Source organism: Quercus lobata, chromosome 6, assembly GCF_001633185.2.
Source record: "Quercus lobata isolate SW786 chromosome 6, ValleyOak3.0 Primary Assembly, whole genome shotgun sequence".
Classification (NCBI taxonomy): Eukaryota; Viridiplantae; Streptophyta; class Magnoliopsida; order Fagales; family Fagaceae; genus Quercus; species Quercus lobata.
In genome coordinates this window covers 10,722,173-10,794,261 of record NC_044909.1, presented here as the reverse complement: position 1 = coordinate 10,794,261, position 72,089 = coordinate 10,722,173, and the positions used below count along the sequence as shown (strand labels likewise).

The following is a 72,089-nucleotide window of genomic DNA, read 5'->3' as shown; positions in this document are numbered from 1 at the left end:
TTTCAATCTTAACCGTTGATTTAAAAAAATTAAAAGAAAAATTAAAAGTAAATGGTAGAACTTAAAAAGGTGAAAAGTGTAAAAAAAATTTATGTAGAATTTAGGTGAATTGCACGCCGTGCAATCCTGAGTATTGCACTGGATCCTAGTTCATATTGGTAAAATAGTAAAATCTCTTCTTCGAGTAATAATGCACATGTGAGGTGACCTTTTTTTTTTTTTTTTTTAATAAATATTTTTATATTTTTCTGATTAATACTTTATATAGCAAAAAGGACTACAAGAGGCTTGACTGTACGGATAGACTCTGCCCCCTACTAGCAATCAAGGAGCTGCCCTTTGCATTCTTGTAACCAATTTTTTCCTTTTTTTTGGGTAACAAAGGATTTCATAGATTATTAAGCATAAGAAATATGGTTAGGGGGCAAAGTCTCTTATAATACAATCATAGTCTGCACAATAAAATAACATACAAGATTCTCAAAAAAAAAAAAAAAAAAAAATTACAAATGTTTACATGGATACTACAAGACATAACAAAATCTTGGCTTAGTTTTGGTCATTTTTTTGTCATGGCATCCGCACATTGATTTGCCTTATGAAAACAGTGCTTCACCCTCACATGTGATATGCGGTACTTGGTTGATAAGGTCCTACATTCCATGATAAGAGTTGTATGATGAAAATTATTGTTGCGTGGTTTAGCAACCCAATCAAATACATCCTTAGCATCAATCTCAATTTCAAGCTTTCATCTGCCAATAAATTTATATTGTTACACATAGAAAGGCCATCTCATAAAACCCAAAGTTCCACTTCGACACTATTAGCCATCTCTATGGCCTCAAATCTCTCAACCACCACTCACTATCCCCGGATTGCCCAATAAAGAGCCATCTGTATTGAATTTGTGCCACCCGTCGTCAAGTTTGTTCCATCTAATTAACTCTTACTAGTTGCTTGCTCTTGGACACGTAATTGCAAGCAACACAGTATAGATATTCTATTGTAAGGTTCTTCAATTATTACTACGAAATAAACTCTTTCCATTTTAAAGCAAATAGGGATGATTCTTTTTTAGTGGGGTGCTAGTTTGCGGTTGCAATTATGACTGTGATAGGCTTTGTAGTTGTGCGCTTTTAGGGTTCGTTTGTTTGGAGAGATTTTAGGGAGGATAGAAAATTAAGGGGAGAAAAGTAGAGAGAATATTTTTAGTGAATATTTGATTGGGAGAAGGAGGAAAAAAAGATAGTAGGGCCTGTGTATTTTCTCTTGACTCACCAAAATATTATCTTTCTAGAATAAGGAGAAAGCTAACGGGGAAGCTCATGAAAATGAGCTGCCAAAAATGGCCCTCATGTTACATTTCAACTTTTTTTTTTTTTTTTTTTTCCTTTGATTTTTTTCTATCTTTGTTACTAAGTATCACGTATTGGCTTCTTTTTATTTTTATTTTTATTATTACTTTGATTTTGTCTTTCTCTGTTCCTGAGCATCTGGACGTGTTTTTTTTTTTTTGGGTGCTCATATATTTCTTTTCTCATCAATTTTGGTTGGTTTTTGTTTCTTTGTTTTTATTTTTTAGAAAATAGTTTTGGGTTAATTTCTCGTGCTTTTTGTAAATATAATTTTAATGAAGTGTCTATCTATACACAAATTTTAAAAGTCTAATGTGTTCCTTTTTGTTTTAAATGATGCTAAATTTATACAAAATTTATTTTCAATCCTCTAATGTTTTTTCTCAAACAAACAAATTTTTTTTTTTCCATCCCTCCACTTTTTCACATTTTCAACCAAACACAAATAAGAAAAATTAAAATATTTTCTATCTTCCTACTTTTTTCATTCTCTCCATATTTATTATTCTCCCATTTTCCCATCTTTCTAACCAAATGAATCTAATGTCCACTGTCCACGGTCCACCCTCAGTACTTCGGAAAAAAGAAAAAGAAAAAAAAGAGAGTGCAAGCTAAAAGAAGTCTTTTTATAAGATCCACATATTAACAAAGGTTTATCTTGAAATTCGAATGGTACGTTGTCTACAAATATTTCCATCCAAGCAAATCTAGAGATATAAGAATTTCATTTTTTTTTTTCCACTTGAAAACCAAACAGTCTAAATATGTAAAATGTGACTTATAACCTATTTTTAAATATTTATTTTTTATTCTAAGTAGATCGAAGACGTGTCTTAAGACTCTTAACTCCCACCTATATTCTCAACCATCTAGGTTAAAAGTTCGCCATTGAATTGAGATTATTTTACGTACTTGAGATTCTCGAAGAGTATTCAAACGAAGTTTCATTTGAATTTTAAGCATTCACGTACCCAATATATGTTTTCAAACTCTCCTGCGCTGTCATGTACGGGTTCCTGTTTCCGTTTCCAGATTGGTTAAGGTGACGCAGAATTTCAACGTGTTGAGGTAAGTAGTGACGTAAGCATAAATTGAACTATCACATGTCAAAACCTAATTACTGACTGCTGTTCTATATATTTCAACGGGTTGAAACTTGAAAATGGGGAACAATGAACATTCTAGCATTTCTTCTTCCTTGGATACTAATAGTCTCATTAGATAGGTCTCTGTCAGTCCGAAGTGGTGGAAAAGCGTGTAGAGACGTCTGTGAAGTGTGAAGCAATGGTGACTTTGTTAATAGTTTGGTGAGACATATTAAGATGCAGTGATTATTCTCATGTCTTTGTAATCATGTTTGAACTTGGACTTACAGTACTAAAGGTAAAACTGAGAATTTGTAAATACATTGTAACTCATGATACATACCTGGCCTACCTAATCTTTTTTCACAGGAGCAGCCTCAAAGGAAATGTTACTACTTAGAGTTTATTTTTATTGGCTTATTATTATTATTATTTTTTTTTAAGTTTGATAAAAATTATTTGATTATTTTTAAAAAGTCAAATAAACTTATTGAAATAGGCCTAGCACATGGATGGTCCCTTTGGCCACTTTGAAACTCTAGTCTCCACCGCAATCTAATGAGTAATGAGTGAGTACTACAAGTGGGGGGGGGGGGGGGGGGCGCATCGAACCCATCAACTCGACGAAACCTACTCAACCCAACCCAATTCGATGTTTTGGGTTGATTTTTGTGGGTTAGGTTGGATTGTAATTTTATTTTGAGCCTTGAGTCAATTCTGTTTTGGGTTGATAGTTTTTTCAACCCATTTGACCCATCAATCATCATGTATATAAGTTTATTTTATTATCATTATTTTAATTATTTTAATTTAATTGATTTTGGTATTTTGAGAATTTGTTTTGATGAATTTGAAAATTTGGAATATAATTTAAGTATATTATATGAATTGTAATAAATTATTGAAAAAATTGTTTAAAAACTTGATGAAAATCCAATTTTTTACAAGGCATAAAACATGTATATACAATCTGTTGACCCAATCTAGTCCAGCTTGACTCATGTGAGTTGGGTTGATTTTTATAAATATGATGTATTGGGTTGAATTGAAAATTTCTCAACCTGACAAAATCAGGTTGAGTTCAAAAAATCTTTCAACTTAACCCATACATACCTCTAATTACAATTACAACCTTTGTTGAAGGAGAATGTACATAAGCATAGATAGCTAGGAAATGGTACTGCGAAGCATATGCCTCTTTTCGAAGCATGCGTACGTTATTTCGATGGGATATAATCTCAACGATTCTCCATGGATGAGTTTTCACACTAATCATCTTGAGTTACATTCCATAAAAAAGTCTGGTATATAATATTTTATCCCGAGGCAACCTAGTGCGATCTGGCCAATTACAGTACGATCCTAATATATATATATATATATATATAGTGGAATCTTTTAGTAATTCTCTTCTCTCAAGAGCAGTAGTTGATCAAGAAATGTTTTTTAAACTCATTCAAGAAGTCGGTAATTAAACCCTAGGTATATTAACAAATTTAAAAATTCGTGATCACGAATATCTATATATGATTGATAGTTTGATACTCACACATGATTAGAAAATCCAAAATTTTAAAATAACATCATTTAATGTATATATTTTCATTTAAAAAAAAAAATAGGAGTTTAAAACTACCCTTTAACTTCAATTCTAATCAAAGAAGAGTCAAAGAAGGTACTGACTATTTAAATAAAGTAAAAAGTAAGTTAAAAATTTTGATTATTGACTTTTTTTTAATATATTAAAAAAGCCTTCATTTTAGAACATAATCATAAGTCATATTACAAATGCATTATTTTCACAACAATTAAGGGACTGTTTGATAGTGTATTTTGAACAATAGTTTTTAGTGTTTAATTAATATTACATGTATTTTTACACACTTTTTTATCCATATATATTTACAAAAAATATAAACAATGTTACTAGAACAACATTATCAAACGGGCCCTAAGTTATTAATTCTTCGTAGGTTTAAAAATTTTTAAATAAAATATTAGATTAAGACCCCTCATAACTAAAAATAAGAGTATTATAAAAATATTGTGTTCTTTCTTTAATTGTAATAATGACCATATGATAACGAAGTTTTCATTAGACAATATATATTTCAAAAAAATTGAACAAAGATATTAGACACATGCATGCACTTCTTATATTTCCTTCACCTATGATGGGCTACTAGAGTTTAGAGTTGGTAGAAAAGTAACCACATACCATACCATGGTCTAATCAAAGAAGAGCATGTGTCCACCACGGTATTCCCACACCTTCCCTTTTGTGAAGATCAGATGTTGACATATTCTTAACTATGGTCATTAGACATAATCAGGTTAGAAAGCTTAATTAAAGGCTCACCGCTCGCTAGTGTCATGAGAGCGATAGAAAAGCTCAGTTCTCTAACATGCATGGGCCATGGCCATCCTACCAAAGATTGCAAAAAAGTCCCGTCCCACATGGCTTTTTTTTACTAGCCGTTCCGTGTCGATTTTTCTTAATAATCATGAAGAGGTGACCGGATAAGGGCGGGTTATAAATTTGCTTACCCTATCCCGTCTTGTTCCGTCCTTGATAAGTATGTATACATCTCTTATTTAATATATAGCTACGAATATAAAATTTATATTTTTATTTATAATCTTTTATACATATTTTACTACCTTAAATAATTAAGTTGTCTTTTTTTTTTTTTCTTTTTTCTTTTTTTAAATTAGTACTTTCACAGTTACTCATTTTTCTATTTTTATTTCTATCCCATCAATGTTAAGGTTATTTCATTATAGGTGACAAAATGTTTGAATTCCGTCTTGCCACCTGACTTAGGGCACAAAAAATAGACGAGACAAATATAGAGCTCCCATGATCTAACTTCATACTGTCTTATCAAAACTTGTCACCGCCTCTCCATCCCACTTCTAATCTAATATAACCAAACAAAAAAAAAATGATAATAATATTGTACTTATATGGTAAAAATAACAGTAATACAAAACAAATAATAGAGGGAATAATTAGTAACCAATATTAAATTAGATCAGGTATATTCTAATGAAGACTTTTTTTTTTTTTTTTTTTTGTTGAGAGTGAGAGATAACTAAAATATGTTATAGTGCGAACATTTTCTCTCGTGACCCTCAAGCATGCATTTGTACAGTGTCATATTCCGATGAAGATTAGATATTGCACCGACATAAGAAAGCATAATATCCCAAAGGTTTTGAAACAAATGGACGCAGACAATAACAAGGACAAGGACGACGAATAAGGATACATGCAAACACACGCTATTTTATTTATGGTATAGAGTATACGACACCGAAAAGCATTAAAAGATAACACAAAAAACAGAAACATAAACATAGGACTAGGAGAACAGTAAGCGTTAAAAGAGATAACCCTAAACACAGATTAAGGTTACAGACTTTTGATCCTCAAGTATTATAATTGAAATCAAAATTATATATAACATGGTTCTTCTGGGTTTCCCTAGCTAATACAAAAGCTGACGTTGTTGTTGGTGATGCGTAACCAGGTCATCAAGCATCCAAAGGTCCACCGATTCCATTAACTCGCTTCCGCTTCCACTCACCAAACTCGGCTCAGGCTCCAAACCCAGGAACGATTCCAAGCTCGAGATTTGATCTTTCAGCTCAAACCCATGATCAAACTGAGCCACCTCGTTCTTGCAACAAATCTCGTTCTGAATCAGTGGCTGCAATAGCACCGGTGGTGGCTCAGTGGTTTCAAAACTCGACTCAGTTGACTCGGGAGAGATGCAGCGCTTCTTAGCTGCCGGCGGCGGCGGCTCAGGAGTGGAAGGTGGAGGTGGTTGGTGGTGGTGATGGGCAAAGTTGAGCTTGGCTTTGTCACCGCGGATTCGCATGGCGGCTTGGTCATAAGCTAGAGCAGCTTCTTCGGCTGTGTTGAAGGTACCGAGCCAGACTCGGACACCTTTTTGTGGGTCTCTGATCTCAGCCGCCCATTTGCCCCATGGCCTTTGTCTGATCCCTCTATACACGTTCTTCCGAGTTCTTTCTTTCTTTTCCTCTTTCTTTGCAACTTGCTTGGCTTTCTCATCAGTATCACTACGCTTCTCACTCCTCACTTCAACACCCAAAAAAAAAAAAAATCATTATATTGGATTATGATAATAAAAAAGAACCGCTAGTTATTAAGAAATTTATTTTGTCAAACTGATAGTACAAGAATTATAAAAGAAAAATACCACTACAATTAAATTACAAAGCAAACCAGAAACGCAAAAAAAAGAAGAAGCATTACTTTGGATAATAATAATAAAAAAGATCCACTAGTTATTATGGTTAAAAGAAATTTATTTTGTCAAACTGAGAGTACAACAATCACAAAAGAAAAAATACCACTAACAATAAAATTAGAAAGCAAACAAGCAACGAAAGCTAAACCAACAAGCATATAAAATTGACTAAATTTTGGCCTTTCTTAGACAGGAAAGTGGAAACCAACTGTAATCAAAATACATGATTTGAAAATAATATATGATGCTAAGAATAGGTGGAGCCATAGCTAACAAACATATCATTGTGTAATTTTTGTTTTTAATGCTATTAAGAATACAACTAAAGATATAATGCTAGAAGAGGTAAAATAGCTTTTGGTTCTAAGTGTCCAATCAGATGTAAATTTTTGTAAAAAAATAAAATAAAAAATTGTGGAAGTATAGTTGTAAGTTGTAACTACTCCCAAAAACAAACTAGTCTAAAATTTTTAGTGTGGGTTTGCTAACAATCCAACTATGACCTTTAGAAAATATATAAATTTATATTTCATATAGTCTAATGATGGTTAAATTAAAAATTACAGTACAATAAACACCAAAAAATTGTATTTTTAGTTTTGTACCACACAAATCATGTCAAGAAAAAAAAAAGTGAAATTGATATAAGACCCAGATGTTAAAGTGAAGTGAAAACCAGGAAATTTAAAGTTATAGATGACAACCAGATGCAAAAACGTGACCTTTATAGCTAAAAACCCAAAAAGAAAAAAAGAAAAGAAAGTAAATTCACCTTTTTCGAGTTTCTTGGGCTTTTGAGGGGCCTTGAGGTGGGGAAACGGGTTTGGAAAATCATCTAAAGCGCCATTGGAGTTGAAGCCAAAGAGATCAGAGGCAGTGTCAAGCTCGAACCAGAGGTCCTCAGTGGTTGGCCTCCAACCGCTAGGCTTTATATCAACGAAATCGGAAATGATAGCACCCCCACACATGTTTGTGAGACTTTTTAGTAACTTAGATGAGAGAGAGATAGACAGGGAAAGAAATAAAGCAGAGAGGGGACAGTGTTTTATATAGAGGTGTGTGCATATGATAATGTGTTTTATTGGAGAGAAAAGTGAGAGAGAGGGAGAGAGAGAGACCTATAAGGCTTTGTATTGGGGTGTAGATTTATTTATAGACTGACGGTTACAACAACTTGGCCCAGAAAGAGACAAACCATCCATAACCCTTTTTTTTTTCTTCTGTGTTCTTATTTTCTGGGCTTCTGTTGTTGTGGCCCATTAATCGACGGTGGAGATGCCAGTATGCTACCACACAATCAGCACCGTTGAGCGGATGAAAGCTTGTGGACTAGAATATTTTGAGTTCTTGGTATGCTGTCATTTTTAACACCTTAAAAATATTTACATAAATTCGTCTAGAAAAAAACTTACGGATGAATAAAATTTTAGAAAGTCAACAATTTGAATTGTCCTAAGGATAAAGTTTAATTACAAAATTAGTTGTACTCTAAGATTACAACTTTATCCACTATATTTTTATTGAAGGTGAATTTTGACAAATCCACCATTAGATTACATCTTCTTCTTATATTCTTCATACTTGCAAAATTTCTTGAAAATTAAAAATCAATAGCTATGTCATCAATAAATTGTTTAAATTGCAATTTTTGATAGTTTAAAATTATGCATAAAATATGAGCTTATAGATCATATAGTAAATAATATCAAATTGACACAAAATTTGATATGTATATTAAGAGCGTAAAGAACATGCAATTTAACGGTTAGATTTCCCCTCAAAAAAAAAAAAAAAATTTAACGGTTAGATTTCCAAAATATATAGTAATGTTTATTTTATTGAGAAAGGTTGTAGTCTTAGACTACAACTAATTTTGAAACTAAAATTTATCCTTGTTTTAAAACTTTAAAAAGATTCTAATCTACATGAGTGTTATAATTATTCATTTTCAATTATTCACTCTAAACCATGAAATCATTTGCAAATTCTACCTTTAACACTATGATTTTGTTTGATTTCAGTCAACACTTTATTTGGTACTACTAATTAACAAATGTTCACATGAATTCGTGTTAGTCACACTGATAAGTCTTTTATCATCGAACATTATATGCTAAAAGATTTATAGCTCAATAACATTAATTTTTCTCCTTAATTTATAATAAGAATTATGGTTCAAATTCTAATCCCCTATTTGTAACCGTTGAATTGGAGAGAGAGAGAGAGATTGTGCTGCTTAGTAAGAATAAGTTATTACTTAGAAGAAAAAAAAGAGACTTTAAATTTTAAAATTCACTACCTAATCAAATAAACTAAATTTTCTTTTATTGCAAAAGTTGAAAATTAAGTCATGCTAAACACATGTCAAGTAATTAAAAGTTTTATAATTCAATTGCTACTTTTTAGGGTATTTTTAATAAAAATATTTAAATTTTTTTATAACTATCAAATTATCAAAAATAAAGTTATGCTATACACAGTTACACACTTAGCGTCCGTTTAAGAACATCTTATTTAGTTGAAACTGAAATTTTTTTTATTGAAAATAGTGTAGATAAAGTTAAAAGGTAGTTGAAATAGTATAGTGGAGCCCTTAAATAGTACCAAAAAGTGTAATGGAACCCATGAATAGTAGCTGATGAGTCCAAAAAAAAAACATTAAGGTCGTCCATTAATATGGACGACCTCGAATCATTAACAAATCAAAAGATGTAACCGCTCAAGCACATTCAACACAATAATGGCGACCATTACTCAGCGGTCTTAAACGCCCATCAATATGATAACTGTTACACATGGGCAATAATCACCTCCAATTATGTACAACAGCTATCCAAATCACTTATAAAAGGGTAAGTCCGTCTCACTTGTGAAGGTACGTCAAAAAATACAACAAAACACTATCTAAATACGAGAAATATAGGGTGATACTAACTTAAGCATCGGAGGCTCCCCTATCGGGCACAACCCGACGGTCTTTTCGATCTATCTCTCTTTATCTTGCAGGTCCTACAAGATCATCTAAACCTTCGGATTGGGTGAGTGACTCAACTGACGATTTTGGCTTCATCAGTAGCAAAAATAAACTAAATAGTAAAAAAAAACTGATTTTTTAAGCAATAACAATGCCAAACACACAATTAATCAGTTATTTCATCAATTACAAAGCTTTTAAGTTAAAAAGACACGATATATTTTTAAAGAAAAATGCTAATGTTACCAAGTGATATAACTTTTGTCATAACTCGCCCATATGATGAATTGCATCACAAAGAAGTAGCAAGTAATTAAAAAAAACTGAATTTATATAAATTCGTAATTATACAACTCACATCTAATGAACAAGTTTGCGACAAAAGTTAGTGTCATTTGTCGTGTTCCTATCATTTTTCGTTGCTTGATGTATCAAAATTAAGTCTATAGCAGTAAAAAAGGGGTCTTTATTGCTTCTAAAAATAAAATGGTGACGAGTGCAATTGACAGTAACCGTACAATTCAATTCTGGATGATTTTGGACGTGGGTGAGCAAAAGAGGCAAGTAGGGTCCAGTAACACGTGTGTCTCTCTTTGGACAAGTTGGTTGACTACGTGGCAGCGTGTAGTTGGGAAAGCTAAACGACACTACTTAATAATAAAACCGTGCTGTGAAGTGTAACGCACGTCGTAGTGTGGTAGCTCCAAAATTTAACGGCCAGATGGACCGGATTCCCGCTTTGGCTACCTCCCCTCACCTGCAAAAGTGGAAACTTCAAAATGTCTTAAAGCTCCAATTGCTCTTTCACCATCACGAGAATATCCATGCTCTTATGATTTCCATGTTTTTGTGTTTTTTATTCTACACTTTTTCACTATAACGTATTATAAAAATCAGTGCTTTTTTTTTTTTTTTTTGGTTGAGAAAAATCAGTGCTTTCAAAAACTGTTTCCCTCATAATTTATATATAATTTTTTTTGGGAGTAAATGTGGTGAGGTTCATAAACAAAATCTGGTTTGGTAAAGTGTTTTCAAAAAAACCAAACTTAAAAATAGTTATTCAAATTTATTGTGAAAATATCAAAATGAAAACACCTTTTAGGTGTTTTTCAGATTTTGGATTTTGTGTTTGTTGGGTTATTGTTTGGACCTTGTTGACAATTTAAATGGAATTAAGCCAAATTTGTTATTTAGCCAATTATGAATATGAATATGAATTTGATTTTTGGTTAATTATACTACAACAACAAATCACTTTATAGTAAAGCGTGAAAAACAAAGAATACAATAATTTGTTTTTTTATGTGAAAAACCAATGGTAATCACCAAAAAAAAAAAAAAAAAAAAACATTGAGAGTTTAGCCACCAGTAACCCTAAGGCAAAAATCCACTAAGTAGAATAAATCTTTACAACTAAAATTAATTACAATTTCTAGTTGCTATCTCCAATAGTGACTTACTCACATGATTACACACAACTCAAATCAAGTTAGGCTTTTCTACCTTGGAAATTTCAGTTCATGAATTCAAGGACCACCCTGAAGATTTTATAGCAATCTTGACTCTCTGAGTATCGCGGCTTCAACTTGATGACAAATCAACAGCTATATCGATCTTTAGATCTACTTTTGGAGACTCTAGCAATTAGGGTTCAAATTCCAACTTGTGGATCGACTTATTGGGTTGATTGGGAATTAGGTTTCACAATTCTTGATCTATTGACAAGCTATTGAGACAATCTCAATCAATCGACTAGGTGTCAACATATGTGTCTAGAATACAATAACTTCCTGTATCTTGAACTTGAATTGAACTTTAAAGACACAAAAGACTTACACTTTTTTTCACAGCTTGCCAAGCTAAACAACTATAAATCTAACAGTGTTTTTACAAAAACTTGAAATAAAAAACATTTTCTAATACTCTTCACAAAAAAATTCATGTTGATAGATCGATAAATTGTGAAATAGCAAGTTATAAAATAGGTTGTGAAAATAGTTATATTTCTAACACACACACATATATGGTAGGGTTTAACTTATAACATTTGTTTCATGATAAATTTTTTTACCACTAAGTCAAGACATCAATAAATTTCTTTTTAGTGTAGACGAGTTTCAATATCAAGTTCCTTATTCAATAATAATAGAATTTATCTATTAAACTGACTAAACGCTACGTGGTAATACTTTTATTTAATGGTCATAGTTATTTATTTATTTATTTTTTGTGTGTGTGTATATATATATATATATATATATATATATATTCTACTTAGGGTTCATTGTAAACAACATTTTGAATAGAAAATATATGGTCGCTAAGTGTTTTCAGCTGTTAATGTAAGCCGTTAAAGTAAATTACGTAATTCTCGTTACTTTGTTATCTCATTTTCTTTCTAAAATTTTCATTTTAATATTTGGAATTCTTATTACTAATTAAATTGAAATTATGATTGAGTTATCAAAAAAAGAAAAAGAAAAAGGAGTGTAAAACGTGATTAAATTCTATATATTTTTTGGAGGCGTATGTTATGGTTCCTCATGGCTCATTTCAACAGGGTAAGAATAACTAAATTTAATGACATATACATATAGACTCTATTATAAATTTGATTAGAAGTCCAATGTGAATTTTTGTTCATAAAAATCAATTTTTTTCATTACCAAATAAATTGTTTCGTTCGAATAGGAGGTTTGAGACTTAATTTATGAATACACGTAATACATCCAATTCCAATATCTTTATATGTAAATATTTCTTCTGTTTCAAATAAGTGAAATTTCTCTTCTTTTAGACTACTGGATGGGTCATTTCATTTGTGCTCCTTGCAAAACGACAAGGTGTAGATATATCGAATGTCACGGGTGGACAAATCATTTAGGCTTGAATGAAGGTCATCTTTTATTTTTAGCGTTGTGCAATGAAGTACACAGCACTAAAAATATTCATATAAGTGGTAATAATAGGCATTAGAAGTTAGAATGTAGTCCTCAAGATGCTGTTGTATTATAATTTTAACATAAACACATAACTTTTCATTAAAAAAAAGTATTTTTTAGTGACAATGAAATAAAAATATAGTAGTAATAAGCATAGTTTTTGTGTTCAATACTGTTTTGACAGCCAATCATGGCATTAGGCGTACATATGAAACTAAAATTCTAAAGCTCTACAAGCAATGCTGAATCAGAAGTCAGAACTCAGAAGTTTAGAGGGTGTTTAATTATTGTGGAGGGTAATTCAAAGAACTACTAGTATCCTCTGAGCCATCCTTTGCTTTGCGTGGTCATTTAATTCATTAATGATGTAAAACTTCTAACTTCTCATTTTGCTTGTATTAGCTTTTCTTATGTTCGCCATCAAAGGAACGCTGTAGTGCATTCTCTTGCTAGAAGGGCAATTACTTTGTTCAATTTAATTGTTTTGGATGGAAGATGTGTTACCAGACATTCTTTTATAGTTCAGGCCGGTTTGGCCTCTTTTAATTGAATAAAATTGATATATTTCTTCTAAAAAAAGGGGGAAAGAAGAAGTCAGAAGACCGAACACCGAAAATGTAATCCATCTGTTTCTGAGTTTAAACAAATTGAATGAATTGGCTAAACATTAAAAATTTGAAATAAATAAAAGATGCCCTTTGTATAGGTGCAAAAGGCATTATAATTTAGAAATCTCCAGGGGCATTACAGTAAAGTCCTGGAAAGTTCATTTTAGTTACAGGACTCAATCCTAACCACAAACCTAATCTTATTTTTTAGGGTAAATTACAACTTACCCATTTATTGTTTGGCTGAAATTTAAGTTGTTTGCCTATGATTTAAAATTTAACACTTTACCCACCTGAGGTTTGACCGAAAATTTTAAGTTGTCTACCTGTGGTTTGAACTCTCATAATGCAAGTGTTCCACTGTGTTGGGTTAAAATAGATTGAACCCAGTTATTAATTCAATTACCAAAGTTAATTAGTTAGGTCAAATTACATACAAATCGTAGAGGTACCAACAAATCACTAAATAAACTAAATGTAGCAAAAAAAAAAAAAAAAATTGACATGGTGATTTGTTGATAAATGGGGAAAATCTCTCGTAAGGCAAAAACCCCATCAGGTGAATTCAAGGTCATCGCTTCTAAGAATCCACTAATCAATAATCAAGCGGTTACCAGTATGAGAAATCTTATCACTACCCTAGCCTATCCTAATATACCAACCTACAATTGAACCTTCGTTTCAATACCTAATTGAACTTGATATTGTAGTAGCCTTCTTTCCTTTGTTGTACAAATCTCCAATCTATGGCTAACTTCTTTGCACAGATCCCAATATGTGACTAACTCCAGCAACTTGGTTGATTGTTGTCGGTTGCAAAGTTTTTCACTTCATAAATGATGAAGATCAGGAAACACTTAATTACATAACCCTAAGGGGTACAAACGCAGTAGCTTTTCACAGAGTATATGAGTTCTAAATCTTTGTTTTCATGTATAATGACTTTTAAAATAAGACTTATATATGATTAGGGTTGTAAGAAGATAAACCCTAATCATTCAAGTTATAATGGGCCGAATTTCAGATTTGGAATTTTCCAAAATCGTAGATCTCAATAGATCGAGCTTGTGTCGAACTTCTCCATTAATCTTCGATACCAGCATTTGTCGAGTTTATGTCGAGATTTAATGAAACAGCTTTTCTTCACTTGTTTCTTGGATCATTCTTCATATCTTTAATGATACCACTTAATATGTTTGAACAACATACTTCTTGATACATTAAACTCAACTTAGGTTTACCCAATTATAAGTAAAGTGTATTTTGTCAAAAGATTAGCCAATTACATAGAAAATATAACCTTAACACGTTGGAATCTTTTTGATCTTATTTGATTTTGTATTTTTATGTTTTTTGTGCTTTTGGAGGAGAGAGACATAAAAGTGGAGCAAAATTACATATTTAGACGTGTTTTTAACAAATGTGGGTTAAGAAAATCTAACTGAGCTAATTCAGGTGGGTAAAGTGTCAAATTTCAAACCACAGATAAGCAATTTAAATTTCGACCAAATCAAAGGTGGGTAAGTTGTAATTTGCTATTTTTTTTTTAATTATGGATTCGTCAATCCATATTAGAATATTTTATCTATCGACTTTAAATCTTTGTCTATAAGCAATTAAATCAAAATAAAAATTATTTGTCCCAATATCTATAATTCATTTTATGTTCCTTCAACTACATGTCCTTCTTCACTCCTTTCTAAAATGTAACCACAATTGAAAAAAAAAAAAAAAAAAACAATAGAAACATGACATATTGAAATTATGTAATAGGTGAAATATAAAGGAAATTATTGTATACTCTCGGAGTACCATAAATGCGTACTTCCTCCTCTCACATGAATGGTGGGTCCCACTAATTAAATTCATGGTGGGACCTATCATTCATGTGAGAGGAGGGACTACGCATTTATGGTACTCTGGAAATATCTAATAATTTTCTGAAATATAAAGTAGAATACTCTTAATATATGATAAAACTTAGATATGGTATGTTAGATTTTCCAATTAAATTCAAACATATAGTTACATTGAATTTAATTGTACATGGAAAAGATAACATATATTGTTTTTGTTTCATTGGTCAATATAATCATGTGTTTGAATATAGTTAGGGAACCTAATATATAACACTTAAGAAACTATATTAGGAAACCGACTAAAATCAATTGCCATAGGCAATCACTACACTAATCGTCATGGTGGTTGGTGAAAAAACAAGCAATTGGATGCGATAGAGTGGTTGGTGGTGATTTTAAAAAACTGAACTGCAACACACACACAACACATATTTATATATTATAAGTTATATTTAAATAAAAATATATATATATATATATATATAATACATAAAAACAACGTCGTTTATTGTTGAAGTTTAAAAAAAATTTGAAAATCTCAATCCTTACATTAGGGCCTGTTTGGTAGAGGAGTTTGAGTAATGTTGTTTGTAATTTTTTAAAATACGTGTGAGTGAAAAAGTGTGTGGAAATTTGTATAATGTTGTTTAAGAACTGAAAATGAGTTGTTTAACAACTCTACCAAACGCACGTGGATGTCTCTCTCTCATTTGTCTCATGTCTCATCTCAGACCCTCCCGCACTTTTTCTCTACCTCGCTACTGCACATTGCACATTAGTCCATCACCTATCAAGTCCCATTCTCTCTCTTCTCCTTCTCAATCGATGACTCAAATCTCTCTCTTATCCATATCTACCCTCTCTTTGCCTTGCCACCGCGCCACGCCATCACCAAGAATATGAGATTATACCAAAGGAAAACCTAGTCCTAAGTCCCAAAGGTAATTAATAAGCCCTAGAATTCTCTCTTAAAAAAAAAAAAAAAAAATAGGTTCCCCTTTTAAGATTCAGCTATGTAGCTTTTTTCTCATGGGATGGAAGTGTATTTATAGTTAAGTGCTGTCATATAGTTGAATTTTAAGGGAAGAACTTAAGGAACAACACCTAAATACCGTATCTAGGTTTTGTCCTATATATATATTTGTTTCTTTCTTTCTTTCCCTTATTCAAGGGTTTAGTTTATGTCCATAAGCAAACTAATCAACCCAACTGATCCTCTAAACCGTGCTAAGTTGTACATCAATCAATGACCCTTGAAGGTGTAGTGCAGTGAGAAGAATAGGGGAACCGAGAACCATACATGACAGTGAAAAAATCTGCCACAAGTCGTACCGTACTGTATACACCCCTAAAAATTTTGTCCCTCTTGATATAATAGATGATTTTTGTTTGATTAAAACCCTACCCTTTCCATTACAAAGATAAAAAGATTATGAACTAATTAATAACTACAGCTAAGATCTTGGCATGATTGAGGAATACCATATGTTGGCAAAAATCATAAGGGAAAGTATTTCGTCACCAAAAGGTCCAAGACATTGCAGCTATGCTAAAGAGTAAAGAGGTCAAAGACACAGCTTTCAGTTTCTGCTTTTCAAAGTCTCATGTGACGTCTTCCCCAGAAACAAATTAAGGCACAAATCATACTCAATTGGCGTCCAATGTCATCATATCACCTTCACAATTGTTAACTCATATTGTTTTCCTATCTTGGCCTTTGGGAAAAAGGCAAATGCTAGCAACAGCCGTACAAGGACGAAAACTAGCACAGTAAATAGGTTGGTGTCTATGTGACTGTCAAGTGGCTAAAGCTAGCCATCCTTGGAGGAAAAAAAATATATTCTCTGAATTGGGTAATTAAACATGTTGATAAGGTCCATGATCACCCACAAGATATTTTTGATACAACTGTTCAATCCAAAAAAAGAAAAGAAAAGATATTTTGAGCAAACTTGATTCTATGATAATTGTTTTTAATTACTTAGATTTAAAAGCTAATTTATTTTTTTAGGAGAGATTTAATTTTAAGTCTTTTAACAGACAAAAATGTATATTATTAGTTTAACTAATTGAAACTTACTTTTAATAAGTAAGCCGGCTAGAATCCCCATCAATCAAGTGACTCAAACCCTCGTTTCCAAAAAAAAAAAAAAAAAATCTAAAGCCTTCGATGGTGTATCCATTTCTTTCAGGAAGCTGGTAGAAATTTTGGCAGAATCTTAGATGACCGTTTGTTTGTGATAAGATCAGAGGGGCTTTGGTTTGGAGTGGGAGATCATGATCATGTGCCGCATGTGGTCCTTTTCACTCTGCCCCTTTTTCTTTTCTTGTTTTGTAATTGTACATGCGTGCTAGCCGGCTTTTTAACGTAAAAGTGTAATTTTCACGATATTTTGATAACAAAAATACCTTAGATGGTAAGTTGTTTTAGGCTTTAATTTGAACTCCTTATTCAAATTACTTTTTTATCAACTAATAATATAATATATATATATATATATATTTTTTTTTTTTCTTTCACGTTCACTTTCGCCATAGTTTTCCTATACTCAAGATATGCACAAAAAAAAGAAAAAGAAAAAAAAGTAACCAAATGATTAATAGGTCATCAATGTAGTCACTAGTCAGTACTCAGTAGTCACCATGTCAAGTGTCTTAAAAGAAAGAAATAAAAATGAGCAACGATATAAGATTTCAATTACTTCAATTAATAATTTTTTTTTTTTGTCATATATAAAAAATTGATTGGTGTTCTAGCTTGTTGAATTTTATCATGGAGGGCGTACCACATATCGAAAATTTATTGTTTCTTCTAAACAAGGAAGTAAAAAAAAAAATCAACAATGATAAAGATAATCTATCTTATTGTATCTTATCAACAATGATAAAGTTGATGAGGTATGAAACTCAATTGGCAAAATTGTAAAAAGAAGGGTTGAATTCAAACAAATTATATATAAATATATTATTTCTTCCTTAACTGACACAGTCACACAACCAAAACTAATTAATAGCCTGATGGTTGGTGTGTATCCTGTGTAATAAGTAATAACAGGTCATATATTTGAAACTCCACAGCTCCCACTTGTAATTTTTATAACATTTAAGACCTCGTTCAAATGCAAATGGTTTGGATGGTTCACCTATTCAAAATGAATTATCTCATGTTCAAAACTTAAAAAAATTGATTATGAAGTCTTATTGTTTGAGAAACAAACATACAAGAGTGAGTAAAAGAGGTTCTAATACGAAGACTGATGTGTCCTAGTTGGTTTAATGGATTGGTAGTCTATTCGAGACGACTAATCTCCAAGAATGGGGAAAAGGAAAGGAAATTTTGGTTTAATTCTCTGTTGCCTCTTATTCCTCATGATTCCACTTAAATACATACCAAATAACCATAACTGATAACAATGACAGCTATTCTACTTTAGCCACAACTTTGGCTAAACTATAACACTTATCCTAGATAAAGATAACAATCTAATAACAAATGATAATAACAAAAAATAACAGCAACCTAATCTCCCAGTTACAAGCAACTGAAGGAGTCCTTTATTAAGCTAAACTCTTGGAGGCAAAGGCAATCTTCTTAGCAAATCCACGGATACTACTCAGCAGGTGAATGTAATCCAGACACAAGGCTTTGGGACACAACAAAGACACATCACAAACTTCGCTCAAAAGTCATGATAATTGATTATGAAGTTGGTTTGTAGTTTACCTAGGCAAACTGTATGATCTTATTCGAGTTTAAAAATTATGAATTTTACAAGATTTTCACTCTAACCATAAATTACTATGTTATAATCCCTAATTATTCTCTCTTCCCATTGCAAACAATAACGTTTTAGGTTAGAAAAATTGAAATCGATTTCATAGGGGAAGATATAAGATATGCCATTGACCATTGCCATTGGTGTGTTCCTAGATGGGAACGACAATATGACGTCTCTTCTCTTTTATAAAAAAGAAAGATAAGAAAGCCACGAGGTTCAAAACGGTGCAGATGCATGAGATGTATATTGGCATAGTAAAAGAGTAAAATAATAAGATTGGTCAACTCACAGTATAATTAAAAAGAGAAAGAAATCTAGATGTTAAACAAGTAAATCAACTATATAGCCATCACATATTTGGCTTTATCTATGATGAATTGAATACTTAAACAACCATGTCATTTTGCACTCCCTCCACTCACATTTTTTTATTATATATAGCCGCTTTTTAACATAAAAGTGTTATTTTCACAATATTTTGATAACAAAAAGACCTTAGATGGTAAGTTATTTTTGGTTTTAATTTAAACTCATTACTCAAATTACTTTTTTACCCACTAATAACATAACATTTCTTTTTTTCATATTCACTTTCGCCAAAGATGGAACCATGTACAAGCTGAGGGGGGCTGTGGCCCCCCTCAAATTTTTTTAAAATATTAAATAGTAGGTATATATTTAAGATTTTAGAAAATAACCCAAGAAAAATTATATTTGCCCCCTTCAAGAAAATTATATTTGCCCCCTTCGACTTCGAATTCTAGTTCCGTCCCTGACTTTTGCCATAGTTTTCCTATACTCATGATATGCACACAAAAAAAAAAAGCAACCAAATGATTAATAGGTCATCAATGTAGTCGATAGTCACCATGTCAAGTGTCTTAAAAGAAAGAAATAAAAATGAGCAATGATATAAGATTTCAGTTAATTCAATTAGTAAAATTTTTTTGTCATATACAAAAAATTGATTGGTGTTTTAGCTTGTTGATAAAAAAATATTCATCATTGAGTGAGTACCATATATTGAAATGTTGTTGTTTCTTCTAAAAAGGAAGGAAAAAAATCAACAATAATAAAGACGATCTATTTTATTGTGTCTTATCAACAATGATAAAGTTGATGAGATATGAAATTCAATTGGCAAAATTGTAAAAGAAGGGTTGAATTCAAACAAATTATATGTAAACTAGCCTCATCATACGCTCGTGCGATAAGGCTTTTTTTTTAGTGGTCCTATTTTGTAGCAAAAAAAATATTTGTGTTTTTATTTTATATATATAATTTTTATTTTGAGAATTTAATTTATAAGTGGATAAAGAAATTTGAAAATCTACAGAAGAGTTGTCCTATTTTTTAGGCAGTGTTTTAGTGGGAGTTAGAGTTGTATTTTTACCGAATTGTCCTTTAGTTTTGTCTTTACTTAAATATAGAGTGTAGGGGCATTTTTGAACTAAAAAATGAGGAATTCAAACAGGAAAAACCCCTTAAATAATAGTATAGATAAATATATTATTTCTTCCTTAACTAACACAGTCACACAACCAAAACTAATTAATAGCCTGATGGTTGGTGTGTATCCTGTGTAATAATAGGTCATATATTTGAAACTCCACAGCTCCCACTTGTAATCTATATATGTGTATCCTGTGTAATAATAGGTCATATATTTGAAACTCCACAGCTCCCACTTGTAATCTATATATATATATATATATATATATATTTAAAAGCTGAAATGTAGCAATTATTGTTGTTATGCTCCTGTTGAGTCACCTCATCCACCACATCATTAGTCTTTTTCATATTTATTTTTTAAATTTAATTTTTTTACAATATTAACTATAAAAATATATTGACTTTACAAATTCATTTTAGGTGGTTTTAGTTTTACAAATTCATTTTAGGCGGTTTTAATTTTACGTATTTATTTACTTTAATTTTGATGTTATAACTAAATAATAAACCAATGAAAAATCAAAACAAAAGTGTTGTCTACATATATTCCTCTTAGGCGGTTTTAAATTTAAATATTATTTTGCCCTTTTATCTTCCTTATTTTGACTCTTCTTATTCTTATCATCTTATTCTAAATTTGCTACCCAATCTCTTCCATTCTATGCATTTTTTTCCTATACAAAAAAGGCTCTCTCTCTCTCTCTCAATTTTTTTTTTCATTTTTTGTTGGATTTATTATTATTATTTTTCTTGCATTTCTATGTTAGATTGATGAATGTTTGTGTTTTTTAGAATTCTAATTTTGATTGCTTATAACTGAAAAATGAAATCAATGAAGAATAAAAAATATTTTTTTAAAAAATTGTCTATAAAAAATGTATTCACAGGCTTTGCTTAATCATTGATAGTAGAAAAGATACAACTTGATAGCTGCCCATAGGAGGATCTCTAACTAGAGGTTTGTACCCTCATTGTCTTGTTATTGACTAATTCATATGTGTTTCTTGATGCAAATATTTTTTTTATCATTTTATTTACAACATTAAATACTTTTAATGAATGGTGTTTGTTGTTGATCTAATTTGGAAAAAAAAATCATATTATAATATGTTATATTTTCTGTTGTTGTCAAGTTTTAGCTTATTTGGAAAACTACAAGATAGTTTGAACAAAATGATGAAGAATAATTAGTTCAATTGAAGACAGTGGTCTTTGTTCAATTTCCTTTCACTATTTAAAAATATTTTGTTTAACAAATTAGTAGTAAATTGTTATGTATTTTTTTTAGATGATGTTCTTAGATGCTTGGGTAATTGTTTTAAGTGTTTAAGAATATTTTATGTTATTCTTCATCTTCCTTATCTTTTTAGTGTATTCTTTGAGATTTTTAAGAAAACAAATTCAATTTTGTGTTTAAAATTATTTATTTTTCAAATATTGGATTAGAAGTTAGATTAGATTATGACAGGACAGCATTAATACAATACTTCTTTCTTTTTTTTTTTTTTTTTTTTTTTTTTAAAAAAAAACTTCTCTACTTTTTTTCCCTTTGGAATTGTATTCTTTTTTTTTTTTTCCAAGGAAAAATGGTTACAATCTTTTATTTTTCCCATTCTTTTTTATTTTAAATTGTAGTTTTGATGAGTTTTATTAATTCTTTTTAGTTATGTTTCTCGGTGTTTTGATTGTGTGGTAGAAAAATTGGGTTTGAGAAAGTTTATTTAAAACTAAAAGAATAATTTTCAAATTTGATATATTTTTTTTATGATAAAAAAATATTATAAAAAATTTTTATTAAAAAATTAATATTTTCACTATCTTACTTTTTGAATTCATGAGAAAAATTGTATTGTGTTGATTTTGGTACAACATAAATTATATATATTACATTTGTAATTGTCGCAATAATAAATGAAAATATAATTATGAATTACATTATTATTTGTTAAATTAGTTCAAATTGAAATATATATATATATATATATATATTTATATTAATGAGACCACTCTAAAAATATTATCACGCGCTACGCGCTGAGTTCGCAACTAGTTTTTATAACATTTAAGACCTCGTTCAAATACAAACGGTTTGGATGGTTCACCTATTCAAAATGAATTATCTCGTGTTCAAAACTTAAAAAATTTGATTATGGAGTCTTCTTGTTTGAAAAACAAACACACAAGAGTGGGTAAAAAAGGTTCTAATACGAAAACACATCACAAATTTCGCTCAAAAGTCATGATAATTGATTATGAAGTTGGTTTGTAGTTTACCTAGGCAAACCATATGTTCTGATTCGGGTTTAAAAATCATGAATTTTACAAGATTTTCACTCTACCCATAAATTACTAAGTTAAATCCCTAATTTTCTCTTCCCACTGCAAACAATAACGTTTTAGGTTAGAAAAATTGAAATCGATTTCATAGGGGAAGATATAAGATATGCCATTGACCATTGCTATTGGTGTGTTCCTAGTTGGGAACAACAATATGACGTCTCTTCTCTTTTATAAAAAGGAAAGATAAGAAAGCCACGAGGTTCAAAACGGTGCAGATGCATGCATGAGATGTCTATTGGCATAGTAAAAGTGTAAAATAATAAAGATTGGTCTACTCACAATATAATTAAAAAGAGAAAAAAATCTAGATGTTAACCAAGTAGATCAACTATATAGGCATCACATATTTAGCTTTATCTATGATGAATTGAATCCTTAAACAACCATGTCATTTTGCATTCCCTCCACTCACATTTTATTATTATATATAGCCGCCTTTGTGTTCATCTTGATTCTTTGTGTTCTCAAAATGATTCTCCCTCTTTTGGGGTCGGATTTCAGATATATATCTATATATGGAGTCAAATAACTTGATAATAACGTTAATGGCTTTCTTCTTCTTGTACTCAATTGGCACAAACTCATATCATTATGATTAAGATAAGAGTGTGACCCAATTCACCAAGTTGTAAATAACGTAGAAGAGCTGTTAAAAGATGATTATTAGATTTATAACTAAGGAAAAAACCTGTCCTACAAAGTCAAGGGATAGAAGAATTCTATAGGATTTAAAACGATAAACTTAACCATGTCAAAGCCCATGATTGCTCAGATAGTTAATAATTAGACATCAAGACACCTACTTAATTTGTTACTGATAAAACTTCTCAAGATCATGGTTTCTCTTTATCATTAGACATCTAAGATGCTAATTGATTTTTAGTGTAAATGATTGAAAATTTACGGAGTTAAATTATACCCCTAAACTTATTTATAAGATATCGATGTAGGTTTTATTTATATTTTTATATTTTTTAAGATTAGGGCTAGGAAGTTATTATCCAATTTTCCACCTCTAAAGATTTCTCAAATATTGGTAAACTTGTGCGAAACAGTTCTTTAACAATACTTTCCAATTTTTCTAAATATAATTAAAAAAAAAACTAAGATATGAAAAAATTATACGAAACTCTTTTTAAATGAGGTGGGTTAATTTTAACCCATGTAATAGAATACCCCAATATTGATCCCACAAAAGCATGGCCTGCCATAACCTTACCCTCCAACAAATTATTATGGGAGAAGGAAGTGTTAGTTCAGCTATAGCTCACTGGCAAAAATTATTTGAAACATGAAGGGTGTTTTTCTTATTTAGTTTCTTGAAACATTTAACTCAAAATCATGATTTCTAAAACATCAAAACATACTTTTAATTCTTATCAACCCAATTATTATTGAAGCACTACGTTAGAAAGGTGGAGAGTATGTATGTAGGGTCTGTTTGGATACTGTTTATTGTTGAAAACTGAAAATACTGTAGCAAAATAATTTTTAAATATGTGAATAGTACTGTGGGATCCAGTTTTAAAGAAAAATTTGCTAAAATTCGTACTTACGGGTCCCGTAAACAATGCATAGGACCCACACAAAAAAACGCAAATGCATTTGTTTGCTATTTTCAGTGCAATCCAAACATACACGTAGTATGGCTAAGTATGCACGTTATTACTGTAAATTTTGTAAACAACAAAAATCTCACTAATGACAATTTTATAGACAAATATGATTAATGGAAAATCGTGGCTATTGAGACTTTCTATTCCAACACAGATGCCACAACATCCCAATAAATCCAGTAACAAAAATTTTCACTAACTTTTTCCCTAATTGCTATTTTCACTAACTTTTTTCTTAATTCTTAACATAATTTGTTATAATTGTTGCATAATAATAAAATTTATGTTATCGGTGGTTATATATATGAAATTAATGTTACTTTAATAATAAATTATGAAAAGGATTATAAAATTTTCTGTAACATTGCTCCGCATCATAGCCATGGTGGGTTGTGGTTTCTCAGAATTTGCAAGTAGAAGGAAAACCAGAACAACGTAAAGGAAATGATTATGACACTAATGCCATTAAGGAGAAAAAAAAAATATATATATATATATATATTTATATATAACCATTTCCCCAAATATAAAACAATGTAAAAGGAGAAAATATATATATATATATATATATATATATAATCAAGTTATTTCATCCCTGAGTTTGAAATGAAAATCTAAATTCTTTTGTTTCAGATTTCCTGTATTCCTTAGGAATTTTCAGAAGTATTTCTTCCAACTTTTCTTTGGGCTGAATTAATTCTTTATTGAATTAGAGCAACAAAAGAGAACAAGCAGAAGAAAAGGGCCTAGGTCCGTCTCCTTCCAAAGCTAGAGCCACCAAAAGGCTATTGACTGGGCTAAGAGATGGGCTGGTACGTTGCCTCTCTGTTCACGAATGAAAAGAAATAATTATCATTTAAGTGTCAACTAGTTTCAAAATGTCCTCTGTTTAGGCTTTGACATTCCAGTGCGGAATCAGCAGTCTCAGCTTGGGGTTCATCAAATCAAAGGTTTAAATACATTCCAATCATCTCCTTCTACAATCAATCAATCATCGATTATTGATGAATAAAAACAGAGACCTCATGCGAGGAAGCATGAGATTTTGCCAAATAGTGTATTCCTTAAATTTTTAATTTTTTTTATTTTATTTAAGCTTACAGTTCAATAAAACTTGCATTTACATCATAGTATTAGTTTATTGAATTAACTAATGGAGTAAATGTATATATTAATTATATATAGATATCATCAATTATTTATATTAGAGGAATTTAAATGATTGTTTTTATATATATTATATAAGAAAATATTTTTATTTATAATTATAATAATTGATTTAAAATATGACATTCTTCCTTATATGAGAAAATATTTTTATTTATAATAATAATAATAATAATCGTAAAGTCCCGATTTGTGGCCCAAACCTAAAGTATATGGGATCTCGGCCCAATGAGTTCAATATAATAAATTTGTAGAGAGTTGGTCAAAGAACTAGGCCCTAATGAGTTGAACAACAGATAATATGGAATTAAATGACAATCAAGTACAAATAAGAGGTATTGATGTCAATAGACTTTCAGTCCGAGGAGGCCATAATTATACGTATCGATCACAGTTGGATACAGAGATAATTTAGATTGTTACAGTATTCTCTCTCTATTTTTTTGATCCTCTCTCCATGAAGAGTCTTTCCCTTTATATATCCTCTTTTGGATCATCTTCACCCTACACCTGTTGATCATCCGAGCCCTTACTTGAGTACCTGTCCCATCAGACACTCCCTCTGGTTTTCTATGAGTTGTGGTAGCCAAGATAGTATTGTTCAGAGGTCTTCTCCACATAAATGCGGCCAGAAAAGTAGCTGCAGTGCATTTAATACGGTGGTGGAAGCTTTCCCTTAGATATTTTTAGGTTTCCTTCCTTTTAATATGTTCATGAAGCATGTCTCTATCATTGGAGCTTCTTGGAGGATTACGCTAACAGATGGAGTACATATTATGAATTACATTCATCATATCCGAGGAGGAATTCCTCCTCGGACAACCTCTCATTTGTTATTCCTCCTTGGACAACCTCTCATTTGTTCCCCATCTTTGAGACTTTAATTGGGAACGTTAAACAACCACTTGCTCCTCCTTGGACCTATCAATGTCCTCGGATAAGGCCCAAGGCCCAACATACTATTTTGGGCCCTTGTCCCTATAATAATAATAATAATAATAATAATAATAATAATAATAATATATTTAGAATATTTAGTCATTTTGACAACAATTGATATAAAAACCATAAAAAATTAAATATTTGTGAATTTACTAAAATTAGTCATAACCATTTAGATATCTTACCTTCTTTTAGTGATATCATATATATATTCAACATTGTAGTATTTATTCTATGTAATTAAAAAGATTACTAATATGATAAATAAATTTATATTTTTATATTAATTATTTTAAGTGGTTCATTAATTATTTAAGTATAATGAAATTTTGATGTTAGTTTTCTAAGATTTATATAAGGAAAAATTGATTAGAAATATGATATTATTGCACAAATTTAGTTACGTTTGCAACAGTGGAAACAAGGTCCATAGAAGAAAAAAATTAATGAGAGAGAGAGAGAGATGGGTTCTTTTTTATTTATTTATTATTTATTTAATCTTTTTTAATACAAGATAGAAATTTTATTTTAACCTAATCTAAGTATATATGTGTGTGAAGTTCCCTTTTAGAAACTTGAACTCCGGCCTTTGCCCCCCACACCCCACAAATACTTATACTTGTGGAATGATTATTGCACCAATGGTGCGCGATGGTGAGAGAGAGATGGGTTCAAGATAGTGAAGTTACACCTGGTGTAATTTTACTAAAGTTACACATTTTATCCACGGTAGATCTCTAAGCTATGTAGAGATTCAAAAAACACTATCTTAATTAATATACATTTTTTTAGTGTTCTCTCTCTTATTTATTACAATAAATTATGAAATTCTATTCTATATTAAAAGAAAACCTCTTCCATGTTTTCTCGAACTATGGCTTCCTCTTGTTATATTTAAAAGAAGAATAATTCTATTAACACAAACAATTTTACAATTTTTTTACAAAGTATTGATGTGGCTTGGTCCACATTAGCTTTTAAAAACAGTTATTGAAGGATATTTGTATTTGTATTTATCAAAATGATATTTGCATTTTTTTAGTAGGAATGCAACATACAATATCATACAATTTTCAAATTTATAAACACATAAAATATGATCAAATTATTGCACTACTCTTATTGTCTTTTTGATTTGTTTATAAAATAGAACACCAAATATTACAATTTTTTAGAAGTAAAATTATTGATATATTTGGAGGAAACTAATAAAATGCATTGCACATTATGCAGGAACTTGACTAATTATATTCATATTCATTGAGTTTCCTAAATCCTATCTTTTGTGTTATCTTTACAGCAACCACTTTGTTTATATGACATATCCCTCTCTTTCCAATGCCAATCCCTTCTCCTTAAGATATATTGTTGGACTTTTAGGCTTCTAGTATTTTATAAAACAACCAAAAATTCTCAAGTTTCCATTTAGGGTATTAATCAATCCCTAAATGGAAACTTTCACATTTGGTGGGGAATTTTTGCTAAAAATAATCACCAACTTTCTATCAATTTGGTTGGAATTTCCGTAGCTAGTACAAAGAGGAAAGAGAAAAGGAAGGTCTCCTATCTCAATCCTCTATGTGATTTAAAAAAGACAAAGAAACTACCACAAAAACAGATGGTGATATCAATATGCATAGTTTGTATTTTTTTGACTCAAACAAACCTAGTTTGCCACTGGGAAATCAACTTGTGTAGGATCTTCTTTAGTCTATTTGCAAGTAGACTTATAATTGCTTTACACAACACATTACATTGATTGATTGGTTTGTATTGATCATTTACTGATAACACATTGTTAGTGCACAAAAATTTTAAGAGCCTTCACATCCCTACCAAAAGGTTTAGTTTTCATGACAATCTGTAGATTTCATAAATTTTGATAAATAATCCATGTAAGGCATAGAATTAGCAACTCGATATTAGTCAAATTACTTATGGTACAATGCTAGCTGCATAAACTATAAAGGCTGATCACCAAAAATTCATGGAAAAATATTTCCTAAATGGAAAAGGGGTTTGCACAAGACAACACTCAACAAACTCAATTCAGATATATATGTATACTTTTGCTTGCTCACTCCCAAGTGCAGGAGATCGTAGCAATATAATTCTCGGAATACCGAGGTCGAACCACAAGGAGTAGGGTAAATTCAAAGACAATATAATTAAACAATAATTTGGGTGAAGAAGAAAAGTGCTTTTGCTAGGTGATTGTTAACAAGAATAATAATAAAAATTGATTTAAATCAATAATGTAAATACTGGGGTATTGGGGTGTTTCCTTATATCGATATGAAATTATTTGTGATCTAAGAAATTATATATTTCATAATTGATTGTTCTAATACAATTAAATACTTATGATTCTGTTGAACTGAGACAATTTAAGAACGCATAATAACCTAGATTAATAATATGGTTAGAAAAGTTTTTAGAAAAACCCATTTATTTAAAACATGATTTCTATTTAAAACTATTAGAAATTCATCTAAACAATAAGAAAAACATGATTGAACTTATTGAAAGCATGGAAGAACTAATACATCAAAAGAAATCTAATTGAACAATCAAATATGTTGTTGATAAAATCCTAGAAAGAATCACATTGAATATTCATATCGTATAGAAGAAACATAATCCCTAGCCCTAGCAAAGAGTTTAGGCTGCAGAAAGGAAAATATAATGTTTACTCTATTACTGATCTTGCCAACTCATATCAATATTAGTTATGATCTTGCCAACTCATATCCATATTAGTCAATTTAAATTTAAACTTACTTAGATAATACATGTGGACCATATTAGATAAATGTTCCTAAAATACTCAACTATTAAGTTTAAATTACTCCATGACAACTCATATCAATATCAGTTAGTTTAAACTTATTTTTCAGATAACACATGTGTACCATCTATGCGAACTCATATCAATATTAGTTAGTTTAAATTTAAACTTACTTATCAGATAAGTGAACCATTTATGGGCCATAGTTTATGGGCTGAGTCAAAACTAGTCCAATTTCTAATAGAAATAAACAAAATCTAAATAATTATAGCCTTTTATAATTGAGTAATTAGTAGAAAGCCATAACTTTTGCAAGCATCTTACGGGTTAGACTCTAACTAGTTGCTTATCATTTTTATATGAACCTTTTTTTTTTCTACCACTCACAATATGTCACGTTAACAAATATACCAAAAGTTATGATTTTTTAATGCGATTTTAGCATTTATGTTTACCATCCTAATTAAACCAAAAGACGGTAAGAGTAAAAGTCCCTACTTCTAATAAAAATTAAATTTAAAAAAAAAAAAAAAAAAAACCTAATCTATATGCAGTGTTATGTACAACCAGACGAAGGAGAATTTTCCTATAAAAAAAAAAAAAAAAAAAGACGTAGGAGAATTTCCCAAATAATTAAAAAGGGAATGAAAAAAAATTAATAAGGGGTTTCAGTTAGTGGCTAGTTTTTATTTTTATTATTTTTTTTCGGAAGTTAGTGGCTAGTTTAATTTAAAGTTTAAAAACCAGATTTGGCAAAAAATGTGTCTTTTTTATTATTATTATTTTTTTATAGGATATGAATCTTAGCTTGGTTTTAAAAATATTCCTTCCTTGAAACTTTTTTTTTTAATTTTTAATTTTTTTTATCCCGAATTTGACATAGGCCACATGGCAATAGGATCACCCAAACAATAATATCCCAAGGAATTTTAAGATTATGTGTGTTGGAGGCTCGTGATTCAAAAAATATGTGTGTGTGCTAGTTGAGTTCTAAGGCATTTGACTAGAAAAAAAAGAAAGAAACCCATTTTGGCCCAAACTCTTATAAAAAGAACCCTAAAAAGGTGTTACTGTGTATGCAATTTGATTGAACTTAGATCTGAAAATGGCCAACAATGAAATGGTAAGTGTCTTTTTTTTTTCTTTTTTTTTTTTCATGTATTTTTTTTGAGTAATCAGTAATATTTATTAGAACACACGAAAATAGTAATATTAGTATTTTAAATAAGATTTATAATACATTACATAACTAGAGTACAACCACAAAAGGGCTTAAACTTTGTAGTTGTAGACTTAGGTTATAAACAGCGGGCACCAGACACACACAACCAATGTGAGATAAATATCATTTTTCTTTTTTGAGTAAACAGTAATATTTATTAGAACACACACGAAAATAGTAATATTAGGGCACGTTTGGTAGACTGTAATAGGCACTGTAATGTAATAGTTATTCCTATGGTTTAGCTATTCAATAGTTTGGTTATATTTTTATTACAGGGAATAGTCATTTTTTATGAATAGCTATTCTTTAAAATGAGGAATAACTATTCATCTCTAAAAGGATTGTAATAACTATTCCTTAGTAGATGTAATAATTTCTAACATTAATATATTTCCAAATAAATGAACTTTCCATATCCACCTAACAATTATGGAAATAAAAAATCATCAAAAAATAAATCATCTCTCTAAAATTTAAAATATATTATTTTCTATGAAATATATTTGTATGAATGAGATATTTCCTAAAATAGATCATAAGTTTTATTCTAATGTTACAACTCACAACCAAACTAATGAATAGATTTAGTTATTTTATTACAACACCTTTTATTCTCGGTAATAAAGATTACCATTCCTATTGTAATCCACATTCAATATACTAAACGTACCCTTAGGACATATTTGGTAGACTGTAATAGACACTGTAATGTAATAGTTATTCCTGTAGCATAACTATTCGGTTGTTTGGTTATGTTTTTATTACAATGAATAGTTATTCCTTATGAATAGCTATTCTTCAAAATAAGAAATAACTATTCCTTATCAAAAGTAATGAATATCTATTCCTTCACCTTATGTAATAACTTTTTTAAAAAATTTCCTAAAAAGCCTTTAGTTTCCACATCTTCAAAAGGAAAGAAATAAATTTTCCTTATTGTTAATTATTAGCTCCATTTTAAACACCCTAAAATAAGTGTATTTTAGGAAATTTGACTTAAAAATAATTTAATTACACATTCTTTTTATACTCTACTAAATTGTGGATGCATATTCAGAATTTTATTCCTAAATAGTCACCAAACTAATGAATAGTAATACTTATTACATTCCAACTTAATGTATTCCTTATAATATTTATTCTTATTCTCATGTAATAATCATTATAGTGTACCAAACGTTTGAGATAAAATTGTAAAATCTAAACACTCCAAACATTAGAGATAAAATCTAAATTCTGAAACTTTAGGGTGTAAAATTTAATCACTCCGAGTTTTAAGAGTGTAATTTGCAATTTATCCTTATATGTTTGGTTGTAAGTTATAACATTACAATAAAATCAAGATCTATATATAGGAAATATTTAACTTATACAATTATATTTACAAAAAAAAAAAATATTTTTAAAATTTTAGAGAGAAAAATTACTTTTTATGATTTTCTATTTTTATAATTATTATTTGCATATGAAAAGTTTGTAAAAGAAGAATATTTATTCTTCATTTTAAATAATAGCTATTAATAAAGAATAACCATTTACTATCGCAAAAATATAATCAAACTATTGAATAGTTTTTATTTTTATTTTTTTAAAGAGATGTTTCAACCTATAATGTCCGTTCTTGATGATAGTGCTTTACCATCAGATCAAGATACTAATTAATTTCTGGTGTAGGCGAAAATTAAACCCCAAATCTCTCCTACATTACCATGTCTATTACTGTCTATCACGCAGGCTAGCGGCACAAAACTGTACAAGCTTTTTTCAATTGCTAGACCAATACCATTACTTTCATGGAAAGGACAACTATTTCCCAAATGCAAAAGGGGAAAAAACCCAACACAGATCCTGTATGCATTCTCGTTTGAGTCAATGGTTATGGAACACTACAGATAAATGACAGTTGACATTTTGGAATGCCGAGGAACGGTGAACCCAACAACCAAACTACTATACTCTAATTAAATCCTGGAAGTGGGGTTCGGTAATGCATCCTTTGTGGAGTTCCATGGCTATGGTTCCAGCCCCACTTTTGACCTCCCCATCCTCACACTATATATAGCAGTAAATTTGTGATCACCATTCAAGAAAAATACTACAATAAAAAACCGCCACTCACAGGAACCAATACATACAGCCAGAATCCCATCATTACCAAAATTAGTAAACACGAGCCTAGAATTATTGATGCATTCTACAGGAAAACAACAGGAAATATAAGCTGCCTGACTGAAGGAAAATTCACAACCGAATTACAAATGCCAAGACTTAACCAAAAAAGCAACAATAAGCATATTAGCCCATATTAGCATATGCCTATAAGGTTCCAAAAACAAATAGTGCTCAATTCATAATTTGTAAGAAATTTGAAAACATTGCAGTGCATGATTGCATATTGAGGTTCATTGAATAAAACAGAGAAACATATGGTAGCAGGCATTAACCAGAACATTTGTTGTTCCCACACGTATGCAAAGAAAAATACACACTGTTAATCAATTTCAAATTTCAAAACCAGTTTTCAAGAAACAAAAAAGAATCATTTCCAGTCACAAGCAGTAAAACAAATAAAAAATACATCATACATGTGAAACAATCCAAAGGGCGAAATCTTCAAAAACATTCACGTATCCAGGCGAAATGTTATTATGCCCCCACAAATTTTTGATGGTAAGGGGAAAAAGTATCAACCTATATATAAAGGCTATTGAGTGAAGAAAAAAAAAAGTCCTCTAGTCTGCTAACTTAGTCAAGCGGTGAATGGTACTTCTTGCAATCCTATTACCAGGATCAATCTTCAGAACAGTCCTAAGGTCTTCTGACCCCAGCTTGTACTTCTCCATGCTTTCATAGAGAAGTGCACGCTGTACAAGGACAGACACGTTTGCTTCATCATGTTCCAGAATCTACACAAGAAAATGCAAATTATTGGGTTTTTGTTCAGGGAAATAAGGAGATCAAGAATAGACTATGCATTAATCAATCTGAAAGAACCAAGATCCACATCTGTTGATGGGCAGAATAGAAATACGGCATTCAGTTGTCTACATGACAATGAATCAGAGTGACACACCAACATGCACCATTTGTCAGCCTATCTTTTTTTAAAATTGGTCATTTACCATTACCCACAACATAAGAAAATGACTTGGAGCAGGCAACAGCAATCCTTGCCGCTGCCACATACCAGTCGATAGCAGCATTCAAGTTTTGATCAAAGAGGCAGCATATTACATATATGAAAAACCCATCGTGTATTTAACTGATGCCCTTTTTCACACCCATTAATTCTCATTCTTTTCTATCTGTGATCTGAATGTTATTAAGCATAACTAGATTATTCATTAGTTCTAGTGTACTTCTACTAGAGTTAAGTTACAACGCAAAAATGGAGGTCCTATGATTCAACAACTCACATGAAAATCACAAATAGTCATCTACAAACCGCAAGATAACATCAAATGCGTTAAAATCTCTTAGAATCACCAAACAAAGAAGAAAAGGAAGAAATCACTAGCATACCTTTGTACAGTCTGCCACAGCCTTCTTATACTCCCCAACCTCTTTGTAACATGATGCCCTGCTCGACAAAACCTCCACAGAGGCAGCATCATCACCAGCTTTCTCAATAAGAATTACAGCCCAAGAAAGCCACTTAATCGCATCAGCATATTGCCCTTGCTTGTAATTGTCCATACCCTTGTTCTTAGCCATTGAAGCCGACACTCCAGCAGGTGGGGGCGGAAGCCCTTCAAGCTCAGTTGTAGAACCACCCGCATCATGTTCTCCAAATCCTCCTCCAAACTCTGTATCCAACCCCCAATCATCAACTTCTGATTTTTGCTGTCCTCCTACAGCACCCCCGGCCGAAGCAGAGGATGATGAGAACAACATGTCTAGCGGATCACCACCAGAATTCTGAACGGGTGTCTGATTCTTAGAACTGAAATCCACACCAGGGATCCCAAAATCATTCGTTTTTGAATCAGAACCCGAATTCACTCCAATAAAATCATTATTACTCGAGCTAAAATCACTAGAAGGAAATGTCTTTGTGCTCGAATTAAACTTGGGCGCATTCAGAAAATCCCCAAAACCATCATCACCAGCATTAACCTTACCAGTACTACCACTAACACTACTTTTACTCGCAGAATTAACACTAGGACCGGATTGTTTTGACCCGAAATCAACCAAAGAACCAAATGGGTCCTTATTAGAGCTCTTCATCCCACTCATCCCAACCCCACTACGAATCGAAGGGCCTCCAAGATTGGAACCCTTATTAACACTATTATCATTGTTCCTATTAGTATTACTATTGATATTGCTATAACCAGCATTAAACCCACTTGTGAAACTCCCAGAAGAACCCCAATTCCCACCAGTGTTAACCGAACTACCAGACTTTGGCAATGAATCAGCCATGTTTCCCATCGAAAACGAGGTCTTATTGGACGATGGGGTGGAGTTCTTCAAAGGGACATTGGAATTGGTCTTGCTCTGTCCACCCAGAGCCGAGCTGACCAAATCCCCGAACAAATTCGGGTTCTTTTCGACGATACCAATACCCGAACCGGAAGCAGAGGAGGAAGACCAGGTCTTGCCGAAGATGTCACCGACCATGGAAGAAGTGGGGCCGGAGGAAATGCCGGGGCGGGTGGCGGGTTGGGTCGGAGCGGGCTGGTGGGTCCAGGAGGGCTTGTTGGGCTGCCACGCGGGTTTAGGTTGTTGGGTGGAGGAAAACGAAGAGGTATAGGAAGAAGAAGAAGAAGAAGAGGAATAGGAATGGTTTTTCTGTTCGTTTAGGGATTTGGGTCGGGAAGATCCGATTCCGAGATCGAAGTCGAAGCTGGATTTCCCGTAATTTGAATTCATGGTTATGTTTTTTTGGGTTTTCTTGAAAGAAAATACAATTCAGATCGGAATGTGTAATAGTAAAAATTGAAAAGAGAGGGAAACGAAAGTGAGATCTGGGACAATTTGAGAGCGTGCGTACCTGAGACTGATAGATCGGAAAAAAAGAGCAGAGAGAACCCGTAGAATCAGATCACAGCATGTCAGCAAGAGAGAGAGAATTTGATTGAAGAAAAACAGAGCAGGGCTATGTTAATGGCAATGCTTTTATGTCTATTTTTGTAGGATCCTAGATATCCATCATTATTATGTTTATTTATTCTTTCTTTTTTTTTGGGGGAAAAATAGTGAAAGAAAAAAAAATATCCGAAATTTGTTTCTGACTTTTACTTTTATCATTTTTTTTTTTAAAACGGTTTTGGACAGATCTCCTTAAATTATAAATTTACAAACCACTTGCTAAATCACCTTGAATTTTATTTCATGCTAACTACAGGCATATTTGAATTTTTTTAATGGTCTAATAACTTTTGAAAACTCTTAGGAGAAAGTATCATTCTCTTTGTTCTAAGAGTACTTAAAAATTAAATATGATTTAATTTTTTTTAGATATTACTTTAAATAATTTTATAAACAAATATTGATATTTAATTGTTAAAAAAAAAAACTCAAAATCTTTTTCTAATGTAAAAACAATTGTAACAAATTTTGTCCATAAGTAAAGCAATACATGCATTTGGGGGAAAATTAGTCTTTTTTATATAATCAATTTTTTTGTATTATTTAATTATTTTCTAACTCTTTTTTATGAACTTCCGGTTGATTTGTGAGATTTCATATATATATATATATATATATGAGAAATGATATATCCATAATATTTTTATAACAAATTCTCAATGACAGGTTGTTATTGATTGTTATTATTAAGATAAAAAAGTAATTTTAGTGTTAAGTTTAAATTTGAACCAATAACAATTAACTATCTGTGATTTGTTGTATTGTTGTAAAAATATTATAAATATAACATCTCTCATATATATATATATATATATATATATATATATATACACTAGTTTTATCAAGCGATCTTATTTGAGATTCAATTAAATTTTTTTATTCTTCTCTCATATATACATATATATATATATATATATTTTTTTTTTTTTTCTATTTAGGTTGATAGTTTTTAGTATACATTTATAGTTACAAAAAATAACAAATAAAAGAAATATTAACTATGATAAGAATAAAATAAATTTAAAGTGTAAAACAATATAATCTTTTTATTTTTGAGTTTATAATAAAATCTAATTTACCAAAGTCATTATTGCAACTTCACTTAATAATAAGAATCATCCAACAATAAACCAAAATGATATTTAAGACATAACTTGATGAATTACTACTGACTAAAACGAGATAAATTTTATATGAAAATTCAATTGTCATGATTCGGGCATAAAATTAAAGGAAAAACCGCTGTGTTCATCTGTAGTGTTAGACATAGATTTACTGTTCTATAGAAAAATGGCAAGCAAGCCCTATATTTTGTGAGATCTAGCTTTAAAATATCATAAGGATTTAAATAATATCTTTTAGCCAGAGAATTCAATGTAGTTGAAGACCCAAGTTTTAACGATTACGCCAACTTCTACATGAGGGCTCTTCTTTTAAATTTCGCCATAGTAGGATAACTCAACCATTTAACATTTTCTGAGTAAGGCTAGTGCCATCACAATTCACAACCACGCCCCGGCCTTCATCAACCAATACAATGACAATCAAAACCATTTCCACGTTGTCTAGCTCCATAAATAAATATTGTTAAGGGTCAACCTTGTCATCCAAATTTCGAGAATTAAGTGTCTTCGATCCTCCAAGAACACAAACATCAAAAGGGATTTTCTAATAGCTTAGAAACTAGAAAGTACAACATCAGTATAATAATCATGAAACTTATTTGGAACAGGACAAATACTAGGGGAAAGTTAACGTTCCTTAAGCAGAGCAGATGCCCAATTAAACACAAACTTTAAACACAAACACTTGTCTTCACTAACCAAAATAGCACAAACAATATTATCTTTCCCAAAATGAATCAAAAGCAATTCAATTATGTGCTTGAAACATTAAATTTAATTAGGACAAATGTTCTACAACTAAATAACCATATCTAAGTTTTGTCCTAGATATTAGTTACATATACAACTAAATAACCACATCTGCATAATACTCCAAAAGGAGTAGTTACAAATACAATTGTGCTTTCCAAACACGTTTTTATAGCCTAATCCAATTAGTACATGCCAAAGTGAGATCAAAACATCAATTTATTAGTCCACAATGACAATTTTTTATTTTTTATTTTATAGGTAAGCCCACAATTTCAGTATGTAACAACAGATTGCAGCCAACCTGTGATGCCTTCATCCAAGTCATAGTCAGTGCAGCCTGAACAAAATAGTAGTGATTTCTACTTGAATACTAATAAAGGTGGTTTTATAAGGTTATCATAACAAATAAGAGATTTCAGGTGGAAGAGATGCAAACATAGACTTGCCAAGACCAAATACTTGCATAGTTATAGCTCCAACCTTCCCAAGTGTAACAAACAGCTCTCAATCCAAGCTTTAAAGAATGACTTTTGCAGCAAATTCTTCATTCATAATTTCTCAAAAAGCTTCAAAGTGTAAAACAAACAGAAGCTTTGTCTATCGATTTTCATATATAAAGGGTCTTAAACTACCAAAACCATCTCTAATCTTCCTAAAACGTGCTTCCAAAAAATCATTGATTCTCCACATATATGCCTCAAAACTCTAAACACCTATTTCTCCCTCCCCCCTATTTTCTTTAATTCTTCTAAAAAAAAGAAAAAAATCCAGATAGATATGTACCTTGCCCAGTTTCACCAAATAACAATCAGATGGGGCCACATTTTATAATGGAAATCACTAATTCAGATCTCCTCTTACCCCTTGGGACCAAAAAAATTATATATATATATATATATATATAATCCTAAATGTCATCTTATCACCTAGTGCTTTACTTTGGTCTTTGTATATAGTTGTCTCTGCTAAAGGAAAAAAGCATCAGCTCTCACATGTACCAATGTCACTGAGATATAAGCATCCACCCACCACACACCACCCCCCCCCCCCCCCCCCCCCCCCAAAACCCACTCCCAAAACACACACACTCCCTGACCCTGCTATGACTTGAATATTCATGATCCAGTCCTAGACCTTACAGCATATGTCCACAAAAGAATGTAAAGATGACTAACAGTTTCACCATTCCCAGAAGACCTGAAGCAGAATGATTCCAATATCAATCAAGTACAATCAATCGGTCACTTTGACATAAGAACTTATAAAATAAAACAAAAATATTAAATTATGTTTCCAAATCTATGACAAATAAAAGAAAAAAAAAAAAATAGAGAACCATTATTATGATCAAAAAAGGAAAAGAGGTTTATGACCAGGAGTACATGATCAGTGTTGCTGAATAACACACTCTATTTGTAGAAGTTGTAAGAAGGGGAGCGCATTCCTACAATATATTCACATTTGTTGTCTTCATAAAGATGCTGGATAATATGCATAAGTTGACATGGAACATGGGGAACCCAGTCATTATGCATCAAATAAGAAATACAACATCAAACTTTGATTCAATATTCTAAAAATTCCAAATATATGAATTACCAAGGATTGCCCCTGTTAATATTGCCGCTGTTCATTGAGAAGTTCCTCCCTCTACTCTAGCTGAATTCTGACTATCCATTGATGTTGGTTGCTGTGCAGGCACTCCGGGATTGGCCATGTTAGGTCTGTGCATCTCTCTCCGCTGAACCTGCATTGTTTCCCGGCGCCTATCATACCGTGGGCGAGGCCTGTTCCTAGTTGCTTGCTGTCTCATATCAGAAGTATATTGTGGTCTATGTATGACTTTCCCATCGATAAACAGATCCCCTAAACTCAAACCAAGATAAAGATAGGTACAAGACAATACAAGATCATATACCAAAAACAATTACTACACTGAACATCGAATAAAATTCAACTTCAAACAATATGCACCTCCATAATCTTTGTTGGGCACATCAAGATACGAATCCGGCAACACCCAGAGCACACCAGGTAACCCTATTCAAAAGAACCCCCAAAAAAAAAAAAAAAAATTAAGCCAAATTCAATCAAACACCCACAAATGGGAACCGATAAAAAGCTTTAAACCCCTTAAACCCCTCATGCAAAAATCCCAAAGCAGCCATCACAATTAATCATATGCTGAGTTGCTGATACTGTCTGTAAAGAACTAAAATTAAAAAACAATTTTTTTAAAAAGCCCTTAAACCCTAAATCCCCCATAACAACAAAATCAAGTACACTCTTTAAAAAAAAAAAAAAAAAAATCCAAAATTTATAAAAACCCAGAAAAGATTTTACCTTTAACTTTATAAGAAAGCTCCTCGGAAATCAATGCACCAAATCCAGTATAGGTGGTCGTACAAACTGAGTATATCTTCTTTTTCGCCTCCTCTTCACTACAAACCACAAAAATAAATAAACCAAAAATCCAAAACAAAAATAAAAATGTGACTCAAAAACAAAAACAAAAAGCAGTACCTTCCGAGAACAGTGGCTAAGGTTTTGATGTAAGAATTGACCATTTCATCCTCGGAGGGTTTAGGGTCAGTGGGGAACTCCAGTACAATGAGCCAGTGCTCGTAATCGCAGCCATCGAGGAGGATCGTCTCCTTGGGTGGGCGGTTACTCCAGTTCGGAGACGGGTCGTTGAGGGGCGAGTAGCCCGACCCGGAAGTTTTGTGTCGGGTCTGGTTCGTTTTGGACCAGGCCGGGACGAGCTGGAGTTGGGGATTGAGGAGGGTTGTGAGAACAAAGCGAGAACGAGAGGAGAGTGAAGAAGAAGAAGAAGAAGAAAGGGTTCGGGTGAGGAGTGATGCTAGATTGCGCCGTGCGGTGAAGTACGCCATTGCTGCTCAGTTCTCTACTTGATTATTTGCGTCTCTCTCTCTCTTTCTCTTTGTGTTTGGGCCGAAAATGTTTGGTGCTTTGGGATTTTTGTGGGGGGTTTTGCATTTGAGGATTTGTTTTTGTTTTTTATTTTTTAATTATTATCCTTATTATTTAAATAAAAGACCAAATTTCGTTTCAAAATTTTTTTTTCAAAGTTTAAAGTTCAAACACCTATATTTTTTTGCAAAAATACTTATAACACCATTTTAAAGTTCGGTTTAATGTTATTTTGGTTATGTAAGTTTCATTTTTATCATTTTAGTTATGTAAGTTCGTATTTGTTATTATTGTTAGTTTTTTTGTCCATAACTCCTATTAAATTTGGTCAATTTCTTGCTCTGGTCTTGTGAGTTTTATTTTTTTTGTCATTTTGGTAATATAATTTTTTACATTTTAGCAACCTTTTAAAGAAAATAGATGAAGGACTAACAGTGACATCAAATTTGAACTTACAAGTGCAAATAACAAAAATTAAACTTATAGGATCAAAATGATAGTTGACCAAACTTAAAAGGGTATATATCTCATTCTCAAAAAAAAAAAAAAAAAAAAAAAAAAGAGGTATATATCACATTTTTGTCTAAATTTTAAATTAAACCCCATGTTTTCATTAATTTAAAATCAAAATCATTTTTTATAAAAAAAAATATAATTTAAACCAACTCCCCATTTTGAGTCCAACAAAGTGAGTTTCTCTCAAGCTGTAACTGTTTTAAGGTAAACACCAATTCATTCAATACTTTGTTGTGTTCTTAATTTCAGTAATTATTTTAATTCTTTGAATCAATTTTGTTTTAGAATAAGTTTCTCTACTAGACTACTACTACACTATAGTATTACTTTTTGTGGGTGACTGCCCATTTAAGTAAAGCCCTTTTTCTTATCAAAAAAAAAAAGTAAAGCCCTTTTGAACCCCACTTTTACAAAGTACAATTTAAAAAACTTTTTTTTTTTTTTTTGTTTATTTAGATATAACTTTTTCAAACAATTCCATTAGTTATTATCATTTGTCACCAAAAAAAAAGGGGTGCATTACAATTTAAGTCCTCTCCGTTACATGGAAGAATTTGTGAATAACACTCTCATTGAGGAAACAACATTTGCTGAGAAAATGGGATGATGAAATTTTGATATCATAATGACATGACAAGCAGTAATTTGTGTATGGTAGGTTGTGATGATTTTTGTAAGGACACGATTCTTTTGCGGCCCAATAATGATGTTGGGCTCGCACATGAAAGATCCCTCACAATATGATTTGTAGAGAGTGGGCTTGAAAAGCTAGCCGTTGGGCACGGGGCGATGTTTCGGTCTTGATTTTAGAGGAATTCATATAGAAAGAGGAGTTAGGTTTGAACATTTAATCCCTACAGTGTCGCATCTTATGGGGTTGGACTCCTCGGACTTGATCCGAGGATTATTAAGGTCTTACCCCGATTACCCGACGGTGGGTTTTTCTGTGATGTGCAGGTGTTCTCCTGATGTTTTCCCCCATGGAGTCCCTTTTTTTGGAGGTGGAATGGGCCTCCTATCCAGATTCACCTACTTTTTCTTTTATACTAGCCTGCGTTAGCTGTCTTTCGTCCACGTGTAGGGTCAATCTTTACAAGACTGATATTTGTCCCATCAGTCTAATCCCAGAATTGTTGGGGATGGTTGATAAAGCTGGAGAATACGGCTCTGTTAGGTGCAGAGTCTTATCTGGGAAGGGTAGTAAGGATAACTCTCCCAAGATATTTTAGATCTCCTTCCACATTTGTTCCTTTATCTCTTTTTTACCCCTCCCCTCAATGGAGCTTTGGGTCTGCCGAGGACGAAACTGTCCTCGGCTGCATCTCCGGGCCATTACCTTTTTCGGCTTGGGCCTTTGAACTCCCCATGAGCAAGTGGGCCTGGCCCATAAATTATTGGGCCCCACAATAGCCCCTCAAAACCCTGCTGTCCAACATCCTGGTTGGAATGGGGGGTTTTGTAATACCAAGCCTTTATTGTGACTCACTTAATTCAGCCTTTGACTGACGCTGGCGACTCTTCACCTGCCCAAGAAGTGTACCGGTCTACAAGATGCTCTTCTTAATTTCTTCATGATGCGCCTATGCCGTTTGGTTGTCCGAAGCGCGTCTTTAATATCTTCCCTTCACGAGACCTCCCAGATTTGACGGTTATTGATGACGTGGGGGGACGAAACGGGTGTATTCTTGTCTGCAGATTTCCTCGGGGATCTGCACACATTAAGTATTCTCCTCTTCGTCCCCTATATAAAGAGGAGAAACAAGAATCGTTTCTCCCACAGACGAGTCCCTTTAATCCCTCCAAGATTTGAAATCCTTAGATTCCTTCCGGAGTTTACTTTTACTCTCCGGTTATTCCTTAACCTGAAATACACTCGCCATAGCAGTAAGCAATGAAAAAACCATTCCCCTCCCAGAAACGCCCTGTCCTAACGAAGCTCGAAATGGCTCGGTCAGGGTAAGGATGGCAGAGAATTAAGATTTGTCCCCCCTTCCTTTCAGCCAAAATCTGAAGCAGGGGCTCATCATGTCAAACTTCCGGCGTGACTGAGTCGAGAATTCCCATCATCGTAACCAACCGCTCTCTTACGAGCATACCTAATATGGCCCCAGTGTGTTAGGAGTCAGGAACGAGGCAGAGACTAAGTGTCTCTGCTTCTTCCTCTCTTCGTTCACTGGTGGCCCCCTCCGCCTCCCTTTCTTAGTCTTCCTAGCACCAGATCCCTCCTGGTGCTTTCACTTCTCCCTCTTTTGCTCATTTTTCTTTCTTTTCATCTCTTCTCTCTTCTTCTCCTCCTTCTTTACTCATGTCCTCCATCTTCCTCATTCATCTCCTCCATCCTCTTCTTCCTTCTTCAAATTCTTCTTCCTTCTCCTTCATCTTTTTCCAAAGAAGGTTCTTCTTTCGATATGAGCAATACTGAGGCAGAGATTGGAGAGACTTTGAAGACGAGTTTAAAAGACACCTGACTGTTTACTTATCTGTACTGCAGATGTTAGTGTTGCTTCGGCAGCTCACCTTTTGTATAGGCTTGTTTGAGCCCCACTTTGTACGTTGTAATGATTTTTCATATTAATAAAAGTTGTTATTATTTTACTTCGCATGTTCTGTCTATGTTTTTACAAATTTGCAAGCGCTGCTCGGCACAATAATATATCATTTGAATCAATGATAACTAAAGCCAAAATACTTGCTAATAAAAAGATGTCACCATAACTTTAATAGAATTGTTTGACATAGCAATGCGTACCTGTAAATAGCGATACTTGCCTAAAACAAAACCGAGATTAGAATTGGATGTTCTATGTGGTGTAGGAAGTAATTATTCGAAGACATATCACCCGCAAAAATGAACAGCTCCCTTAGGCTACCGAATAGCGGAGCGTCCCGCCATCATCCTAACACTCTTATTGGCCTTAACAATTTACAGTATTTGAGCCGAGGACTTTCCCTATCCGAGCAGTTGGTTTCCCCATAGGCTTGAGTCCGAGGACCATGCAAGGCCTTGGTACTGTACAAAACTTGTAATTTTTATTTTGTACTTGGTTTCCCCATAGGCTTGAGTCCGAGGACCATGCAAGGCCTTGGTACTGTACAAAACTTGTAATTTTTCTCTTCTTTTTTTACTTGGTTTCCCCATAGGTTTGAGTCCGATGACCATGCAAGGCCTTGGTTCTGTCCAAAACTTGTAATTTTTATTTTTTGTACTTGGTTTCCCCATAGGCTTGAGTCCGAGGACCATGCAAGGCCTTGGTTCTGTCCAAAACTTATTTTGTACTTGGTTTCCCCATAGGCTTGAGTCCGAGGACCATGCAAGGCCTTGGTTCTGTCCCTGGGCCCCTATGCTGAACGGGCCTGGGCCGCGAATTTACTGGGCCCACAAATTAAGAGGTATTCCCGTAGTCTTTGGTCATGCGGTACTTTTTGGCGTCCCAGTGTTCGATGTGCACCTTCACGAGACTCCTTTAATCTCAGGGTTGCAGACGGCGTTGGAAATCGAGCCAGAGACATTTTGTCTGTAGCATTCCCTAGGACGCTGCGTGAATTAAATGCCACCATCTTATCTTTTTAAATAAATAGGAGAGAAAATTGCTTTACCTACGCACAAGTCCTTCAGCTTCCTCCCTTAGTATATCATGTTTGAGGCGAGGGTTGGGGAAAAGAAACTCTCTCCGCCACAGAGGCGCCGTGTCCTCCTGAGACTTAAAAGAGTGATGTACGGGCAAAGGAGGCATAAATTCAACAGAATATTCCAGTTCGACAGAGGGGAAAGGGTGTTTCTCCCTCTTTTAGTCAAAATCCGAAACAGGTTCTGTTCATGCCAGAATTTTGGTGTGTCAGAAGAAAGATTCTCCGCCACCAGCGCCTCTGCCTTGTCGCAGGCAAATTTTTGGTGAAGGCTCCTCAGCTTCCGGCTCCCCGCACCTTTCCTTCAGCGGTGTGAGGCTCAAGTTGGGTTCTTTTGCTGCCTGAGTTATGGGCGTGTAAAAGCATTGAGGAGGAATAATGTCTCGAAGCAGTAGCCAACCTCTCCTCTGTGCTACCTCCTCGGCTTTATCTTCACTCTCTTGTATTTTTCTTTACTTACGCAGTTAGTTTTAATGTAAGCTTGTTTCAGCTTTTCATTGTACACTGTACTGTTTCTTTGTCTTAATAAAAGATGTGTTTATTTCTTTATACATACTTTTCTTCTCTGCAACAACTACTTTGTGCATGAATATTAAATGTGAGCTTGCCTTTAATGATATTCCGGGTAGAAAAATGCCTTAACACAGATTCCTACTGGTTTAAACTCACAAATATTATCAAGTATAACAAGGGTAGTCCTCAATAAATTAAACTCTTGGAACTAACCGGGATAACTGCTGAGTGCTGCGCGATGCATGCTAGACTAATGTCCGAGAACGATAAACTCTAAATAATTCGTCCGAGAAGGTAGCCGAGTAGCGAGGGACTTTGATTGTGCTTTTGGGTAATATATTGCACCGTGTCGCATCAACCCCTTTGGTACTGGGGATTCGAGGGTAGACCGGGGAATCTGTGCAATTAAGGGATTAACCCAACTGTTAACGAGGAGTTCTCTTTGGATGGATTTTGAGGTTTATGTGCCATAGTTTTTTTTTTTTTTTTTTTTTTTTTTTTTTTTTTTTTTAAATAGTTGGTTTCCCCATAGGCTTGGGTCCGAGGACCATGCAAGGCCTTGGTTCTGTCCTTTTCTTTTTTGTACTTGGTTTCCCCATAGGCTTGAGTCCGAGGACCATGCAAGGCCTTGGTTCTGTCCAAAACTTATGAGATTTCTTTTTTGTACTTGGTTTCCCCATAGGCTTGAGTCCGAGGACCATGCAAGGCCTTGGTTCTGTCCCTTATGAGGTACTTGGTTTCCCCATACTTGAGTCCGAGGACCATGTCAAATCTTTGTACTTCTTTTGTACTTGGTTTCCCCATAGGCTTGAGTCCGAGGACCATGCAAGGCCTTGGTTCTGTCCAAAACTTATGAGATTTCTTTTTTGTACTTGGTTTCCCCATAGGCTTGAGTCCGAGGACCATGCAAGGCCTTGGTTCTGTCCAAAACTTATGAGATTTCTTTTTTGTACTTGGTTTCCCCATAGGCTTGAGTCCGAGGACCATGCAAGGCCTTGGTTCTGTCCAAAACTTATGAGATTTCTTTTTTGTACTTGGTTTCCCCATAGGCTTGAGTCCGAGGACCATGCAAGGCCTTGGTTCTGTCCAAAACTTGTGAGATTTCTTTTTTGTACTTGGTTTCCCCATAGGCTTGAGTCCGAGGACCATGCAAGGCCTTGGTTCTGTCCAAAACTTGTGATTTTTCTTTTTTGTACTTGGTTTCCCCATAGGCTTGAGTCCGAGGACCATGCAAGGCCTTGGTTCTGTCCAAAACTTGTAAGATTTTATTTATTTATTTATTTATTTATTTATTTATTTTTATTTTTTTTTATGCTTCGAATGTAAGCCCCTAGACCAGGGCGGGGAGAGCTGGGTTGTGGCCAAAAGCCCCTAGAGCTGCCCGTGCCGTTGGCACTGCAAGGTATAGCCCCTAGCAGAAGTTTATGTCGGAGCAACAGTTGTGTGTTGCCGGAGACGTAGGAAACCTCACGAACCTCTGCTTGCTGGAGAGTCGACTCCACCGCCACCTGCGCCAACGCGCAAGCCTTTCCCACAGACGGCGCCAATTGTAAGGACACGATTCTTTTGCGGCCCAATAATGATGTTGGGCTCGCACATGAAAGATCCCTCACAATATGATTTGTAGAGAGTGGGCTTGAAAAGCTAGCCGTTGGGTACGGGGCGATGTTCCGGTCTTGATTTTAGAGGAATTCATATAGAAAGAGGAGTTAGGTTTGAACATTTAATCCCTACAGTGTCGCATCCTATGGGGTTGGACTCCTCGGACTTGATCCGAGAATTATTAAGGTCTTACCTCGATTACCCGACGGTGGGTTTTTCTGTGATGTGCAGGTGTTCTCCTGATGTTTTCCCCCATGGAGTCCCTTTTTTTGGAGGTGGAATGAGCCTCCTATCCAGATTCACCTACTTTTTCTTTTATACTAGCCTGCGTTAGCTGTCCTTCGTCCACGTGTAGGGTCAATCTTTACAAGACTGATATTTGTCCCATCAGTCTAATCCCAGAATTGTTGGGGATGGTTGATAAAGCTGGAGAATACGGTTCTGTTAGGTGCAGAGTCTTATCTGGGAAGGGTAGTAAGGATAACTCTCCCAAGATATTTTAGATCTCCTTCCACATTTGTTCCTTTATCTCTTTTTTACCCCTCCCCTCAATGGAGCTTTGGGTCTGCCGAGGACGAAACTGTCCTCGGCTGCATTTCCGGGCCATTACCTTTTTCGGCTTGGGCCTTTGAACTCCCCATGAGCAAGTGGGCCTGGCTCATAAATTATTGGGCCCCACAATTTTAGAAAAAAAAAAAGATTGGAAAATTGGAGGAAATATGGGTGTGAGGGGTGCTTGGTTAGGAGAGGAGGGGAAAGAAGAAAATGGTGGGGTTTGACTCTTTTCGCTCCAAGCCCACCAAAACTTGAATTAGAGAGAAAATAGAAGTGAAAAGGAGAAAATGTGTTTTTGGTAGAATTGTCATTCCCCACTAATAAGCATTAAAAAAAAAAAAAATTGCTTCATCTTTTATTCCACTGTTAGTTGGTTTTGGGTTTCTTTTATGTTTTTTTTTTTAATCTCACTTTTTGTCTTTTTCTTTATTTTATTTTTATGTTTCTTTCATTCTCAATCTTCTTTCTTTATTTATTTTATATCAATTTTGGATCCTTTTGGCTTGTGCTCTTAAAATATATATTTAAAATAAAAGTGAAGTGTCCATACATAATATTTTTATTAAAAAATTGTGTTGCCTTTTGTTTTATTTAGTGTGAGTTTGGACACAATTTATTTTGCTTAAAACTGAAAAAAATAAAAAAATAATTTTTTTTACTGTTTATTATTGTTTGGCACTGTTTATTGGCCTAAATTTACTGTTCATGGCCAATGAACAATGCATAACACACTGGTTTAAAAAAAAAGGCAAACGTGGACATGAAAACATAATTTTAAATTTATATCAACTTCATTTTCCATAGTTTTCAATCTTTTCATTTTTCCATTTTCCCATCCAAACACCTTTGAAAGAAAATTAAATCTTTTATATTTTCCTACTTTTCTATCCTTTGTCCATTTTCTATACTCCCACTTTTTCACTCTTCTAACTACTAATAGCTACTTTATTACATGATTGTGATTGTGAGTTGTGCCTCACAAGCACGTTTAGAGTGTCAAGATTCTCAAAAAAAGAGAGAAAACAGTGCAAAATACAATTAAAATGCTATTTTGATCTTGTTTCCCACGCTATTGCTCTTTATGTCACTTAATATCATGTTGGTAAGGAAAGAAAATATCAAATAAGAGAAACAAATACCTATCGTGGTGTTTAGAGTTTTTCTTTTAATACATTTTAAGTGAGGGAGAGGATTTCAAACTTTAGATATATTCATTAAAAACATCATAAAATGTTATTTAACCAAAAGATTATTGACAATGTTTTTTTTTTTTTTTTCCCGGGGCCTAAGTGTGCTTAGAGGTTTTTTGATATCTTATTTGAGAATCATATATTCAATATCTACATAAACTTATATGCTTTCCAACATGAGGTTTATTCTATGGTCTAATATTTGCATAGATCTTCTATATGGTTTTTTTTAGAGAGAGAGAGAGAGGGGGAGAGAGTCATCTCAAATAGGGATGGCAATGGGGCGGGGCGGAGTCGAAGGATGGGGTCTTCATTCCTATCCTACATGATTTTATCTTGCCCTATCCCCGCCCTGTCCTGCATGACGAGAAAAATTTTCTCACCCCATCCCCTCCCCTTGGGGCCTAGCGAAACCCCGCCCCACCCCATAAAACTCAACTTTTTCTTAATTTGCCCTACAACTAGTACAATTTTTTTAATGAAACCTATTTGATTAATAAAAATATACTTGAAATTACAACTAAATTTATCCCATCAAATCAAATCAATTTTTAGAAAAAATTGAATAATATATCAAAGTGTTTAACAAGACAATCACAAAAAAGAAAAAAAAAAAAACTTATATTATAATACATAACAAAATAAAGGCAGAAAATCATATTAAGTAGAATAAAATAAGTTAATATTGATATGTTTGTTTAAATAGTAGGGTTTTAGTGTATAAAAAATTTACAATTATAACCCTTAGCAATGCGGGGTGGGTGTAAAAAATCTAAATCCATTCCCACCCTGCCTTGTGGTGCGGGGCTAAAATCTTGTCCCATCCTCACCCCATCACCTTTGCGGGGCGGGAAAAACCTGTGCAAGATGAAGTGGGGCGGGGCGGGGCGGGGCAAAATTGCCATCCCTATCTCAAATGGATGACAAACAAAAATTGACATAGAATTTGGAAACCAACCAACACCCTGACACTAAGTGGTTTGGCTTTATTGTAGGAAATATAACTTTAAATTCCGGAAAAAAATTTTAATTTTTGCCTTTTGTCTTTGATTTTATTTATTTTTTTAATTTAACAAAATTAGTTTTTAAAAAATAAAAATAAAAAATAAAATAAGGTGACTGTAAATTGAAACTAAAATTTTTTTATTGAAAATACTGTAAATAAAGGTAAAAGTTAGTTGAAATAGTATAGTGGGACTTATGAATAGTACCAAAAGTGCAGTGAGGCCCATGAATAGTAGCAAAAATAGGGTAAATAGTAAAATAAGTTGGCAACAAATATGTTATCCAAACGCAACCTTAAGATGGACAAGTGATGAAGCCACATTAACTTAAATCTAAAAGGTCTAGGAAGCCTAATGTTAAATTAACCAACATAGGACAGTGATTAGAGAACATTCTTGGATGATGAGTTACTAAGGCCTTCGAGTAAAGTACCCTCTAACAAGGATTAGCAAAACACCTTTCAATTCTTTCTAAAATAAGGTCACTAATTTGACTCAAATTTGATTAAGTGAACTAGGGCCTTAGAAAACTTGATCCATGACATTGCAGATATCTAAGTATTGTTTGAACTCAAGAGCTTTGTTGAGGTTTATCTATGTAAAAATTCTTTTAGAACAAAATTAGTTACAAAATTTGGTTGTAGCCTACTTTACCGATATCTTTTCATTGAAAGTGAATTTTGACAAATTTATTATTAGATTATATATTCTTCTTATATTCTCCTTACTTGTAAAATTTCTAGAAAATTAAAAATTAATAGCTATGTTATCAATATATTGTTTAAAAGGTAAGTTTTTGTAATTTAAAATTATACATAAAATATAAGCTTGTAGATCATATAGTAAATAATATCTGATTGAAACAAATTTGACATGTGTATTAAAAGCGTAAAGAACATATAATTCTACTGATAAATTTTCAAAATATGTAGTAATGCATATTTTATTGAGCAATGTTATAGCCTTAGGCTACAACCAATTTTGTTTATTCTTTTATAAGGGATTCAGCCAATAATATTGGTTGTCATGTCATTTTTTAAATCTTTTGTAGTAAAATTGGTAGTAAATTAAGTATTTTGTGAAAATTAAATGCATAATTATGTAGCATTGCCATGCCTTGGTGGAAGTCTCATCACTTATGTCACTTAGCATTATTCGATTGACAGTTGCTTTAAGAAGAAAGAAGAAAAGAATTTATTCTTTTTTTTTTCCTTTCTTGATAAGCGAGCATCTCTCGCCTCCATCCAATAACTACTCATTATATCAGCAATTTATAAAATAAGTTGCAGTCTCATCGCTCATGTCACTTAACATTATTCGATTGACAGTTGCTTTAAGAAGAAAGAAGAAAGGAATTTATTCTTTTTTTTTTCTTTCTTGATAAGCGAGCATCTCCCGTCTCCATCCAAAAACTACTCATTATATTAGCAATTTATAAAATAAATTGTAGATATAGCATTTTTCAAAGAAAAAATGACTTAAAATCTAATCCTCCATTTCGGAATTGAGGTCTATATCAGATAAAAATTTCAAACTTGTTCCGAGCTCATGGTTAATAAGTTGATTAATTCCTTATACAACCAGGCTACAAAAATAAGAATATTTTCTCGATTTCGATTTTCATTCTGAGGTCCATATATGTAGTGTATGGGGATATTATACCCAATTGACCTTCATTATATACTAATACAAAATGATACTTTTATAGAGTCAAAGGGGCTGGAGGTGTAATTTCAACTCTGCTAGGCACCTATTTGCAAGGTGGTGGGTTCATTGTTCCACCAAACCGTACTTTTGCATTTGTGCACGAAGCGGCAGTCGGCCCCCTCTGCTGCGACTTCAAATCTATGTCATACAACTGAACATTTTGGCAAGGATACTGCGAGCTGCAAAAGAGCTCTACTGCATTTGGCGTGCTTGAGGTTCCCCTAATGTTTATGTAATGAATGTCACTGAGCCTTACGCTCGATGGCTGCACATATATAAAGTACCATAGTTTAGCGACACAACAATTTTCATAACTGATGATATAGTCTGTTGTAATTGGTGCATAAAAAAAATTGGTGATAATGGAATTACTCAAGTTCTAAATTGCAAAGGCAGTTTGTTCAATGGAAAAAATATGGCGAATGAGACTAACCGCTTTGTTGCTGCACTTTGATTTTGGGCAGTAGCCTTGGTCTATGATAATGGGGTTCTTAACATTGTTCATGATGATGTCCTGGAAAAGCATGGACGATGCTGAACTCTCTTTCGATCCTGGATATGTTTTGATTCTAATTCCATTTTCTGTGCCAACCATCGTGCAATTTTTCACAGTGATGCCTTTCACATCCTCCTCGTTTTCGTACTTGCCAAGGCTACCCACACTGTCATTGACAAAGAAAATGGACTTTTACTTTCAATATTCTAAGCCTCAATTGAAAAGACATATATATGCTGATAATTTATATCATTCACTTTCAAAGTAAATAGGGAAAATTGCAATTCAAACTTTGAATTTTAGGTGGTATAACAAATTAAACACCATAGTTTTAAAAATAACAGATTAAATCTTGGGGTTTCAAAAAGTAACAAATTAGATGTTAGCAGAACTTTCTAAGTATATGAGAATTATGTGTATACCTAATGCCATGTCCAGGGCCACAGGTTACTTTGTTGATGCGAATGTTGGTGGCTCCCTGGATAATAGAGATGCAATCATCACCAGTGCGAATGGTAGATTTGGCTATTCTCACATCGTTGGAATGGCTAACATGAATGCCATCAGTGTTCGGGCTATCTGCGGGGGCATTTATGTGAAGGTTGCGTGCCCTTATGATCTCGCAGTTAGTGATGAACACGTGAACCCCTTTACTGTTAAGGGAAGTGAGGCCTCTTATAACTCCATTTGTGACCTTGTTGAGTCTTAAGTTCTGCATCAAATAAACAGAAACATAAACATAAATGGACAGACAAACCAGCATTACTGTATGATTGAACAAAATTTGAAGTACAATTCGTTAGATGTTGTTTGTGATTAAGTAAAGAACTTAAAGTATATGGTACTGAAGTAATATACTTAAGTTTCGTTGAGTAACAATAAATGGTGACAAAATATAGTGCAGAAACTTACAGCGGGGAGTGGCTGGCAATCGCTACTATGGCTACAGTCATTGTATTTCCAAACAGAATCACCCTGACCATCAAGAATGCCTTTTCCAGAACCTGTAACAACCAAGCCAACTATGGATTCGAACACGATCCAATAAGCTTCAGGATATTCACTGATATCAGTTGATCCTTTCAGGGTCCCAAGAATTTGAACAACTTTGGGAGTTGTGCCACCGCATGGCCCTCCAAACACAACCTGAGATATTAAGAAACTCCCTCCGGGAATGAGAAGCCTTGATGGTCCCTTGAAGTCGCATGCGGCACGCCATGCTTGGATGAAAGCCTGCAAGGTGTGTGTGTGTGTGAGATCATGATCAGACCCATAATGTAGTGAACTTTTTGTGAATATTGATGACGAAAATATATTGAAGTAAAAAAAAAAAAAAAAAAAATTTAGAAATGCGTCTAATTTGTTGTTCATCATGGCATTGAAATTTTGTTGATTATAATCTATAATTCTATTGTGAGATCCCTGGACCGTCTAATGAATTTTTTTTTCAGTTTTTCACAACTTTTCAGAATTCAGAGTCTTTTATTTATTATTATTATTAATTTTTTTACAGGTTGTCAACGGTTGTACAAAATTTTGTATCCTTAAACCTATTATTATTATTTGAAAGAAAGCCACAGAATTCCTTTGATCAGGTCAAAAATCAATCTATATCACTTTCTCATTGCGTAAGAACGATTTGGTAAAGTAGAAAATCATGGACTATTTGGGGTCCGTTCCATGTTGGTTTTGGTTTCTTGTGGATTGTTAACGGGAGATTTTTTATTTTTTTTATTTAAAATTTTAACTCAATAGACGGTTGAAATTAAAAACAAAAGTTGGGTTTTAATTAATCTCCACCTTAAGTTTGTACAACAGGAGATATTTTGTTAAAATTTCACTTCAAAAAAAGAAAAGAAAAGAAAAGAGAAGAAAAGGAAACTGTTTTCTGTAAATAAGTCTCAAGATTGAGTCCAAAATGTTCTGATTTTCTGGAAAAATAAATATATATTTTTAAAGTGGAAACTAGATTAAATCCATTAAATATAATCCTAAACGAATTTCAAAATTAGCATTCTATATTATTTTCTTTTTACACAGACTACCATATTGATAAAAATTGAGATTTTGGAATATTCACTAGTCAACAAAAAACAAAAAAAGTAACAATGAAGAAGAATATTCTTGTTTTGCTTACAAGAAGCAGGAGATGAGAGATATAACTATATAAGTCTAGCACCTTTCATAAAGTAGACCTTGATGTAACATTAAGCCACAAGATTCTTATTATATATATTAAAAAAAAGAGTCACAAGATTTTTGGATAATTAAAAAATGATATTTAACATCACAAATTACGCAAATAACGTGTGTATTAGAGATAATTAGAAAGAATGACAGGCACACGTAATACAGAGCAAAAAGGCAGATAACATAGAATAAAACGGTCATTGTCGAACGAATCATTAGATAAAAAATAATACTACAAGTCGGCCCGTAATTTGGGATTACTTGTTAAAAATGTCATCAATGGAAGAATCTTGACAGTGATTGTAGAACATTTTGACTGCTTTAAAACTGCTTCCACCAATAACTTCACGGTAAATTTTTCAATCTCTCTTTTGTCTAAGATTGGTTCCACAGCCACATTCTAGTTGTGGCCTAGGTTTAATTTATACAATCTTCTCCATATACCTACCTAATAAAATTAAAGCAATGTAGTGTAAAATTTTCAAAAGCTCATGAAAGCGGGATGACAAAACTTAGTTATAGTTCTCGAATTGAATTCAATCATAATGTTTTATTTATATGTATTTTTTATACTGTGACAATTAAATTCAATCATATGATTCGTTTGAATAACTGTATCTTGGTTTTAAACATTCATTTTGTAAACCAAATTAAACATGAAAGCTCATCAAGCAAAATAATTAACCTGGGTATTGTCTTTCCTTCCATTAGACTTGGCTCCAAATTGTAATACATTAAAAACTTTCTCACCAGGAGCAAGAACGTCATGCCGAGCTAAATTAGAACCACGGAATGTATCGGGAACTCCACGGACCACACCCTTGGCATAAGCCTCACAGTAGGCCAATGCAAAGCACAAGATGATAAGAATGGTAAGTGTACAAGCTTTTCCTGCAATGGCCATTGAAAGAACCCTCAAACTCAGAGCACTGATTTTTCTTTTTCTTCTTTTTTTCTTTTGTACTTTTTTACCTTTTTATTTGTTTTTTTTTCAATTTAAAAGCCTCCGGTGGTGGAGGCCTAAGAACTAATAGGGGGAATAAAGCTCTCTTTCTGTGTCTTCTTTATTTAATATACCTTGTTTTCAGCTAAAAACTAATTCTTTCCAATAATGTCTATTCATGAGAGGTCTAAAGTTCATGGAGAATGTTGGTTTGTTGTTACAGTTAATTTTCTTGGCTAAAATTAGTGATGCTTTGCGTGCATGGCTTCCATAGATTTAGGCGTTGTGTTTTAATATGGGTTCCTATCCGGAGTAGGCAGCTACTTTTCTTCCATCAACCTCTCTCTATATCAGCAACAAAATTGATCACCCACCACAATTACGCCCACCATATTGTGAAACAAACTTCTTTCTGTTGCACTGTTATTAGTTAAAACGTAGCAGACGATAATATTTTATATAGCATATTAAAGACTATTTCAACATTTCAACAGAATTTCCCTTTAAATTAGTTTCAAGGGAAATTCCTTATTTATAAAATTACTACTATTTTTTTGAGAACAACTTATAAAATTAAAAGGGTCATTCACAATGTTTTTAAATTTTTAATCATAGGTTTTGTAATTTGATTAAATGACATAATAGGTCATATGATTACAAACAACAATTATATTAAGTTTTTCATTTTTTAGTCAAATGTACAGGTTTTATTATTATTATTTTTATTTAATTATATTGGTTAGAAATGCTACTACGCTTCTACCCTAACCCTATCTCCCCTTTCAGACCTGGCCCAAACACTTTGTATTTGAGGATGTGCCATTTGAACCAAAGAGTTTGGTGGTGTCAAATGTAAATATTAAGGGTTAGCCAAATTAGTTTTAAGAGTCCACTCAATTAAATTTTCAAAATCTAAATATTTTTTAAACATATATATTAGTAAAAAATTCTAGTCCACTTTAATGGTTTTTGAATTGGGTAGTCTGCTCTCTTGTGTGAGTTTGAATTAAACCTTTTGTTGAAAGTTGTCAGAAGTACAATTATACTTAAAAAAAAAATTAAAGAGAAGAGATTTAAAAAAAATAATATTAACTAAATAAATTAATAGATAAAAATTAATCCAGACCCACACACTAAGTAAAATAAAAAAAAAAAAAAAAACCGCCAAACAAAGTCAAGGATGATTATTTAATTGATTACTGGTCCTCCTCATCCCCCCACCCCAAAGAAAAAGAAAAACAAAATTATTCAACTAATTTCAAAATCTTACTCTACTCATCAAAAATCAAAATCAATATCTTACCTATTATATAAGATCTAAATCTAATAGGTTGCACTGATTTTAAATACTCTTTAGTAGTCCTTGCTCCTGATTCTTCAATCCTGCAAGCCGTGTATATATATATATATATATATATAGAGAGAGAGAGAGAGAGAGAGAGAGAGAGAGAGAGAGAGAGAAAAGAAACAAAGTAAACCCACTTTCATAGTTACAGGAGAGCTAGAAGAACAAGCTAAGCACTTATATATATAAAAATATATATATATATATATATATGTATTTATATGATTACATGATAGCTAAAATTTACAAAGTAAGCTCCTTGCATAAACACACAGGAGGATACAGCTAGCTACCTAACTTCAACATAAGCGCTTCTATATATGTTACAAGCAAATCATATTTTCTAGCTTGCTACAGTACAGAAGAATATATATATCACTTCGATCTCTAATACAAGAGGAGTGCTTATAGTACTCATCCACAAAAAAAGTATACAAGAAAGAGCTAGCTAGCTAGCTAGTATTTAAGCCCAGTACCAAAGCGATTTGCCTTTCCGTTAGAGTAATCCGTAACCAGAACCCCACCATAGATCTCTGCAGCCTTTTTGCTATTGATCTCTACCTGTTTCTTCTGATGAACTTGCTTATCGGTTCTCCTGGGCCGGCCATAGTAGTCGTCTAAAAGAGCAAAGCCTTCCATTCCTGCCTTAACAAGATTTGCCATATTGCTCAAAAGAACAGCACAAACAGATATATAAACCGATTTGCTGTCTTGTTTTTCTTATACAAAGATTATAGGTGAGACCCCTTATATAGAACTTGCTGCAAGCCACTCTAGTTTAGAGGTAATTCTTACATGCTTTGGGAGCAGTGCTCCCTTCTTTCACAAGAGGGGTGAGCCCCATGATGGGACCCACATGTGGGGTCCATCTCTCATGTGAGAGGAGGGAGCATTGCTCCCGCATCATTTAAGTTTTTTTCCGAGCTAGCTTAATAACTTCCTATCTTACGGCCCAACTAAAGAACCGTTGAACAGAAATCGTAGAAAGAGAGCTTTTGGTGCCTGATTCTGTTGGTTAATATTCTATTCAAAGATGCAAAGTAGGGTAATAGAGAGCTTAGCCTTTTATAAATAGGAAAAAAATTATATATATCAGGAGTACCATGGGTCCAAAGCACAATATATTAGAAAGAGTGAAAGAGAAGGAGAAATGTTTTGCTCAATAAAAAATTTAAGATATTCTCATTATGGAAACCCAAAGAAAATGAATAGATTTATCCTGGCTATCTTTCCATCACTTTTATGTATTCGATTCTTAAGGAAATCAATAATTGTTTTAAGATTTTTGGGAACACTTTATTCCTTTGAATCTATCGTGAGGAACTCATTAATTATGGATTTAACACAGTATATTACAAACTTCACTTAAAAGTCATGACAACCTTATTATAATGCACCTTTGACGTGATGGTCACTTTATAAGTATAAGTGTTTATGAGATATATGGTGCAAGAGTTGGGATTCAAATTTCCATGAGAGAATTTCAAACACATATACATTTAAATTATATTATAGTAGAATTTCTATCTTGTATTAAAAAAAAAAAAGTCATAGCAACCCTATTTTCTTTCCCTTGTGTGGTTAACTTTTTTTTTTTTTTTTTTTTTTCTAAGGAAAAAAACTAATTATGAATATTTTTTGAGTAAAAGGTCAGAATTATAGACCCCTTATAATATAGTAAGATTGTAATTATATAAAAAAAATGCTTCAAACTAAGCATTAAGCAATCTTATTGAACAATAAATAATGATATTACTGCATATAGTTGTTTTAGTGAAATGGAAAAATCATAACCAGGGGAGAAGATGTCTATACTCTGATACTCAGTTCCAATAATTGATACTTAGCGGGGACAAAAATGTTCCAATAATTGATGATTAAAAGCAGTTTTTATATAAAAATATAAAAACTGCTTTTAATCATCATAAAAGCAGTTTTTATATTTTACTTTCTACAAGAATGGGATATAGGAATTTGAATCCAAATATATTTAATAATTAGAGAAAGAGAGAGAGATTTCGGTAATTTTTACCTTTATCTACCGTACTTTCAGTAAAAAATTTCCAGTTTTAGCAAAATAAACAAATTCCAAACAGACTCAATATGAATACATTTCATGAATAAGAATGAGTTACAACTTAATTCCCAATTGGAAAATGATACAACCGACGGAAATGGTGGCAGCATATGCTTCGAGATCCAGAAAGATTTGAAATCATTCATATATGCTAATTGGTATCAAGGGAGAGAAAAAGAAGTGTAATAAATTAATAATGGATAGGGTATTATTGCACATTAACTTGTCTATTCCAAGCTCAACTATGCAGATACTTGCTAGCTAGTTGCTACCCATCCTCACTTGTAGAAACACACTGTTAGGTGCACGCACAATGAGATTACGAGAATGAGATGGCTGAACTCTCATGATTATGGACAATAACTAGTGGAAATCGTGACTTCAGATCACGTGTTCAATGCAAAAAAAGAGTTTGTGTGCAATAATGAGTGTAAAATAAACACCACTTTATAATTAATTATTACCATGCAATAAGTATCTTTATGTTGGTAATGGTACAACTCTCACAATAGTTTTTTCTTCGAATTTCACCCCTTTTTTTTAATTTTTTATTTATTTATTAAGGACAAGGTCACCAAGAAAATTCTTCTTCCAAGGGAGAATGAATTTGTACTTTACAAGCTCTCCTCCACCACTCCTACCTCCCACCTCTCACAATAGTTTTTTCTTCGAATTTCACCCTTTCATTTTTTTATTAAGGACAAGGACACCAAGAAAATTCTTCTTCGATCCAGGGGAGAATGAATTTGGACTTTACAAGCTCTCCTCCACCACTCCTAGCTCCCACCTCTCACAATAGTTTGTTCTTCAAATTTCACCCCTTTCATTTTTTTAATAAGGACAAGGTCACCTAGAATATTCTTCTTCCAGGGGAGAATGAATTTGGACTTTACAAGCTCTCCTGCACCATTCCTACCTCCCACCTCTCGTAGTGCTCATGTGTCTGAATGTGTTGACTCAATTTGTTCGCATTAGTGGCGGATCAAGAATTTCAGTCTATGGAAGGCAAGATTAAAATTCAATATTAAAACTGAAATTAATTAAAAAAATATTAATTTAATATTATTTAAAAATTTAAAAATTGTGAACGACAAATGTGTACATGTTTCATATCATTAAAATAAATAAACAAAAACAACCAATTCAAAGTTATTAACTGTAAGGACTCAATTTGTAACGACTCCAAATTGGTGTATTGGGTTTGAACGTTAAAGCCCCAAACAATAAATTTATAGAGAGTGGACTCAAAGGCTAGGCCTTGGTGAACGTACGGACGTTAGTCATGGTGTTTATGATGATCGCACAGGGGTGAACTGAGCGTATCCAAGAAGACTTTCTCTCTGGCACGGCCTGAGCGGCTCCGGTCATTGAACCTCGTCTGAGGAGCTTAATGTTCTTATTATTCATTTTACCTCCGGTTATAATGGTCCAAGAGTCGATACATAATGCTCTTCTCTCTCTTTCTGGTGGATGAATTCTTACATTATATAGCCCCTCTCAGTTGACCCTGACCTTCCATTTGTTGATCAGGTAGGTAACTACTCGAGTGCTTGTCCCATTAGCCGCCTTCCTCCACTTTCTGTTAGTTGCAATAACCGAAGCTACACTATTCAGGGGTCTTTTCCCATCAATGTGGCCAGGACGTTTGTTAGCGCATTCAATGCGGAGGTGACATCTTTTCCTTGAATTGCTCCCACACTGTACCCCCATGCGAGTCCTATTGTACTCGTCTTTTCTTCTGGGAGTGCTTTAGGAGCTGCCTTTGATGGCGTGTCGTTCTTCCCTTCTAGGCCTTGGGATGCTGAGGACAGGATCGTCCTCGGTTGCATCTCTAGGCCATTTGGACTTTCGCTGCATATCCTCGGCAACGACTCTCCTCGGCGCAGGCCTTGGGCTCTAATGTATAGTGGGCCAGGGTTACAAATTCTCTGGCCCCACAATAGCCCCTCAAAATCCTGCTGTCCGGCTCCTTGGACGGAGAGGAGGGTTTTGATGACATCAAGCCTCTATCATAGGTTGTCAATCCTTATCATCTATTAGTACGAGAGACTCTTCGTCCGCCCGAGACACGTTCTTGGAGCCTTGGTAGGTGAAACGCGTCTTCATTAAATGCGGGCGGCTCTGTGTTTCCCACGTTCAACGGTGCGATGGTAATCTAACGGTGGAAATTTCCTTACCTTTATGGGCGGGAAAATTCGCACAGTTACTTTTGATGGGAGGTATAAATAATTTTTAGAATTGATTTGTCTCTTCACTTTCGCACTTAAGAGTTTTAGCGCACATATCCTGGGTTCAGTCAAACTTCCATCCAAATTCTAGTCTCTTTCCAGCGTAAAAAGACTGTCCGAGGAACTTTTCCTCCTTTATGTAAGTTTTCTGCTCTCACTAACTCGTGCTTTTTCTCTTCTGGGTTTATTTTTCTCTTATTCCTCTCCTTCTCCCGTCATCCCTTGAGTCTGTTGAGCAGTTCTTAGAGATGGTTAAATTAAGAAAGTTGGTTGAGACCGAAGAAGCGATGGAAAAGTTCATCGTCGACTATAGGATACCCCCCAATGTGAGTTTGAGGTGCTGCAAGGAGGGGGAGTGGCATCTTAAGAGAAGAACGGGCGAGGTGGTGATTCCCCTTCTTGCCTTTATAGAGGGGGGGTGTGAGAATCCCTATGGGGCCGGTAATGAGGAGTTACCTTAGGCATTTCCGATTAGCCCTCACCCAGTGTGCTGCTAATGTGTTTAGGATTCTGGGTTGTGTGGACGCCTTAAACGAAAAAATGGGGCTAAGACTAACCCATCATGATGTAAACTGGTGCTACAACCTCTAACATTTGAGGGGAAAATCCTATTACATGAAGACGAGAGACGATAGGGTTCGGCTAATCCAGTACCTCCCTGAGTCCAACAAAGGATTGAATAAGGACTTTCTTATTATATCTGGGGAGTGGCACGATGGCCTTACTTGCCTAATTGTGGAGGGAGAACCAGGTGGGGTGTAGAGAGTAGGAGGGGGCCAATCTTTTGCGCCGTCTTAATTTTGTGTGGTTCGGTTACTAACTATGAACATGCCTTTTGTTGCAGATTCACACGCCTTTCACCGACACTTTCATCTGATTAACCGGGTGGATTTGGAGATCGTTCTTAAGGTGGCGGTTTTTGTAAATGACTAGGATGGTCAAGTCGGAGCCGCTCACAAAATCTTAGGGTACGATCCCATCCAAAAGTCATTTGCCGCCCCGAAGCACGTGATCAGAGTTAATGATCCTCGGCTTCAGAAAATCACTGTAGTTGAGCACGAGTTTTTGATCTCTGAAAGATCTCCTGTCCCGGAGGGCATCCCATTGGCGGGCTCTTCCCCGTCCCACCAAGCAGCGGAGGACGAGGGTGATTTGGGTCTGTTCGAAGAGGGGTTCGGGGTATTTGACCAAGCTGACCCATCCGAGGCTCCTTTTGGTGACCTGGGTGACCCTGACTTGTCCGAGGTGGAACTGTTGTTAGTGGGAACATCCTCTCGCGCAGAGATGGGTCTTAAGAGAAAGCCCCCGACTAGTTTGTTCGACCTCATTAAGGGTCAGCCGGGGAAGGGTGCACAGGGAAGGTCGCAATCCAGTGTTCCAACTCCCCCACCACAGCTCCAGCCTGTCCAGAATAGGTCTTCTCCTTCCCGGTCGCAGCCACAATCTCCCCAACCCAAACTTCCTGCTCCTCCCCAATTAACTCTACCTCCTCGGCTTGAGCCCATCGACCCAAAGAGAAAGAGGAGTCCCAAGGGTAAGGAATCAATGGACGGGGGGAAATCCCAATCCTCTCAAGAGGAGGATGAAGCCCCGCGAGCTCAAAAACAGTTAAAGATCGGGCATTAAGGCCAGGGGAAAGGGATCGATGCCCAATCTGCGCCGAATGCTTGGCTTCTTGCCCCAATGCTCCACAGGGAGCCATTGATGGAAGATGCATCCATGAGGAACCTTGGAGACGGCGAATGCGCTTATGTGGCCGACGTGTTAGAGAGGACCCTGCTGCTTCCCACTGATATGAAAGAGTTAAAGAGTATAAGGATGCAGGAGGTTTTCCTTAGCGTGAAGAGGTACCTAGGTATGGTAAGGCTCCTAAAACCTATGACTCCGTCGACTCTTGCTCCTAGATTCTCGTTCATAATGTGTTTGTTTCGATTGGTAGGCCGTCCAGGCCACCTGTAGGCTGGAGGATGAAGTTAAAGGGCAGAGTAAGTCTGTAGAACTTAAGCGTAATAAACGTATAGAGGTTGCGCGAACCCTTAAAAATTCCGAAGTTGACCTCGCGAAGGCCAGGGAGGACTTAAAGGAGATGACCAGGGCCAGGGATAGTGCAGAGGCAGGTTTGGCCGGTGCCCAAAAAAAGGTCGAGGACCAGACGAGGTGCCTGCTTGTTGCCGAGGAGCAATTGGAGATCGCCAAGGAGCAGATCGGTGATTTAAAGAAGAAACTGACCGAGGCAGTGAGGGATATGGACGTCGCGGAATGGGCCAGGGATGAAGTCGTAAGGGCCAAGACAGAGGCTGAGTTTGCCAAGACTGAGGCTGAGACCTCCAAGGACAAGGCCGAGGATGAGGCTTACGATGCGGGGGTGGCTGATACCCAGGCCACCCTTAAAGCTCAAATCCCTGGTGCATGCAGGCTATACTACTCTCAGGTTTGGAATGAAGCCCTCAAATGAGCTGGGGTGGAGGCTTCGTCCGACCTGTGGAAGGTAGAGAAGGTGTACTATCCTCTAGCCATCCGTGAGACCGCCTCCGCCAACTTCGAGGTTATGAGCACTCCCTAGGAGACTGAGGCTGCTCAGCTCGTTCTTACTCCTGACGAGTTGACTAAGGGAGGAGAGCTTCATGGGGTGACAGAAACACCTGGAAGTTTGAATCCTGAGATGCCCCAAGAGGCTGCCAAGTCCACAGTCAGTGCTCAGATCTTTGATGCCGAGGAGTCGACCCTCTTGGTTCAGCCCTTTCAGGCCATTCCCCTTGCTGATGTCTTCGAGGGCCTTGAGGCTAATCTTGCTCAGCCTCCCCAAGAAGGGGATGCTTCTCAGGGTCTCGAGGCTAATCTTGCTCAGCCTCCCTAGGAAGCGGCCAAAACAAAATTGAAGAAGTAGGAGCCCTGGCCAACTTTTGTGTTTGTTTTTAGTTTAGCTGTTAGATAGTTTCCCTTTTGTTTTGAGGACCTTGGGATTTTCTTGTAACTAAACTCTTTGATCATATGTATGAAATTCATTTCTTCCTTTTTCCTTTAAATTATACGTTCGTTGCCCTTGTCAATATTTATTATTCCTACAAATCTCATGGCTTTTGAATTAGCTATCTTAACATGTATGAATGGTTGTGCATATGATGTATTTGGAGTTACATCCTAGAATTCTAACTTACCCGCGCCCATGGGGCGTTGAGTTTGCGTCTACACATACTTCTAGGGAGCTAAATGCATCATCCGAGGTGCCGAGCGTGTTCTTAGGCCATGTCTGGTACCTAAATTTCCTTGAAGTAGTTGGTTTCCCCATAGGTTTGAGTCCGAGGATCATGCAAGACCTTGGTTCTGTCCAAAACTTATATTTTCTTAAAGTAGTCGGTTTCCCCATAGGTTTGAGTCCGAGGACCATGCAAGACCTTGGTTCTGTCCAAAACTTATATTTTCTTGAAGTAGTCGGTTTCCCCATAGGTTTGAGTCCGAGGACCATGCAAGACCTTGGTTCTGTCAAAAACTTATATTTTCTTGAAGTAGTCGGTTTCCCCATAGGTTTGAGTCCGAGGACCATGCAAGACCTTGGTTCTGTCCAAAATTTATATTTTCTTGAAGTAGTCGGTTTCCCCATAGGTTTGAGTCCGAGGACTATGCAAGACCTTAGTTCTGTCCAAAACTTATATTTTCTTGAAGTAGTTGGTTTCCCCATAGGTTTGAGTTCGAGGACCATGTAAGACCTTGGTTCTGTCCAAAACTTATATTTTCTTGAAGTAGTTGGTTTCCCCATAGTTTTGAGTCCGAGGACCATGCAAGACCTTGGTTCTGTCCAAAATTTATATTTTCTTGAAGTAGTTGGTTTCCCCATAGGTTTGAGTCCGAGGACCATGCAAGATCTTGGTTCTGTCCAAAACTTATATTTTCTTAATCCCGCGAGGATTAGCCCCTTGGCATATGTGTGAGGGATAAACTTTATGTTAGAAGCCCCTAGAACTGGCCGTGCCACTGGCGCTTCAAAGTGTAACCCTCAGTGGGAGCTGAGTTAGGGCAAGAACCACGTGCTGCTGGAAATGATGGAGAGGCTTTCGCATAACTTGCACCACCGGCAAAGCTATTTCTTTTGAAGGACCCTTGGTTGATAGGGGCTTGATCCCACTATGACTAACCGCCGCCTGCGCTAACGCACAAGCCTTCCCACAGACGACGCCAATTGTAAGGACTCAATTTGTAACGACCCCAAATTGGTGTATTGGGTTCGAACGTTAAAGGCCCAAACAATAAATTTGTAGAGAGTGGGCTCAAAGGCTAGGCCTTGGTGAACGTACGAACATTAGTCATGGTGTTCATGATGATCGCACAGGGGTGAACTGAGCGTATCCAAGAAGACTTTCTCTCTGGCATGGCCTGAGCGGCTCTGGTCATTGGACCTCGTCTGAGGAGCTTAATGTTCTTATTATTCCTTTTACCTCCGGTTATAATGGTCCAAGAGTCGATACATAATGCTCTTCTCTCTCTTTCTGGTGGATGAATTCTTACATTATATAGCCCCTCTCAGATGATCCTAACCTTCCATCTGTTGATCAGGTAGGTAACTACTCGAGTGCTTGTCCCATCAGCCGCCTTCCTCCACTTTCTGTTAGTTGCAATAACCGAATCTACACTATTCAGGGGTCTTTTCCCATCAATGTGGCCAGGACGTTTGTTGGCGCATTCAATGTGGAGGTGACATCTTTTCCTTGAACCGCTCCCACACTGTACCCCCGTGCGAGTCCTATTGTACTCGTCTTTTCTTCTGGGAGTGCTTTGGGGGCTGCCTTTGATGGTGTGTTGTTCTTCCCTTCTAGGCCTTAGGATGCCGAGGACAGGATCGTCCTCGACTGCATCTCTAGGCCATTTGGACTTTCGCTGCATATCCTCGGCAACGACTCTCCTCAGCGCGAGCCTTAGACTCTAATGTATAGTGGGCTGGGGTTACAAATTCTCTAGCCCCACACTAACAATCAAGAAATTATTCAAATATACAAAATTTAGACATCTAATTTGATTTGTTAAACTAATTTGAGAAATCAAATTAATCTAAAAATGTTAAGAGTATACCTGTATATATTTCTTCGAAAGTATTAAAAATTTGGGGCTATAATAAAAACACAGTGTTTAAAACATTGAAAAAGTCAAAATATAGAATAGAAATTAAAAAGAAATAGTGGATGCTTTAGGTTTTTAGTACTGTACAAGAACATTGTTTTTTTTTTTTTTTAAAGAAAAAAATTATTTTGTATTAATTATGGGATCCAATAATGAATTTTCATGAGAAAAAAATTGGGAAAAAATGCTAAAGTTACATCAAATTTTATTATAGAAAGTTAACAAATTGATGTTGTAAGAATATGATTAGTACTTAGTAGTGCCACTATATGAATTGATTTTTTGTGATGGTGATACATCGGGCTAATATAGGCAAACTACCTAAGAATAGAAATAAAGGATTTTTGGGGATGAGTAGCTAGGGGGGATAGTTGCCCCCTCTCATCCCCCCTTGGCTCCGCCCTTGGTTGGCATTATTGTCTTAGTAACTCCTACAAATGTGTGTTTGAGTTTATAATCAGTGTTTAATACATTGAAAAAGTCAAAATATAGAATCGAACTTAAAAATAAATAGTGGATGTCTTAGGTTTTTAGTATCGTACAAGAACATTGTCTTTTTTTTTTTTTTAAGAAAAAAATTATTTTGTGTTAATTATGGGATCTAATAATGAAATAATGAATTTCCATGAGAAAAAAAAAATTGGGCAAAAAAAAATGCTAAAATTACTACAAATTTTACTATAGAAAGCTAACAAATTGATGTGGTAAGAAATGATTAGTACTTAGGTTGTGTTTGACATTGGCTTAAAAAGCTAGTTTTTTTTTTTTACTATTTGGTTTATTTTTGCTACTATTCATGAATTCCATTGCACTTTTTGCATTCATGGGTCTTATTGTACTATTTCAACTACCTTTTAGCTTTATTTACAGTACCTTTAGCAAAAAAAATTTCAGTTTCAACTAAATAAGTTTTTTCCAAACAGACTAGTAGTGCCAATAGTCAAAATAATAAATAATTATATGAATTGATTTTTTGTGATGGTGATACATCAAGCTAATATAGGTAGACTATTTAAGAAAAGAAGTAAAGGATTTTTGGGAACGAGTAGCTAGGGGGGATCGTTGCCCCCTCTCGTCCCCCCTTGGCTTCGCCCCTAGTTGGCATCACCGTCTTAGTAACTCCTACAGATGTGTGTTATGTCATAACATTACTTCTAATAAGCTTTGTCACTTTTAATAACTTATGATCTATTTGGTTGGATGGATTTTAGGGATGATGAAAAAAAGAAGAAGAGAAAATTGAGAGGGAAAGAAATTTATTGGGGTGTTTGGTTAGGTGGATTTGTGAGAGTAAAACTGGTGGAGTCTAGATGTTTTCTCTCCGGACTTACCAAAATGTTTTCTTCTCAAATTTAGGAGAAAATTGATCCAAAAATTTTGGACAAAAAACTCCTTGTAAGCTCCTTACGCTGTCTTTATTGCTTTTTTTTTTTTCCTTTGGTTTTCACATTTAGTTTTTTGTCTTTTTTTTGAGTCTATCTGTTTCGATTTGTTTGCTACTATTGTGTTTTTCTATTTTATTTTTCTTTTGTTTGTTTGTTGAATCAAATTGGTTGTTGTTGTTGTTTGTTTTTTTTTATTATTTATTTTTATTTTATTTTTTATAATTAACAAATGGCTTTCACCTTTATATATATATATATATATAGCAATTTCATTTAATGTTTACAAAAAAAAATTATTTATTATATTGTGTAGTAGGGACATAGGAGTAAAATTTATAGCAATTTCATTTTCTATCCTCCCAACCAAATACATATGAGAGAAAACTAAATCTCTTCCATCCTCCCACTTTTCCACCCCTCCAACCAAATGGACCTTTGGAATTACATTTATTGATGTTTGGGGACCTTTCCCATGGCTAGCTTCTAGATGGTTATCATTACTTTGTACTATTCTTTGATTATTATTTATATTACTAATAATATGATTCTCTGTTTGGGTTTCATCATTTTACGTACTAAAATATCTTCAAATTCATATGTTTAGAAAGTTTAAATAATATGGTTAAATATGTAAAATTACTGATTTAAACACTACTAAATTTTAGATAATTTTTTTTTAAAGTAGTTTTTTTCCACTATATCTCTCTCTCACATTAGTATTTTTTTTTAGCTAACTTATTTTAATTCAATTATAAGCCCTTATCCATATCCCTTAAAATTAGGCACCTTTTGTTGGAAAAACACAATTTTGCATTTCATACAAAAACACGCAATGGAAATAAACGGATCTACTTCATTCATGTGAGATAACATGGAACATCTATATTTTAGAAACAAAGAACAAGAAGGCATACCTTGATGCAGTGAAACTCAAAACCAAACGAAGATTGAACTTGTGAAGGCTTTCAATCTTTAATTCAATCTTCACCCCAATTCCACATATGCCTAAGATGTGTGGTCTCTCAATCATTTCTATACGTACTTGTTCAGGAAAATAAGAGAGTGACTTGAGAAAAACCATATGTTTCTCTTTTAATGATACATATATATATATATATATATATCTTTATGCACTTAGCAGTTATTTTATTTAATAATTGTTGGGTTCTAAGACTTTAGGTTTAAATGTATTAGAACTTCAATTTGTAATGTTGGCAAACCACGATCAAAATGTTTAGTCTTGTTTCAGACATGCTCAAAGTATGTTTATGTGTAAAGTTGGAATCGAGTGTATTGCAGGATTTACCGTGTAAATCTGCCTAGCTCGATCAATCGAAGCTCGTGTAGATTGTTTTTTTGCAGAATTTTTCAACTCAACCGAAGCCTGTTTAACATGTAGGGTTTTATGTTTTTCCTTAAGTATAAAAGGAAAAACCCTAGCCACATTTTGAGGTTGCTCTTTATGCTATGTGTGTGAATCTCTTGTGAGATCTAGAGATGCTTGCCTTCATACACACTTAGGCTTTCTAATCTCAAGATTAAGTCGAGAGCTTAGTGATTAATTCAGTTGCTGTTTCAAGAGCTTAAAGTTACACAGGCGGGAGTGCTTGTATTTGCTGTGAATCCAAGAAAGAAGTAGTTCGTGAACTCGGAGTTGTCATGTGGTTTGGTAGTAAATTTCCTACTCGAGGTAGCAATAGGATGTTACTGGTCTAAATCGCTATTGTATAAACTTCAATTCTTTTATAGTGGACTTTTTTTTTTACCTTGAGAATAGCTAGGTTAAATCCTCCACATATTTGGGCTTTCTTTTCTCACAATTCTAGACATATCTAAGGATTATTGTTCAAGCAAATTGTGACCGGAGACAAAATTTTCCCTAGTTCATCTCTCTCTTGAAGAAGCTTCTGTGTTTGTATACCATAGGATTTTGTGACCAAGCAACTTCATGATCTTCATCGTCTGGATGAACTGAAGAACTTTGTAGCCAACATCCTTCTCTAGTTGGTGATTGAAGTCGCATATTAGGATCCGTGCAATTGGTTAATCACGTATTGGGAGCCGTGCATTGAAAATGAGAGATTGTCACTACAGAACAAGTCTAATTGGATATTGGGGTAAGGGTTCAACTATAGGTGGGTATAAGGTATTGGGATTCCTTTACTTGTAACCTCTTGTTTTGATAATAGTTAATTTTCGGGAGTGATGACCTTAAAATCACTCTGTGGGGTTTTTGCCGTGTATGTTTTCCTAATTTGTAAACAAATCACTGTGTCAATTTATTTTTCGTTGCATACTTTCGTTAATTGGTAATTTGTTTGTGCTGCCATGTACAATTGCATGTTAATTTGATTAATTAATAAACTTGGCTAATTAATCAATTAATTCATCACAAGGGGTTGATACATTCTTGGCCTATCAAGTGGTATCAGAGCAGACACACTCTGATTAGGGTTAATTTTTGCTGTGCGATCCATTAACCCTTGTTTGTCATGGATAGATGACAGTCTCTTATTATACCTCATTTATTTGATGGCACTAACTATGCATACTAGAAAGTACGCATGAGAGCTTTCTTACAGTCTTTAGATGAGAAAGTGTGGCAAGCTGTAGAGATAGGTTGGACTAAGCCTACAAAAGCGCTGGTTGATTAGGATGATACTAAGATTAAGGCGGCAAACTTTAATAGCAAGGCATTGAATGCCTTATTCAATGCAATCACAAATGAGGAGTTCAAGAAGATATCCTCCACTGAAACTATGAAGAAAGCATAGAGCATTCGCTAAACAACCTATGAGGGAACAAAGGCTGTTAAGGACTCAAAGCTTCAAAGGCTCACTACTAGCTTCGAAGAGATCAAGATGGAGGAGGATGAGTTGTTCGATGAGTTTTATGCCAAGCTCAAGGACATAGTGAACTCAGCTTTCAATCTTGGGGAAACCATTCCTGAACCTAAGATTGTGAGAAAAGTGCTCAGATTTCTACCCGAGAGATTCCATGCCAAGATCATCGCGATTGAGGAATCAAAGGATATTAACAGAATTCCTTTCACAGAGTTGGTAGGAAATCTGTAGACCTATGAGTTGAGTTTGACAGGGATTGGGAAATCGAGTAAGAGCAAGAGCAAGAGTATGGCATTCAAGGCCAAGAGCAGTGATATTGATGAGTCTTTAGACGATGAAGATTCTAAGATGAAGTCCTATATTACAAGGCAATTCAAAAAGTTCATGAAGAATTCCAATGGGAAGGGTTTTGACAAGGATCGTAGGCAATCTAGCTCCTCACAATTCAAGAGTCAAGACAAAGGGAAGAAGGATGCTAAGGATGGCAGTTAGTACACTGTTCCCTCAAAACCAAAGTGCTTTGGGTGTCAAGGCTTTGGACATATGAAACAAGAGTGCCTTACGTATCTCAAGACCATTAGGAAGAGCAACGCACTTGCTGCTACGTTAAGTGACATTAAGCCTGAGGATGATTTTGATAATGAGGATGATGGAATTTTAAATGCCTTCACTGCCACTGTAAATCCTTCTAAGGGGATTGTTGAAGATGTGGATGAAGAAGAGGAATTAGTGGAGTCTAAGTTTGAGAAGATGGATGAATAAGATGATATCCACACATCCTATGCAAAGTTATACAAGGTCTCAGAAAAGCATGAGAAAATGTATAGGTTGGCCACCAAGAAGCTTAGTGATGTGGAGCTTGAGTGAGAAGAAATTTCTACAAAGTTTGATGAAGCAAATCAGGCTATTGGAGCATTGAGGTTTGAGAATAATTTCTTGGCTAAGAAGTCCAAGAAGCTTGAGGCAGAATTGTTCCAAGTCAAAGCTCAGCAGGAGAGAACTTCAAGCACTAAGCTTGATGAGAGGTTCAATCTTCAGAAATCTGCTTCCGATTGAATCAGTTTAGGGTATGATTTCTCTACTCCTAGTATTACTTCTACTAGTACTATTGTTTTTGTTCCTCTTGCTAATAATATTGAAACTGAGAACAATGTTGTTAAAAATGAATTAGTTAGTGAGAACATAGACAAGGGTAAATTTATTTTAGGAGCACCCCCTAAGCTTGATAAGAAAGAGACCATCTTCAGAAATCTGCTTCCAATCGAACTGGTTTAGAGTATGATTTCTCTTCTCCTAGTAATACTTCTACTAGTACTATTGTTTTTGTTCCTCTTGCTAATAATATTGAAACTGAGAACAATGTTGTTAAAAATGAATTAGTTAGTGAGAACATAGACAAGGGTAAATCTATCTTAGGAGCACCCGCTAAGCTTGATAAGAAAGAGATTAAAAACCCTAGGGCTAAGAAGGCTAACTCACAAATGCCTAAACAGAAGAAACAACATCTTTGTCATTACTATGGAGCAGCTGGTCATACTCGACCTAATTGCTATAAGTGGTTAGTCACTTAATAGAGCAACGGCTTGATTGCATCGGGAAACTAGAATTAGTTTCCATCCTCTTTTGCTCCCCTTGGAGATATTCTCAAAGCCCTCATGTTCCTTTCGAATTTGAACGGTTTCAATTCTTCCCCCTCACCGCCAGTTCAAGGGTTCACTCAAAGAAAAGGTTCTTTCAAGGTGTGGATGAAAAATGACTCCAAGTGATTCTATCACTTTTCTTTCTCTTTTCTTGTTTTTGTGTTTGCATTACTTATGTGTTTTGCTTTCAAGTTTTGGGTCAGTCTAGTTTTATGCTTTGCTTTGTTTAACATGTTTTTTTTTTTTTTTTTTTTTTTTTTTTTTTTTTTTTTTTTTTTTCGTATAAAAATAAAAAAAATTGAAAAATCGTAAAAATAAAAAAACAATGTGTGTTTTGTGTACATTGGTACTTGTGTACCTTGGATGGCTATTGAAACAAAGTTTTCTAAACTTTGTATCTTTTGTAACTCAGATGAGCATCTTTATGCACAACTAAGCAAGTGAGTTTTGTGGCTCGTGTTTGTGATGAGTAAGGTCAACTGATCTCTTGTACTTAACACTCGTATCACTCTTTTTGATGGGAAGGACTAGAAAATCCTAAGAGAAAGGCAAAAATAACCATCTCACCATTGTTGCTCGCTAATCATGAAATGACATTTGTATGCTTCGGCATAGCGAAATTGGAATGTCAATTGCTTAACATAATTAGGTATTTCTTTTCTATCTCTTATATGCCCATGCATGATTTGCTTAAAAGAAAAATATGCAAAGAACAATAAAAATCAAAAAGCAAAAAGAACAAAATGCTTTATATATGATTGCAAATGTGTATACTAAGAGATGTAGAAGTTATAGG

General features: G+C 34.0%; 4 protein-coding genes across 5 annotated transcripts; all 4 read right to left on the bottom strand.

Annotated features, from left to right (window-relative positions):
* Nucleotides 1-5,710: 5,710 nt before the first annotated feature.
* LOC115951024 (ethylene-responsive transcription factor RAP2-3) lies at nt 5,711-7,850 on the bottom strand. Its single transcript, XM_031068341.1, has 2 exons — nt 7,493-7,850; nt 5,711-6,548 (listed from the first exon to the last, which is right to left on the bottom strand). Exons 1-2 carry the CDS (start codon nt 7,686-7,688, stop codon nt 5,935-5,937), a joined length of 810 nt encoding a protein of 269 aa, XP_030924201.1. The 5' UTR covers nt 7,689-7,850; the 3' UTR covers nt 5,711-5,934.
* Nucleotides 7,851-32,974: 25,124 nt separating this feature from the next.
* LOC115994611 (uncharacterized protein DDB_G0271670) lies at nt 32,975-35,565 on the bottom strand. Its single transcript, XM_031118809.1, has 2 exons — nt 33,938-35,565; nt 32,975-33,321 (listed from the first exon to the last, which is right to left on the bottom strand). The coding sequence occupies exons 1-2, from the start codon at nt 35,291-35,293 to the stop codon at nt 33,148-33,150; spliced, it is 1,530 nt and encodes a 509-aa protein (XP_030974669.1). The 5' UTR covers nt 35,294-35,565; the 3' UTR covers nt 32,975-33,147.
* Nucleotides 35,566-38,704: 3,139 nt separating this feature from the next.
* On the bottom strand, nt 38,705-40,378 carry LOC115994610 (multiple organellar RNA editing factor 3, mitochondrial). Of its 2 annotated transcripts, XM_031118808.1 has the most exons (5): nt 39,913-40,378; nt 39,733-39,830; nt 39,364-39,429; nt 38,989-39,255; nt 38,705-38,870 (listed from the first exon to the last, which is right to left on the bottom strand). In XM_031118808.1, exons 1-4 carry the CDS (start codon nt 40,278-40,280, stop codon nt 39,020-39,022), a joined length of 768 nt encoding a protein of 255 aa, XP_030974668.1. In that variant the 5' UTR covers nt 40,281-40,378; the 3' UTR covers nt 38,705-38,870; nt 38,989-39,019. The 2 variants fall into 2 exon arrangements, with proteins under 2 accessions (XP_030974668.1, XP_030974667.1); XM_031118807.1 differs by having other exon boundaries at nt 38,705-39,255.
* A 10,427-nt stretch (nt 40,379-50,805) lies between these two features.
* Nucleotides 50,806-54,704, bottom strand: LOC115994275 (exopolygalacturonase-like). The gene is made up of 5 exons (XM_031118347.1): nt 54,406-54,704; nt 52,443-52,763; nt 51,953-52,242; nt 51,468-51,696; nt 50,806-51,299 (listed from the first exon to the last, which is right to left on the bottom strand). Exons 1-5 carry the CDS (start codon nt 54,622-54,624, stop codon nt 51,078-51,080), a joined length of 1,281 nt encoding a protein of 426 aa, XP_030974207.1. The 5' UTR covers nt 54,625-54,704; the 3' UTR covers nt 50,806-51,077.
* Between the last annotated feature and the right edge of the window lie 17,385 nt (nt 54,705-72,089).

What these genes read in the sequence shown, in the direction of transcription:
- LOC115951024 (XM_031068341.1), bottom strand. Translation starts at nt 7,688, where the DNA reads ATGTGTGGGGGTGCTATCATTTCCGATTTCGTTGATATAAAGCCTAGC. An exon ending in GCCCAAGAAACTCGAAAAAG is followed by an intron (nt 6,549 to 7,492) that starts GTGAATTTACTT and finishes TGGGTGTTGAAG; the next exon opens with TGAGGAGTGAGAAGCGTAGT.
- LOC115994611 (XM_031118809.1), bottom strand. Translation starts at nt 35,293, where the DNA reads ATGAATTCAAATTACGGGAAATCCAGCTTCGACTTCGATCTCGGAATC. An exon ending in CTGTGGCAGACTGTACAAAG is followed by an intron (nt 33,322 to 33,937) that starts GTATGCTAGTGA and finishes TTTCTTGTGTAG; the next exon opens with ATTCTGGAACATGATGAAGC.
- LOC115994610 (XM_031118807.1), bottom strand. Translation starts at nt 40,280, where the DNA reads ATGGCGTACTTCACCGCACGGCGCAATCTAGCATCACTCCTCACCCGA. An exon ending in TTAGCCACTGTTCTCGGAAG is followed by an intron (nt 39,831 to 39,912) that starts GTACTGCTTTTT and finishes TGTGGTTTGTAG; the next exon opens with TGAAGAGGAGGCGAAAAAGA. An exon ending in GCCCAACAAAGATTATGGAG is followed by an intron (nt 39,256 to 39,363) that starts GTGCATATTGTT and finishes GTTTGAGTTTAG; the next exon opens with GGGATCTGTTTATCGATGGG.
- LOC115994275 (XM_031118347.1), bottom strand. Translation starts at nt 54,624, where the DNA reads ATGGCCATTGCAGGAAAAGCTTGTACACTTACCATTCTTATCATCTTG. An exon ending in ATTGCCAGCCACTCCCCGCT is followed by an intron (nt 52,243 to 52,442) that starts GTAAGTTTCTGC and finishes TATTTGATGCAG; the next exon opens with AACTTAAGACTCAACAAGGT. An exon ending in CAAAGTGCAGCAACAAAGCG is followed by an intron (nt 51,300 to 51,467) that starts GTTAGTCTCATT and finishes ATATATGTGCAG; the next exon opens with CCATCGAGCGTAAGGCTCAG.